This window comes from Balearica regulorum, chromosome 9 (genome assembly GCF_011004875.1).
Source record: "Balearica regulorum gibbericeps isolate bBalReg1 chromosome 9, bBalReg1.pri, whole genome shotgun sequence".
NCBI classification, from domain to species: domain Eukaryota; kingdom Metazoa; phylum Chordata; class Aves; order Gruiformes; family Gruidae; genus Balearica; species Balearica regulorum.
In genome coordinates this window covers 15022461-15092395 of record NC_046192.1, presented here as the reverse complement: position 1 = coordinate 15092395, position 69935 = coordinate 15022461, and the positions used below count along the sequence as shown (strand labels likewise).

At 56.1% G+C, this 69935-nt stretch overlaps 1 protein-coding gene and 1 long non-coding RNA gene across 2 annotated transcripts; both read left to right on the top strand.

Moving 5' to 3' along the window:
* Positions 1–52714: 52714 nt before the first annotated feature.
* On the top strand, positions 52715–54843 carry HES1 (hes family bHLH transcription factor 1). Its single transcript, XM_075761221.1, is given in 5 exon segments — positions 52715–53015; positions 53100–53195; positions 53285–53372; positions 54106–54284; positions 54286–54843. Coding segments are annotated over 5 exon segments (777 nt in total). The 5' UTR covers positions 52715–52907; the 3' UTR covers positions 54592–54843.
* Positions 54844–56900: 2057 nt separating this feature from the next.
* On the top strand, positions 56901–68602 carry LOC142602930 (uncharacterized). Its single transcript, XR_012836787.1, has 3 exons — positions 56901–58707; positions 68158–68304; positions 68472–68602. It is a non-coding gene; the product is annotated as an uncharacterized LOC142602930 (long non-coding RNA).
* Positions 68603–69935: the final 1333 nt, after the last annotated feature.

Below are 69935 nucleotides of genomic sequence, written 5' to 3'. Positions count from 1 at the left end.
CAGTCATGAAAAACTGACCCCAAAAAAGTGCTGCTAAGAGTTTCCTCTGACTGTAAAGACTCAAAATGGGACATGCTATTTGAGAAGATGCATGCTTGAGCAGAGTGGGGACCAGAGGGATTTGAGGAAGAAGAAACCTGTTGGAAGCTCCTTGCTTCTTCCTGAATGTTTTGTTTAGTGCAGAGCACTTGAACCAAGCGAGACGCAGGAGACCAGGGCCGTGTCACGTAAGGCAGCGCGTGCGAGCCTGCCCTTGCAACACTGCCCACAAGGAGCTCTGGAAAACAAACCTTTTTCCAGGCTTGTGGCCCCGGCTGGGCTGGAGCTGTTCCTTCCCTCATGCCTCTGATGGAGCAAAGGCCATCTTAGGACAGGCAGTTTTGGGTCCTCTGCAAGGACTGAGCCACGTGTCAACCTACATCCCCGATGTCCAGCCCATCCATGAATCAGGCAGGCACTTTTTGAGGTTTTGGATGATTCCTCAGTATTCTCCAGACCTCTTGGACTTGTAAAGCCAGAGAGGAAAAGCCATTTCTATGAGATTTCCTGTCTGAATCCCAGCCAGGCCTGTTTTGAGGACTACCTGGAAATAGCTGGAAGACAGTCTTGGTGGAAAAAATTCCCACAGTTTGAGCCCTGGCTAGGGACTGGAAGCTGGGCAAGGATTAAATCCAGTTTTCTCAAATCTTAGGAAATCCTGGGGTATGTAAGAGAGTGAGGATATAAATAGTGGCATCCCCTGCTGCTTTAGGCTGGGCTTTCCAAAGGATGTGAGTGACAGACGAACTCAGCTCCCTTGTGGTTCTGGGAGGCGAGAGCTGAACTCCATGCAGCTCCTCTGGAAATCCCCAGAGTCCCTGGGCAGAAGGGGGGCTTTCAAGCAGTGATTCCTGCCTTTCCCCTTCTGGAAACCAGATTAATTTTCTCATGTAATTGTGTTTCTCCTGTCCTGGATTCAGGCTTTCCAACAGTGAGTTCATCTTCCCCTTCGGATGTGTGGTCAATGCCAGGCGAGCTCCCCTCTCTTGGGAAGCATGGAAAAGTTGGTCTTTTCACCCAATAAAGTCAGAGTAGCCTTCAGACTTGCTCCCAAACCTCCTGCCTATAGTCTGACAACAAAAGTTAAATCTTGTTACAAACTCTGTCATTTCTATGGAGGCTAGTAGTTGTTGCTGGCTTTCCCGCTAGAAAATATCACCAATGGACAAAAATCTTAGAGGTTTCAGGCATTTGGCTCTGGTAGGGTACCAAGCGTGCAAAATCATTAGTTTGCTTAGGTTGGACTTAATGTAACAAAATTGCAGCTTCTATGATTAATATTTGAAGCCACAGATAGGAAGGCAAAAACAACAGTTCAGACCTTAGCAGTAAGTATCTGAACTTGAAAAACGCCCACCATTCAGCCTTCGAGAGCACTTTTGAAGCTGCCTGTAGAGAAAATAATTAAAGAGATGAAAGATACAGTGACTGATAGTAATAAATCACACGTGGCTGTCTTTGCCCTCTCAGCAAACATAAATCACTTTTGCCTTTAAAATATGGCAACAAGCATTCTTCCCAGATTGCTTTGAATTTATTAGACAAGGGCATTAGAAATGTATTAGGGCAAAAATCTGAATTTATTAACTGAGTTACTTAATGGCTTAATTGTTCAGTTAGTGATGGGTATGTGCTCTACCTAGTTTTCAGGCGAGAAGGAAGAGCCTGGAGCGCAGGTTACTGTGCAGGAGGTGATGCCGTCCCCAAAGGCGGGCCACTGGGATCGCCCGTGGTGGTGGCTGGCACGGGGAGCAGGGGTGCAGCCTTCCGCCGGGTCCTGGGCTCTGTGCTGGGGGTGCAGGGGGTCTGAGGTGGTTTCTGATTAGCATCAGGCAGGTATGTTTGTCTCCCTGGTAATTGGCTTAAAGTTAGCCGATGTATCTTTTGAGGAGGAAACCTGTTAGAGGGCCCGCAGCTGGGCTAGAGCAGAGCTTGTTTTAAGCTTTTGCATGTGTGCTAATTTGGGAGGGCAGTTGGGAAGCTGTGGGGGAGGTCAGACAAGTTCATCTCCATTCCAGTCCCTGGTGGGACCAAACAGCAGCATGCATGTCCCCGCACCATGTGGAGCTGTCTTCTATGGACTGACAGGTTTGAATTCAGCTGAATTTCTGTGTGTGCATGCAGGAGGCTCTTCTAGCCTTGAGCTTCGAGACATCAAGGCTGAAACTACGCTGCAAGGAGCTCTCCTCATTGCGCTGCCAGACTCATGTCCCTGCTTGCAGGACAGGATGCACTCTGCAGCGTTGCCCTCCCCAGCAGGGACCATCTGCCAGGAGAGGCATTTCTGGAAGCAGCCAAACCCAACAGACTCATTTGCACGTGTGCTTCTCTTCCTCTGGGACAGGATGAGGGAGCAAACACACAGCAGGTCTGAGTCACAGGCACCGATGACACGTCTGAGGTTTTGGTTTCACAGACCACCAAAGGGCGGTCACCACGGCGGCTGCGAGAGCTGGGCTGTGCTCGTGTGGTGCTGCTGGCATAGGGCGTGCGGCTCCCGGCTGGGGCTGTTCAAGGCAGCACAGAGCTCAGCCCCTGGAATAGGAGAAAGACTCCAAATACCAGATTAAGCACAGCTTTCAGCTCACTCAGAAGCTGCTACCACCCCAAGCATCTGCAGCCTCCGACTGACAAAAACTCATCACCTACCTCTTCTGCTCTTTCATTTAGCTTAATCAAACATAGCTTTGTACTTGTCCAGCAGGCAAAGCCTGCACTGAGCCTGTCAGCTGGGCCAGCATCTTCCCGTAGGTCAGGAGAGGCACAAGTGAAGGCTTCCAGGGAGGACCGGTTCCTCCTGGGATGTTCGGTTCCATGAAACAACAGCATTTGTTTAGGTTTTCTCCGTTTCTAGGTAGAATTTGAAGTCTCCTCTCTCTCTCCGTGCTTGTCCTGCCTGCCCAGGAGAAGCCGAGTACCCCAGGAGCTAATACAAGACAGACAAGTAGATAACTCTTGTTGAAATCAATGGGTGTTTTGCTTAGTGGCAGACTCATGATTAGACCCTCAAATTTTTCACCATGGCACGTTTTCTTTTTCTGCCTGACGATGGGTAGCTCCAGAGTAAGGAAGAAGGTAAGAGGAGAAAACATGAATTTAATGACTGCAGTGACAAACTTTATTGCAGCAACTTTATGGGGGGAAAATGTCTCACAATCTTCACTGCATAACAATGTCCCGACAGACATGATGTCATTGCGTCTTAAAAGGTGTTTGAGTTGGAAAATTTTTTCAGCAGTGTTTTAAGGGGCTGTTTAAATGATTAATAAGGTTTATGCATGTGATTTATTATCTCAAAATAAAAATGTACAGTAGGTATAAAATATATTTGAAAGGGATGACTGTGTTTATTAATGTTACAGGTGTTATATTGCTAGACATTATCAAAATAAATATGCTTAACTGCAAGAGAAAAATGTAGCATCTGGTCAAATTTTATATATCTATATATATATGTGCCCTGAAAATTTGTGTTAGAAGGAAGAAGTAGCTGGGCAGAATATGATTTTGGACCTCGTATCGTGAAATAACACAAACATGAGATTTCACCTGTTTTCCCCACTCACTAAAGTTACACCTAGAGGATATTTGATGCGTATTTTGATTAAGTGCACCCATTATAAGCTATTTAATGGTGGTTATTGTTGCACATCTGAGAACATTTACCTAATGGACAGTTTCTGAATTTCTTCCAGACAGGCTTGTTGAAGTTAAACTCTTACTCCCTGCTCCGCAGGCACAGGGAGGGACGGCTGCCAGGGGTGAGAACAGCACGTGAGTGATACCAACATCAACCACGGTCGGCTGTTTTCAGCCTTCCAGTTATTTCTCTTTGAAATTTCTGTTTCCCATGTGTAGTGTCTACCTGCAGGCAAAGCTATGGTTTTGGCAAAAATCTTTCTAACCAGAGTCCTAATTTTTGTATTAAAAATTCAAAGAAAGACTGAGACTGCCTTTATTTCTCGTGGAAGTTTGGCTTATAAGGAAGTTTTCAGTGGCAAAATGGATTTGCATGAACATAGCTTATTTTGTAGATCTCTGAATCAGAGGAAATTAGTTTAGATGATTAGAAATGAGGAGATGGGACATTCTCACCCACCAGCTGTGTGATGCTGCCTTACTCTCTTTTCTCATTAACTCTCTGAAGGTTGCAAATGCCCATGCAGATATTCCCATGCTCTGTTCAAACACCGGCTGGTCCCTGCCACTGCTACCAGCCCGAGCGGCTCTGTAGTGCCACGGTCCTTGACTGCCGATGGCTAGGGAGTGCCCAGGCTGGGCTGTGGCATCCCAAACCACAGGCTGACTTCAGACATCTTAGACTTGACTCCCTCGAGACACCATTTCCTCCTGAGTGAAACAGGGATGAGGGTTTCCCTGACCTGATGGCACCGAGATTAAGGGTCTAGGCGAGAAGTCCCATTTCCTCCCCAGGACTTACTTTCTTCGTGCTCTCTCAGAGGACACCGGGATGCCTCCTGCCTTCCTTCCATCTCCCACCTCGGTGCCCTGGGAAGGGCTGCTCCCAGCCCTGCTCTCAGTCCTTGGGCACAAATACCAAGCAGACGGCTGCGATCCCCTCCTGCTGTCCCGTAGCTGCTCTACCCCACACCGAGGGCCCTGCTAATATTGCCAACAATGCAGTTTTGGCATCTCCTGGCATTTCTGACTTTTATTAAAATAAGCCCAAATGGAAATTGCATTCTGCCTCCTCTGGGGTTTCCATGGAGCAGATCTAATTATCTTTCTTTAATAGCACTAATTGGCGGACTTACAGCTCCGGCCATTCAGCCTGCTCCTCGGTGCTCCCTTTATCCCTTGCACTGCCCCAGCCTCTCAGGCTGGATGGGATTTAAGCATGGTCTGATGGTTTGTGAAACCACTTTGACTTCTTGCCCTCAATTCGCTCGTGCTACCTGAGCTCCCCGACCTGTTGACAGAGGAGCTTTCCTTTGTCTTTGCAAATTGACACAGCTGCACACTTTGCAAATAGACTCAGATGTTGAGCTTTGGGCTGAATGGATCCTCCAGATTAGCGTGGGGGAGAATTAGCTTTAAAAACGCTAAGCTGGAGCCAGCAGCAGGAGAATGGAGTGAAGCTCTTTATCAGGATTCACTCCCATAGAAAGGGGCTCCCTGCTCTCGCAGCGATATTTACTTCCCTTTGGGGAGGACATTCCTGGAGCCGATAGCTCATCGTGACCCTGTACCGGCCGCCCGGAGTTAATTAGCCTACTGTATAATGGGGAGATTCGCCCGGAGATTACATGCAGTGATCTCTCACCACACACACTGTTTGCTGAGTGGTTTGGGGCTCTTGGTGAGCACAAAAGCACAAATGCAAGCAGCAGAAAATCTGGTATGGGAGGGGGGATTGCTGCCACGGTGCTCAGCAGAGATGCAGGCAGAGGCCGAGGCTGAGCCCTGCGGGTACCCCGCTCTCCTGGGGTCCTGCTCCCCCTTCCTCACGGCACACATGGGCACAGGGCATGTACGCCCTTGCACAGCTCTTTTTGCACGTGGCTTGGAAAGTCTGCAACAGAGATGAATTTCCCAAAACTAGAGCAACAGGATAAAAAAGAACAGTGATGGTCACCTCTGCCTTGCATTAAAGATGAGGTGTGAGCCGGGGGGAAAGCTGCCATTCTGGGCCAGGAAGGGGAAGGCATCTGCCTGCCCTGCCTTGTCCGGAGGCAAAGGGACAAGATCAGCATTGGAGGCAATTAACACTGAACAACTTGTTAATGATTTTATAGCAGGTTAAAGAAAATGCCTCAAATAAAACTACGGGAGACCTTCTATAACTCTACATGGCTGTAAATATGTATTAACTTAATTACTATCAGCAATTACAGCTCAGTTTGGGAACAGTTAAAGTGGGTGCACACAAAAAGGGATTATTATCCTTAGAAAATGAGTGCAAAGATAAAAGGGATTTATTTCACATTAGCTAACGAGCAGAGGCAGAGGTGCAGAAACGGCATGCCCCTCTGCTTTACGGTGCCCATAAAGGGGACCGGGAGCAGGCAGGCTCGGTGTCCCAGGGCCAGCGAGGGTCAGGTGTGTGCCCAGCAGGCTGATGGGGTGGGGGTACCGAGGGAGGGGCCATGTGCCCACCAGAGTTACATCCTCCTGCTCTGTTTCTTCTTGCTCTCATGCCTTTTAGACATATGACCAAATTCTCATTTTTCAGGGTTGCACAAAATCAGTTGAGCTCTTCAAGTCTCACTCCAGAACCACATTTCTGCCTTCAGATAATAATTTTTGTGATTCTTTTGGTACTCGCCAATGTTTTAGCACACTGCTTGCACTGTGAGCACCAGAAGATGGTAAGTACTTTCTGTGATTGCTCTCTCCTATCTGTCCCAGGACCTCCTTGGTGTTTAGCCACAGCAGCATCACTCTGTTGGAGTCAAATCCTTACAAACACCAGAAAGTCCTTAGTCCTCACCCTGAGCCCTCCATCACCTGCTGGTCCCCTCTCCCTGCCTCAGCTCCCCATCTCTAGCATGTAGCTTTGTCTTAAATATTCATCCCTTGCTCTCACTGGCATGCTTGAAAGCTGAATTCTCAAATATTAATTTGTGTTCAAAGGCCAATTGTTGGTCAGAAGCATTGGAATATTTTGCCCTCTGCATCTGTTTCTGGCACGCTGATTTCCTGAATACACCAAGTAGAGGTTGCTAGTGGTGGTCACTGATGTACGGAGCAGAGCGTTTCCCAAGCACATCCCCTGGTGTCTGCCCAGCTGCCTGTGGCACATGGGGGCTCCTGCTCCACAGCCTGGGTTTCAGACCCCCCCGGGCAGCATTGCTGGGGTCTCCAGGGTGCCCTGGGCTGAGCCTGAGACTGCTCCTGCTCTTTGAACATGCAAAGTGCCCTTACTCACAATCCCCAGCCTTTGAGGCTGGGGAACAGAGCTGGAAACCTGGTGAGATAAAGCTGCTTTGTGATCGCCAGTGCTTTTGTCATGCGCCGAGGCTGCCAGTACAATTGCAATATCCCTTATCAAGTGCTTAGCCCAACCTGCCTGTTTGGGGCCAGAAGGCAGAAACTCGGCCTGGGAAAGCATGAGGAGATGGGGGACACGGCTGGCAGACCGTTCGGTAGCCCTGAAAATGGAAAACCTAAAACCAGGCAGGCTTCAAGAATGGTGAAAGGACAAGGGGCATCTGGACCTCATGGGTTATCCTGACTTTCTAAACTTGGGCACAGGCAACTTTTTCAGGCTGGCTTCCTAAGCGTAGGTGCTGCTGTTCCTGGCTGCTGCCCCAGGACCTGCCTTTTCCGAGGGTCCTCAGCAGCCACCCACTGTGCTGTGAGCATCGGGACGCAGCTGAGCACCCAGAGATTTGCACCCTGATCAAGTGAACTTACCAGTGCCTGTAAGTCATGGACAGGAACGTGGCAAGCTCAGGATGTTGTTTTACTCTCTTACCAAACACATTTATCACTATAAAATATGACTTTTGCATATACCATCTGCTTTTGCTTCCTGATCTGCATCTTCTACCCTGAGCTCCGTTCACTTGTGTTCAGCACTGCTTTACTGTTAATTATCCCTGCAAATGGCAACCTCTCCCAAAGGCTCCTGCCACCATCTCTGGTAAGAAACCCATCTGAGGAGGAGCCCGGGTCTGCGCTCTGGAATGACATTTGGAGCAGTAGCAACGTTTGAACACAATGGTATTTCCTTCTGAGGAAAAAAAAAAAAAAAAAAGACCCTTCAACTTGTTTTCTCTCCCCCTCGCCCCCCTCCTGGAGGAGATATTCGCCAAGACTCACAGATGGGATCGTTTACAGTTTCCTTTTGAGCTGCCTTGGCCCTTTCAGGTTTTGTTTATTCGAGCTGGGCTCTCAAACAGGGGAGGGTGGGACGGGGAAGGCCTCCCTTCCATATTCCAGTTTGGATTGGGGTTGCTCAAGTTCCCCATCTGACAGAAGATGATTGATGAGAACGATGCTGGCTGTAAACTTGGGAGGGTTTGGAGACCAGGGTGGCTCTGCTCTTTGCGGGGCCTTAAATCCCAGTTGTCAGAGCAATGGAGGGAATGGCATCCCAGGGTGATTACAAACCAACAACAGGAAAAGCCATTGGAAATTGCGGTGGGACGGCTGGAAGGGTGGATGGGGTTTTTTTTTTTTGGTTTGCTTTGCTTGTGAAAACATGCACACGTGGTCCTGAGCTGAGGTCAAAATGTGCTTACAAAAAGCAGGGTCTAGAGAGGATGGCGAGATCCACAGCAGAAAATCACCTGGAAAGCTGCTGGAAGAGCCAGGGAGTGCCCCAGAGAGGAGGAAGTCATTGCTACATGCAAAATCTTTGGCCAATTATCCTGGCAGAAGTGGGATAAATACACACTTGTTAAGAGCATGAAACCAGCTTGCGAGAGTGCTGGTCCACCCTGATGGCCCTCGCTGGCCAGAGCTTCCCCCAGCCTCCTCTCCCACGAGCAGTCTCTTTGTATGAGTGCCAGCCTCAGTTTCCCCAAACCAAGGCTTGGAGGGAAAGGCCTCCAGGAGAGGAGGAAATCCCTGTTCAACTCTTGGGCCCAGGCAGCAAGGATGGGAGGCACAGGGGACTGCCATCGCATGTGGGCCCTGCTCCAGGTACACGACTCAACCAGCAAAGGTCTGCAGGGGACATTTATGGGGAAGCTAAACTTTAATCTGGTCTGGCACACGTGCTGGCAGAGACTTTCAGCAAAAAAAGATTCAGCAGCATCTTTTGTCATGCCTGATTCCAGCAGGTTGGCGCTCCCGAGCAGCCAAGGAGTTGAGAGGTGTACGAGGGTTGTACGAGATGGGGATGCCTATGCTCACACTGGTAGCTACTACATCAGGTACTGGGTCACCAGTTTCTCCATTCCAAATGGAGGATGGCTGGCACGGGCTGGCACTGCTTTTCATTGCTCCTGCTGCTGCCGAACAGACTTGTCCTGGTTTTAGACCTGCTGAACTACAGGTTGTGTGTCCTGGGTTAGGTCTCCAACAGCTTTATTCACAGTTGTAAGCAACCTGAAGCCTCCAGACTGGAAATTTAACAAAACCAGGAGAGCTGAGCTAGAAGCAAGCAGCCAGGAGTGAAACAAGGCCCTAAACTAGATGCACTTAGAGTAGCTGCTCCAGTTAGACTGGATGACTCCGTGAGGCTGGGATGGGAAAAAGGGGATTTCCCCTCCCTCCATCACTGCTCCTGGTTTAAATCCAACCACAACTGAGCAGTAAATAAGAGTTACCACCCGGCAGCTGCCAGGTGACTTGTGCGCAGTGAGTCAGTGAGCTCTGGCCACACAGCCCTGCAGACAGCAGCAGCAGAGGAAGCCTGGGCTGAAAAGCATATTTTCTTAGGGAGTGTGCTTTCATTTAGGTGAGCCCTGCAGTGATCCTTGCACACCAGTGCTGCAGAGGCATCCCGGGAGGCAGTGATGCTGCACACCAGCGCTGCAGAGGCATCCTAGGGTACAGCACTCCTGCACACCAGCGCTGCAGAGGCATCCCAGGATGCAGCTTTGCCTCCCAGTGCAACAGCAAGTGTCTGCGTGTTGCAGCTCAGCAGTCAGGATACGTGGGGGCCAGCGGCAGAGCAGCACCCATGGGACTGTGTAACTGGAAGAGCTGTGATTAAAGCGGAGCCGGTGCCTTATAACGCTTCTGAGCAATCTGTAGTCAGCCAAAGGGAGTCGCGGTGCTGCGGTTGGTCAGGCTGAGTCTGTAGCAGCTTGGGCATATTCATAACTGCCTTGGTGACAGTGGAGTTACTCATGTGAGGCAGGGTAAATGTTTCAATACAGGGAGGATGCTAAATATCTGACAGTTCCCCCGTGTCTCGCAGACCTGACAAACAGAGGGGGATTTGAAGAGACTCTTGAAGGGCAGAGCAGATTTTTCATAAGGAACTTCCTCTCCTGGGCAGATGGGACAAAAGGGGATAAAGCCAAGCAAAAACACATGGCTGCTTATTTACAACTTATATTCAGGAGAGCTGAGCCATACACACCTCCCGCTGTGCAGGGGCTGCACAAACACACGACAAGACTCAGGTCCTGCCCCAGAGTTCCCAGTCTAAAATGAGGAATTAAAAAAAAAAAAAACCCAAACTTGGAGGAGTAGCAGCTCTGAAATCTCTCTGCAGATCTCCATCTGGTAAAAGAAGTGCAGACAGGGGCATGTTCTCTCCACATCAGCTGCACAGCAAGAGCGGCTTAGATGAACTCTCCTGGCTGGTAATAAAATGATTTTACATATGTAGGAAGCAGGATGTGCAAAGCCCAGGAGTCTGATCTTGTTTCTGAGATCAAACAGAGTCTTATTGTACAGGGGTGTGGAGCTGATGTAACTGTCTAGTGTGCCGGACACAATCGCCGTGGTTACGCAGCTGGACCGGAATAAAGCAAGTCTGTATCTGAACTCATTAATTTTTACAACCAACTGAACCGCTCTGCCTTTTTCTTTCACCTTTTTGGTGGCAGAGGACCGTCGTGCTGCAGCAGAGGGGCTCTCCCCCCCAGCCATCGCCCCCTCGCCGGCAGTGCGGCAGGCCGAGGCTGGCACGGCGGGGGGCAGCCGGACCCGTGTGACCCCCCCCCCAGCCCAGCCGCCCACTGTGTCCCCTGGGGATGCTCAGCCAGCTGCACGGGTCCGTTTCTGAGACAAGCCAGGAGCTGGGGGGATTAGGGATGAAAATGTGGGCTTAATGTGAGTGGAGCTGTTGCTCTGTCAGCTACAGGTTATGTCAATGTTTCCATTAGAAACCCCCGTTTGCAAGGTTTATAGCTTGGCTGTGAAAGTGCCCTCCAGGCTGGGCTCTTGCAAGCCAGGGAAACCCGTGGTTTTCTGCTGGAATATTCAATGCAGCTGCTTCCACGCTTGCACGTTGCTTTCCACCCGCATGCAAATCGAGAGGGCTTATTGTGGGCAGCAGGACTCGGAACGCCGTGCTGGGAGCCCCGTGTGAATGGTCCCTGCCTGCCTGCCTGCAGGGAGAGTGCCGCATCCGCAGGGCAGGGCAGGGCAGGCAGGGCAGGCAGGCAGGCAGGGTAGGGCAGGGCTGCCTGGCCAGCACTTGCACCGTGGGATCCCGGGCTCCCAGGCGATGCTGCAACGCAAACAACGAGGTGAATTTACCAAGAAGCAAAGAGGCGCAGAGGCGCAGCACCAGAGCCAAGGACCAAAGCTGCTGGTGAGCTGTGGCACAGTGAGGGTGCAGGACCGGGACTCTCAGTTGCTTCTGGCCACCAGCCCAGGACCAGGAAACCACCTCATGCTCCTCCACAATACGCATCCCTGTGCTCCCGTAGTGGCCCTCCCCAGGAGCCTGGCCGAGAGCTGAACATCCTGGTGCAGGTGCCTGAGCTGCAGCCGTGGCCTGGGGACAGCACGAGCCCAGCACTTGGCAGAAGGTTTTTATGCAGCCGCTGGAGCCCTGTAAGAGGCTCCTCTGGCCGGCAGCATGCTGAGCCTGGGTCTGACCCTGCCTCGGCCGCTTGCTCCCGGGAGGGGCTGCCTGGTCATGGACCAAATGTGCATCCAGGCCTCCTCCCTTTCATCCCACCCCTTCGCACTCCTGGGAAGCTGCTCTTGACACATACACATTTGCCTATTTTAAAGAGTTGCCAAGAGCACTTGCAGGCTGGGATTTTGCTGTGAGCAGGATCTCCCGGGGCAGGCAAGATTACTTTCTTCGCTTGCTCTTTCCACCTGGAAGGCTGGAAAAGAGGGAAGAGAGAGATATGCCAGCAAGCCCCTGGGCACAGTGCTGGGCTCCCTGACAGCACAGTGCCCAGCTTCCCTTGCAGGGGGGTACACACACACTCCCCCCCGCCCAGCTGCAGACATCCTTGGCCCCATGCAGAGGTGCTGCAGGTGGGCACCTTCCCCCACCCCAGCCTGTGCATTCCCCCACCTCCCCCTGCCATGGGTAATGGTCAGGACAGTGCTCAAGCATTGCCAAAATATGCTGTAAAAGCCACCCCTCTCTCCTAATGAGGTAATTGGTGCCATCATCCCATTAGAAGGCAGCCCCTGCAAAGAGCTCAATTAAGCAAATTACATCAAATGATTTACATCTCTCCCTCCAGCCAGGACCCTGACCCAAACCCAGCAGAGCCCCACAGAGTCCCTCCTTAGTGGCACATCAGCAGCCACTGCACCCTTGGCTGCCCTGGCCACACGCACCCTGTGCTCTCCCACCACCCATCACCACCACGCTCCTTCCAGGTGAAGGTGCCTGAACCCATGGGGTGGCCCATCACTGGGGGGCCAGGGCTGGTGATGGCCACACCAGCCTGGGACAGGGCAGCCATCAGCGCTGGCACAAGTGGTGGCCCACCTGCCCAAAGTCACCCTGGCTCTTGCAAATAAGGGAATTTATTTCCCAAGGAATTCTGAGGGAGTGTCATGGCCCCAACCTGCAAGTTGGGAGGATGCTGGATGAATGCAGCTCACCCAGCAGGTGCCCAGGGAGATTATGAGGGGATGTGGATGGGGCAAAGCTGGTAAAACCAGCAGCATCCATCAGCCCCCCCATAAGGACCTTCCCTTTCCTCCATCACAGGGCTCAGTGCCAGTCTCCTGCCGTTCAACTACACATCACCCCCACGGTGATCACCCCCCAGCCCAGTGGAGCTACTGAATCCACGTGAGAACTGCCCAAGAGCCGTGTCCATGGTGTGGGGCTGCTTTACCTCCCCCAGTGCTGGGGGTGCTGTGCAGACCCCCGCCGGCAGAGGGAGGGTGAGAGCCCAGGGCAGAGCCTGGGGCAGGCAGCAGGAGGGCAGGGAGCAGGCTCCAGGGGTAAGAGCCGCAGCACCAGCCTGGGAGCATAAAAAGAAATATAAAATATTAAGGAATAATTTTCAGCTTTTTACCCCATGAAATCAAAGCATCGCTATTTAGATTTACAGCTAACACTGAAGCATATCATGCATTTTAGCATGCAATCTCAGGCTATTGCACTTCCCCAGACAGGCAGGAGTGGTGCAGCTGGGGGAGAGGGCAGGGAGCAGCTTCTGGTCCCCACACAGAAACAGCCTGTGCTCTGGGTTCCCATCCCAAACCATCCCACTGGACCGGGCTCTTTGCTGGGGCTCTGCTCTGCTGCCCCGCCATGCCCATGCCTCTCCAAACCGCAGGCTCCACTTGCCCAACAACCAATGAAGAGAGCGGAAAAAACGGGGGGGAAAGAAGAAACCCCAACTCCTTGCTGTTTTTCTGCTGCCTTTCCAGTATACTTGAGTTACCATGGTTAGTTTTCCACTGTTCTCCTTGACCCCTGCAGCTTTCCCTTATGAGTTAGTGTCCTGGAATGTCTCTTTACGAGGTGCCTAGAGAAGTAAAGCTGACCTGATGCCAGTGCCCCCACACTGAGGACTTTTATTAGTTTTTTAATTTTCTGTCTGGGTGCTCTCACTTGCCTCAAACTTTCCACAGCTGCTAGGATTTATTAACGAAGGAGGTTCGTTTGTGTCCTGCCTCCCCTTCCCCTGCTCGGTGAATTGGTGGTGTTGCTTTGCTGGTTGCTATTTTTAATGGCTTTTGGGGGGGAGTTCGGGAGATCTGGTGGAAGATTTGGCACAGATTCTGTGCAAGCAAAATCTTCCACCAGATCTCCTGAATACCCCAAAAAAGCCAAAAAGAAACGTGGGGGCCACAAAGGGGAGCAACCATGATGGGGCCATCCTGATGGAAATGCAGGATGTGGCAAGTGGAGCCCAACCGAGGGACCAGCACTGGGACTGGGAAAGCCAAAACCAGCCACGTCATTGCTGTTGGGACCCAAATCCCAAGAATTAAGAGGATAAAATTATTTTGTTTCCCCCTAAATGCATAAATACTTAAATACTGGGATGGGAGGGACTGTCCCTGTCTCCCACACTGGACGGGCCCCGTGACACCGAGCTGCAAGCTGGTGAGGAGGAGGAGGCTGAGGGGTGATGAAGGACATGCAGAGAGATATGCTGCATGGGGAGGAGGATGAGGCTGAAGGAGCAGCGAGACCCTGCAGTATAAACATAGCCTAAAGGATGCGGGAGGGTAGAAGGGACAGACTTTTAAGGCAAAAGGAAAAAGGGCCAAATATTTATTTGTCCATAAAGTAAGTCTCCATAGCAATGAAGTGCTTCACAATATATTTTCAAAACAAGCCCAGCCATGCAGCGCGCAGGCAGAGCTGCCGGAGGGGGACGTGACGCCTGCCTGGGCACCGTGTTCCCAGGGGTGGCCGGTCTCGCACGAGGGGCTGCCAGCCTCGCAGAGGGCCACTGGCAGGGGACGGGAGGGGATGCCTCTTGGTGGGGCACCGGGCAGCCCCTACCCACGGCCTGGGGGATGGCAGTGGGGTTATTTCTGTGCCGGGGGGGAGGTGGAAGGAGTAGGTGGATTTCTACAGCTGTGTCTTGTGTCAGGACATCCCAGGGCTGGACAGATGTGAGATGCACAGGCCCACCCGGGGTTAGGCAGGCAAGGAAAAAGGATGTGGTGCCTCAAAATGCTGGGAAGAGAAAGAGGACAGGGGGGTGGGACAAAACACCAGCTGCTGCCGGAGGAGCTGGCAATGCCGCCCAGGCTGACAGACCCCGACATGCCTGGTACGTGGCTCTGGGGTTACAGGGCACCTTGAATTCATTACCGAGCACGCAGCATCTCCTGGGCGGGTGCCAGCAAAGCAACACATCTGTGCTTTACAGCTGGGGCAAGTCCTGCACGGACCACACAGGCGGCACATCACCCGCCCCAGGGAGGTGTAGGGGATTCCCCATGCCATCCCGCCCCAGAGGATGGGAGATGGCCGGAAGGGACCTGATCCTGAGCGCTGGGCTCTGTGGGTAGCCCTCCCCCGGCCACCTCACGCCTGCCGCTCCGCTGTGAGAACTTGGCTGCTGCCTGACCCCAAAATATCTCGGCGGCAGCAGCGTCAAGCCCTCTCCCGGAGCTCATGCTCAGACAAATGCTGCTGCAAATAATTTGGCTCCAACCTGCGGAGACATAAATTCCATTATTTTGGTGTCAGCTGCACAATTTGTTCCTGTAACAAGGTGTTTTAACCTCGCTTCATATTCATTGTTCTGACTGCTTTGATTTTACTGTAAATGACTGAATTTGCTTTTGATGTGGTGCCAGTGCCCCATAAATCTTGACACTCGCTGTAAGAAAGGAAAGAGCCCTCCTCACTGTTTGGTTTGCAGAGGGTGGCAGCGGGGGGAACTAATGGGGCACCGGGAGGGTCCGTGCAGGGATCCTGCACCTCCCGAAGCAAGGTTCGGCTCAGAGCATCCACCTGATTTTTCCAGGCAGGGAAACACTCTGTAAAGGGGAGAAGGTGGCGAGGAGGAGGAGTTGCATTTCTCTTGCAAGCCACGAGCTGCGAGCCAGCTTCATTCAGAGATTCACGGCCCCTTTGAGGACTCAGCCGGTGCTTTGAGCTCGCAAGAAAACCCCAGACCAAGCGCGATTTGTGTGGTTTGAGGTTTCATCCCAAGCTGCTTTTAAGTGTTTCGGTTCCCGGCAACTCTTCCAGAGCGTGCTGGAGGTGAAAAGCGGCAATAAAACCACCCCCCACAAAAGCCACACTTAACTGAACATTTCCAAGCCCAGGAGCACTTGGGGGACAGAACCTTCCATTACTGCCATCACCCACATTCCTCCTAACCCCAGCGGCAGTCGGATCAGGCTCCCGTTTTCCAGCCGGTAATGCTGCTTGGGTTTTGTTCCTCATCTGCCTGAGTGTTTCTGCCCGGACTGCCCATTAATGCAGCCTGGTGAATTCTGGAGGTATGACTTGCAGGAGGCTGTTTCCCGGAGCCTGCCTGCCCTGGAAGTGCGAGCCCCCTCCTGTACTCGTGAGCTGGCCCCAATGCTCATGCCAGGGTGAGGGTCAGACTCATGACTGGGAGGAAGCTGTGGCCCCTGCCGCCACCGAACAATCAGCGGAAAGGGGCCGTGGCCTTGGCCGGCATCCCAGGGATGGGGATGGCTGCCTGCCGGCAAGGGCGAAGACTGTGCCGCCTCCACAGGGGACAGACCCTGTCCTGCCCCAGCTGCATCCCAGCCAGATGCCTTACGCTGGCACTGCCCCACACACAGGAACTCCTTTTAAAGGGAAACACTGTAGCTCCTTCCCCAGGTCCCACGAGTGCAGGGAACTGGGGTGGTGCATGGTGCACAGTGTGCAATGCCTGATGCCCGGTGTGCACGGTGTGGTGCGTGGTGCAGCATGCAGTGCCTGGTGCCTGATGTGCATGGTGCGGTGTCCAGCGTGGGCTGCACAGTGCCCGGTGTGCATGGCACGGTGTCGTGTGTGCTGCACAGTGCTCAGTGTGCTTGGCACGGTGCCCGGTGCACGGTGCGCAGTGCCAGGTGTGCATGGTGTGGTGCGTGGTGCCCAGTGTGCTGTGCCTAGTGCCTGCTGTGCGTGGTGTGATGCCCGATGCATGGTGCACAGTGCAGGGTGGTGCATGGCGTGGTGCCCGGCGTGGTGCCCGGTGCGTGGTGCGCAGCATGCGAGGCACCGCGCAGGCTGTGTGGTGAGCAGCGTGCACCGCGCTGACCTCTCGCTGCCTCTGGCCCTGAGCAGGGGCCAGGAAGGGAAGTGCTGCCGGTCCTGCTGCTTTTGTCGGAGATCTGGAGCGCCAAAGCCTGCCCAGATCCTAATCAGTGTGGGAAAGTTACAGCAAGGCCTGCTCTCACCCTGGCCTGCTGGAGACGCCTTTTATTTTCATAAACTTTATCGCAGCCCACAGCCCCTGATAAACTGCCGTAAATAAACGGAGGGGAGCGTGGCGGCTGGCCAGGGCTGCTCGCAGACGCACGCGCTCGCTGCTGCCCCGCTCCCCGGGGGGACGCCCCGTCACATGCCAACTTTCAAAGCCTTCCTTTTATTCCCCCGCTGCCGCCCAGCGCGGGGAAACCACATGGCCTTGCTGTTGGGGGACCAGCCGGGCAGCCAGCGCCCGCCGGCAAATTCCTGCCCTGCCCCAGCCTCCCCCGGTGACCCCAGTCCGTCACCGAGCCGCGGTCCTGCTCCCAGCACTCGGCGCAAGCCCTCGCGAGGCCACGGCAGCTCAGGACGCAGCCGGCCCCCACCCCCAGGACTGGGGAAGGACAGTTTTGGGATAGTCGCATCCTCTCCGGTCCGTGAAAAGGGGGTCACATCCCACTGGAGGACTGAACAAGCAGCAGGTCTCGGTGCCTACCCCAGGGCTTCTCTGTTATTGAATTTGAGGACTGCTGGAATTTGCCACAAATTAAAATTTTGTGCTGCTTTTTTTTTTTCCCCTTTCTTTTTTTTCCTTTGCTAAAAAGTTTGGATTTTGTTTAAAAAGGTTTACATTCTTCTGGGAGCATGGAAAAACAGGATCCCGGGGGTTGTTTTCACACTGGCTCCGCAGACTGACAAAGACAAAAGTTAACCCTTTTGCATTTCTGGCTGGAGTTGCTGCGGGTGAAAGGCATCCCTGCCCAGGCTGGCAGCTGCCCCGCAGCTCCCGCCGGTTCCCAGCACAGGGTGCCCGGCTTTCCTGCGGCCTCATCTCCCTTCAGCATCCTCCTGCTGCAGGCAGGGGCTGGGGGAAACACATTTGCTTGCGTTTCATTTTGCACCATGACTTATGGTAGCTAATTTTAAGCCGTACCTTATTCCACCCAGCATCTGCAGAAAGAAGCTTGCTGCAGCTGGGTACCAGGTTTTTGCTTCTACCCGTGCCTTCTCTCGCTGCCGCGGGACTAGCTGCCTGGACCAGTGCAGGAGGGTTTCGGTTACTGCTGGTTTATACCCTGCCATTTGTGAGGGAGGCTGCTCAGCTGGTGCTGACAGCTTCTGCTGATAAACCGATTGAATTTAATACAGAAATGTCTCAGACCACAGCGCTGTGAGTTAAAGGTATATAAATTGCGTGCCACGTCACGTGCGCCAGAGCTTTGGCCAAGTGCAGCTAGTCCAGTCCACTCCAGCCACGATGCAGTGGGTGCTCGTGGGTGACCATCACCTGCATTTGCCCAGGCACCGCAGGCTCCGTAGAGCTGCATGGGAACCTCTTCTGTCTGCGTTTGCCCAGTCAGCAGCATCTCTTGGGGCTCCTTCTGTAGCTCCAGGGCTGCAGCAGAGGTGGCAGCGGGCAGCAACCCGGGGGACATCTTCCCCTGCCCGCATCCCTTCTCGCAGGAGCACGCCGCGGCACGCTCCCTCCCCTCCTTCAGCCTCCTCCCGGCTTTTCATCCCATTTCTCCAGTTTGCCACAATTCTTTTTCTGTCTGCGGCCCCAGCCTTGCATGGCATGCAAATGTAATAAATACGCTCTCTGTTTCTCCCCGCTGGCCGTTAATGGGAGCGCTCAATAGCAGCTTTCCAGCCCCACAGTGAGCCATTGAGAGCTGCTCTCGCAATACCGTCTCCCCGCTCCCTCCGCACGCATCCTGCGGCACCCTGCCTGGCCCCGCTCCTCCACCCTACGGGCAGGGCAGGCAGAGCACCCCACGCCTGCCTGCAGCTCCCGTCCCACAGCCACCGCTACTCCTTGGGCTTGTTATACCCCGCTGCTGAAGGAAATTAACTTGGCCTGACGTGTCTCATTCTTGACAAAGCCATGTCAGATATTACTTATCTCTGCGCTAACTTCCAGATGGCCACAAAACTGCCTGGGATTATTCACGCCAGTGTCTTCCTGGGATGGGAAGTGTGATGGCTGGGCTGTAGCCCCCCCCTCCACAAGATGGGTACTGTGGTTGCTGGTCTTGGGGTACCAAGAGAGCATCTTCCCGGTGCTCTCACAGGTAACCACTGATGGCTCTGAGATACAAGCAGGTAGTTTGATCCTAGCTTAAGCCCAAGAGGCATCAGTCCCAGCCAGTCTGAGAACACTAAACACACTGTGTAACATTGTATAGTAAAAAATATTGAGGGGTTGTTTCTCCTACTTCCATGCTACTTTTGCCTCTGATAAAGAGGTGTGTTGTGGAGGGACTGAACTCTCCGCTATTGCAAATGAGAACTACTTTATTTTCCAGGCTCAACAGAAGTTTGCAAAGACAAACACACTGACTTTCTGCAACTGTTTCCACTCTTGGAAGAACATCCCCTTCTGTCAACAGGAACGCTTTCCTGTTGGATGTTCCAGTTACGCTCCATATAATCTTTCAGGCGAGGATCTCTAGATGCTTTGCTCCTCCTTGTGTATTATCTTGGCTCTGGGTCTTGGCTCTGTTGAAAGCGAAGGAGTCTCAGAGCTCAGGGGGGCCTGGAGGATTGGGCCCATGGGACAGCAGTGGAAAACATCCAGAACGAAGGTTATATTTATGAGACTCCTTAGGAGGGACACTCCAAGGCCACTCGTTTCTCACCCATGAGTCCTCCTGGATAGCTGGACAGCACAGAGTGCTGGTCCCCCTTGCAGCGACGGTGCACGTCAAGGTTGTGTCCACAGCATGAGCCACCTGCCCTCCCCACCCTGGCTCCCGAGGGACCTGGGCTCCTTCTGGAGGATTCCAGTTGTGGGACAAGCCGAGGCCCATCTCTGGTGTCCTGCCTCTTGAAGAGCCTCCAGGGACGCTCCAACAGGACATTGGCATTGGCCGCATGACCAAGAGGCGTCCTTGAACTTTCCTCCGTGGGGTTTTATTCTTTAAGGTGCTGGCAATGAGAAAATCCTCCCCATGCCCTTCCCCCACCTTAAAGCATCCTTTATAAAAATAAAGTGCCCAAAATAGCCCTAGACAGTGCTTGACATTTGCCAGACAGCTGCTCTCGAGAGTGCTACAAAGGTTATGGATTGCTCTCTGCTTCCCTCCTCCTCCCGCCCCACCGCCGCCCGCGTGAACCTTGGAGCAGGGCCAGGTTTCATGGGAGTCTCGTGGTTTGAAAAAGCCAGCTTTGAGAGGAAGCCGGGATGCAGGGAGGTGTTTGTGGGTCGCTGCCTCCCATCCCGGCTGGGCATCTCGGAGCAGAGCCAGGGTGACCTCTGCGAAGGGAGCTGCAAACCCTTGAGTTAGCTCTGCCCACGCCTGGAGCTGGCAGGATGCTGCTGCAGATGCCCAGTGGGCACGGAGCAGGGGTGTCCCCACTGGCGAGGCGCTGGGCACCTTTGCTTGGTCTTCCAGGTGTCTGAAAGCACAGGCAGAGGGGCTGCACCTCACCCCGTGCAACCAGGAATGGGGTCACGCCTGGCTGCAGGGTCACAGCAGAAGGTCGAAAGGCAATTTAACGACCTGCAAGAGTCAGGGGGAACCTTCCTTCCTGCTGGTCCTGTGCAGCCTGGGGGGGTTACCATCTTTCCTGGGAGCACCCAAAAGAATCGTAGCTGGAGACAGAGCACTATCTGTGGCCAAGAGGGGATCTGAAATTGCAGGGAAAGTCCCCTTCCCATGGAGCTTGGCCGGCACATCTCATACTAGGACAAGGTCTCATCATGGAGCGGGAGGAACTCCCCTCCTGTGGGGCCGGCATTTTATACAGTGAGCAGAAAGTCACAGTCTGGGCCTGAATAGTGAAAGATAAAGGCAGGAACTTTTAAATGAAATACATAAAGAAATACTTGAAATCAACGATCTTAATCAAAATGAGAAGTCAGCAGCGGCAAGGTATGACCCAGATTTTTTATCTAGTAACCAAATAAATATATACATGTATTTTAAGCAAAAGAGTCAACAGCCTTGAAATAGGAAAAAGGCACGCACGCAAGAAAGAAATTTATCACTTAGGACAGAACAGCATCTTTGAAATGTTAAATGCCGTAAAAATTGTTTAAAACTATACAAGTTAGGAATAGAGGCCTCGAAGAGCATCTAAGTCCCAGCAACTTCACCAGGCTCGTGAGGCAAGGAGGCAACCAGCAGCAGGGAAAAAGGGCAGGATCACAGCCAGCTCCACCCAGGAGCTTACCAAGTTTGGGAGATAGCAAAGACTGGGAGGTCTTCGGGTGTGGGTTTGTTTTCCCATATCGTAGCCACGGGGCTCGCTCCTGCGCAGGGCAGGGTTGTCCCCGCTCCCGTGCAGCCCTCGGGGCTCTGCTGTGGCTGAGAGATGAGGATGTGGGGACACTAGAGAAGCGGTCTGAGGGGGCTGGTGGGTCTAGCAGAGATGTGCGGTCCAGAAGAGCCTCACAGACAACCTGGCTTGCTTGGGTTTTTTTTTTTTTTTTTCGCTTTTTTCATCCCACTTTTATGTTTATGCAAATTAAGGTTTCCAAGGAAGTGCCGGTACCGGCCGAGGCCGTGCTGCCAGTTTTCTGCAGGATCTGTCTCGTTTCCTGGGACCTGAGACTATTTTAAGGACTCTTCAGATCTCCAAGAAAAGTCACTTTTAAGATGTTTTTCTGTGACTGTTTCTCCAGCCTGCACACTGATTTGTCCCTGCAGTTTCACCACCCAACAACTTTGATGTCTACGGGTCTGTCACGCTCACCTCTGAAGCATTTCCCATCACATGTCTGGCTGTTTATACCTTCGAGGCACGCAGCCACCCTTTTCTGTTTAAGGACTGTCTTGACCACATCAGTAGAGTGAAAATTTCTAAAAATAGATGAACTGGCAAACTTCACAATCTGGAAAATGACGTGCTTTTGAAATCTCTGGAAAAGAATGGATTCCTTAAAGTATAGTTTACAAATACTGATTTCATTATTTATGGTAGCTGTAAAGCACAGTACATTCGGAAAGCATCGTCCCATTGAAGAAGTGTGTTACTCATTACCACGGCTTTAGCGTTCCAGCATGTTCCTCAACTGAAATTTATCCAAGAGAACAAGCTGGGGGCATACACGGGGGCAGCCTGGGGGGAAGCTGCTTCTCATTTTGTGTTGGAAAGGGGCGATGAATAGGAGAAGGGGAGACTCAGGGGGAATGCAGGAGCCTCTGGTAGAGTCTCTTGCAGCACCAGAACAAAAGGGCAATGCAAAGAAGCAAAAAACTAGCAAATTCACAGCTGGAAAGAGAAGGAAATAGATTTCCATGGAGTGAACACCCAGTCCAAGACACCTGGTGGGCCGAGGATGGAGCTGGGTATCAGAGCGGTGGGACACTTCTCTGGCTAAGGCTCTGGGGACTGAAGGGTAGGCACAAACCCCATGAGTTTTTAAAGAAATACCCATGTGTGAAGCATCCAGAGGATCTCAGATGAATGGTTTTCCTCCATGCTAGCACACTCAGCACCCTCTCCTCCCATCCCTCCTCAGTACACCCAAGATTTCACATATTCTTTGTTGTTCTTCCTTCAATATTTTGCTCAAGTGCAGCAATCTCTGACATTTCTTTTTCTTACATGCTGCTCTAGATAGAGACTACCTCTCCTCCAAGTCTTTTGAAAAGCACTCAGTTTGCCCAGGAATCCTTCTCAGGATCCCAGGATTTAAATTTCTCTGGGATCACTGTTTTTCCCCTGCCACTGTGTTGTCCCTCACCCACTCCACTTTTTTCATTCCTAAAGTCACCGGTAGCCAAGGGAACATGCTCCTTTTTATGCCAGCTGTCCTGGTCTTATTGTTTCTTTTAAAAGATTTATTGCATCATTGCTCACTGCTCCTCTCACTATTTCCACTAGTGTATTTGTAGACACGGGTAAGTATTGCAAGACCGCCTGCACCTGTTCCTCCGAGTCCTCCTTCTCCTCTGCATCTTGCCCTTCTGTGAAACCCTCCTGCAGGAATTCATTGCCCAGGCTTGTGTTTCACCCTCGAGCAGTACCTTTGGAGCTCTGAGACCATGCTCTGAAGTCTTGGCACTTGCAGAAGCGAGAGGTTTCTCAGGAATGTTCTCTAAGGATTTGGGGTCTGCTTCAACTGTTACAGCCATGTATAGATGTATGAGTACATATATATATACTGGGGAAATTTCTTACATCCCGCCACAATGGCAAGCGATTGGAGGGTAACTTCTCAGCACTGAGAAGTGCTGGTCCTCTGCAGGAACCCTGCTCCTACTGCAGCTCCTGAGCACCCACGTGGCCCCTTGCTTTGGGAACGCTGCCTGGGTTTGGTACTGGGGGGATGCCGCACCTCCTAAGTCCCTGTGCAGATGGCTGTGCCAGTGCCATTTGCATAGTGGTGGCTGGAATGGGGGTCTTCAGGATTTTTCCTGTTCCTCATTCAATACATGTTCCTGGGAGGTGCGTGAGCACACCCGTCCACCGTGCTCTGCTGTACAGCTGAGAGGAGGCTGTTCCTCCCACGTGTTGAGAAGATCCCTGCCATTAGAACATACTCCCCCCTAAAACCTTATGGGCTGTGTCCTCAGCTGCTGCCTCCCTCGGCCAGCGCAGCTGGGCACGTGTCTGCCCTTGGCTCTCACCTAGCTAATCCCACAACAGGGCACAGACCGTCCTTCAACACAGCAGCACGCTCAGAGAGCCGACCCGTGAGATCCAGCAACGCGTTGGCCAGCTCCGAAACCCGCTGCCAGCGCCAGCCCCCAACCGACTCCCATCGGCAGCACATCGGCACTTCGCAGCGAAGGGAGTTTGCACGCGTTTGGGACCCATCCCCAGGTTGCTCTTGGCTCATCTCCTCACTGCTGGGAGCTGCCCGGGGAGGTGAGCAGCACTCCCAAAGCAAGGAGTTAATGCCGCGCTGTAATTATTTGCTCTCTGATGTATTTATAACTTTTACATCTATCTGACATTTTATGGCCAGGCGACATTACAAAGGACAACTGCTTTCCATTACTCACTGCCATGAACTCTCATTCATGACTTTTTTGCCTCCCTGTGACATCATGCTTACACGGCACAGGGAGGGCACCGTTGCTGGCCCCCACCGGCACAACCCAGGCTGCCCCAGGAGCTGAGCAGTTTGCCACTACACAGAGATGGACCTCACCTCCTGGGTGAAGGACTGTTGCTTTTCCAGGATGGATTGTAGGTACTGCTTTTCCAGCAGCAACCTCCTCTTGAAGATGACAATAAATTCCATCCCAGGGTGGCCCACTGCTGGAGTGGTCCTATGTGAGGCTGCCCAGAAAAAGGAAAAGAAAAATGACAGGGGGTGGGGAGGGGGAAGCGCCTTTGTGAGAAAGAGATGACCAGGATTAAAATTTCCATGGGAGGGGGAATATGCACAGCTCCCTGAAGCAGGAGCCGCACAGGACACCCTCCCGTCTGCCCTCCCTCGCACGTGGCCCCACAGCCGCCCCGGCTTTGGTGTCAGCCGCCGAATTGGCATCCCCGTCCCATGCCTCAGCTGACACGGGGACAGCAAGGACTTTGCACCATCTGGGTATGGGGAAAACATGACCAAGGGACAAATGTCACCCGTATGCTGATGGCACCAGACCCGGAGCACGCAGACGGCTCCTCCAGCAGCCCTGGCGTGGCTGCAGAGGGGAGGTAAGAGAACACTGGCCCACTGCCAACAGCTCCTGGCACCAACCCTTCCTCCTTTCTCCTCCTGACCGAAATTTTCCAGCCTGTGGGTCCCGCTGTGGCCAGGGCTGGGGGCAGACATCTCGCTTCAGTTGGACACTGCAGAGCACTGGAGCGAGAGCGATCCTGCTCTGCTTCCAGGCAGGATGAGCCCAAAGCCAGACCCGTCTGCCTCCTGTGCGCAACCTCGCCCCTGCATGCTCCAAGCCTACAGAAGGTTTTACAGGGCGACTGCACGCTGCGTGAAGGTGTCCCTGGGGATCAGTGACCCCTCGGGCTCAGAGAAGCCGGGCTCCGGCCACTCTCGGTCCTGCTCGGGTGCTTGCGGGCAGATGGGACGCAGTGTCCCCTTCACCTCCTGCCTGAGCATCCCCCTCCTCCCTCTCTCCTGGCCTCCCCTGTCTCCGCTGCCTCCCAAACGCCATCCTCATTCCTGGATGCCTTGGAGATGCTGGTTCACCCTGCCTAGATCCGATCTGTGCCGTGTTTGAGCTGATATCTATCACTTCCCTCCAGTCTGCCATCACGGTGACAAGTGGGGACTGTCTGGTGGCCAGAGCAGTTTGCAGCCCTGCAGGGTTGCAGCCCACTGGTGTCCCTGTGGGGCACAGCTGGTGGGGCCAGGATGGTTTGGTCTCCCACACCTCTCTCCCACTCCTGTTCCCTTATCCAAAGGTTGCTGGGGGTTTCCAGCATCCCCTGTCTCCTGCGCTCCTCTGGGAGCAGGGGCCTTTGGCTGGCTGGAGGTTTCTCCCTGCAGCTTTTGGAAGCCGGACCTGCGGCCAACAGAGAAAAGTGGGCGGGGGGGGGGGGGGGGGGGGGGGGGGGGGGGGGGGGATAACTTTTCTCTTTGGAGCAAAGGCTGCTGATGGGTGATTAATGGCTATGGCCAGACCACTGAGCTTGTGCCATCTGATAAGAGGCCTCCTGACAAAACAGACCTGTTGCTGGGGAATTCATCATGCCTCACTCAGCGGCCATCAGATAAGAGCGGGGCTGGATATGTCCCATTCATCCTCTTCATTCCCGCTTCTCCACCCTCTCCTTTCACCCTGTTTGCCAGAGCGTTTCATTCTCAGAAGTGAACTCCTAAGGCACAGGGACACTATGCCATGTGTGGGGAGAAAGAGCCAAGGCTGACCCTTTTTTAGGGTGTAGGGGCAGGGGGTTCCAGTATTTTGCTTCTTACTATCCCCTCGTAGTATCTTGCCCTCTTTTCCTCTCTCCTTCCATGCAGGTTTAAACCCGGGTTCAAACCAAGGGGGTCACATTTAAACCCTGGGGTCACATTTTCCTCCCCTGCCCATGGGGAGCAGGGAGCGCACCCCAGCCGGGGTGAGCACTGGCTGGGATGTGCCGCCACCGACCGTGCACCAGCCCCACGCCGGGATGCTTCCCATCGCTCTTCTTCAAAAAGGCTTTTGCAAGCAATGCCCTGGAGCAGATTGAATTAGAGCCTAATAAAGCAGTGGTAATTTGCAAACTGGAAATGCTCCAGAGTGCCCAGGACTAATTCATTAAAGTCTTCCTCCTCCCCTCCCTTCCCCTGGAGGTATCTGGTTGAAGGTAGCTGAGCTTTAGCCCTGCTGTCCTGGCTTTCCTTCCACGCCCCACTCCTGCGCTTGCTGTCGCTCTCATATTTTTGGTTTTCTCCCGCCCTGGAAGAAGCTATTTGCAAATGATTTGTTGAAATGCTCTTAGATTAAAGATAGGACCAAAGATTGAACAACATAAAAATTTAGCATCAAAGAACTATTTTTGGTAGAAAAATCTTTTTAAAAAGCAGTTGTTGCAGAAAGCATTTGGGTTTAGGGTAAAGCTTACATGCACAAAACAGTTTTTGTTTTTATTACACTAGTACTTGAATAAAACTAGGGTTCCTTTAAAGATAACATTTTGTGGGTTTTTTTTTTTTTTCGAAAACAAATGAGAAACTAGAGTACAAAATATTTTTAAAAATCAAAGCTTCTGGCTGAAATAGTTATTTTTGACCAGTTCAGCCAAAGTCCTTCCTTTTCCAAAGAGGCGAGAGCTCCCAGGACTTGGCAGGGTTGGGTCCTTGTCACAGTATCCTGCTCTTCCCTTGTCATAGTGGGAGAGTGATGGTGACCCCCAGACCTCTCCCAGGGTCAGCGGCAACAGGCAGCTCATGGTGACACAGCGCTGACACTGGGGAAACGTGCAGGGCTGGGGGGGTGACAGTCCCTTCCTCCCTGCGGGGGGACAAGACCAGCCCCTTGGGGACACCAACCCAGCGGGGGGGCTTCAGGACAAGGTGGCACCTCTGCCCCTGGGTGCAAGACCCCCACTCCCAGCAGAGCACCCTCGGGTGCCTCACCAGGCACAGGATTTTTGCAATTTTGGGGTAGCCAAGGGGCTGTGGGACCTGCTGTCCTGCTTGCCACCCCCTGCACTCCCCATGCCGTGCATGGCGGCGCAGGAACCGCTTGCAGGGGCTTTGAGCCCACTGCCGGGGCTTCAAACCGCAACAGCCCCTTGGCCAGGTTTCCCAAGCTGCCTTATGGCAGCAGGTGCCTTGAATTTGAGCCACGGGCCGAGCCGGGCGTCGAGAGCCCGGGGTGGCTCTGCCATCCCAGCAATGTGCCCGCTAAGCAGGGATCAGCAGCGGGGAGAAACGTTACCCCGACGGGCCCCGCAAGCGCTCAGCAGCTGAGGGCAGAGCGGAGGGGAAGCTGCCGGACCCCTCGACCCCTAGCACCCCCAAACTCCTGAGTTATGGAATTATGAACTATCCATCAGCCGCCTTCTCCTCGCCCCTAATTTCTGAGCCTTCAGCTGACATTGCATGCTGCTCTCTGCAGACACAAGGACACAGCCGTTGCCTTTCTCATGAGATGGCTCTGCCCTTGCCCACGGTCGTTGGTGACCCTCCGCAAACGCAGGGGAGGTTTGAGCAAGCTAATTCACTCTTCCCATCTTCACATCCCAGGAGAGTCAAATGTTGCCCAGCAAATACACCCGGTATGTAAACACAGTCGTTAGCACTTATATACATGTATGTATACATGCTCCAATGAGTCATTGAGGAGGGCCAGAGCAGATGGAGAAGGGGAGCCCTACCTGCCTTTAAAACAGAGCTGGTCCAGAACTAAAGAGATGATGTGCTGCCATAGCAGAGGGCTGGTTAAACCTCACACTTCTCTTCCTCCTCCCAGTGCAATCAAACATCTGCAAAGTGTCAATAAGGCCAATGCTCATTTGAAACCAAGCCTCCAAGTCTTGGAAAGATTTGAATGATCCTTCATGATTATTTGACTGATGTGTTTGGAAAGTGTAACAAAACCCGAATGAGAGAAGGGCTGCAGGAGCTGTTTGCTTTTCTTGCTCAGTTCTGGCAAGGAGAAACTGCTGACCCCGAGCTTCCAAGTTCAGTCCCTCCTCACGCGAGCTGCCCCGCTTCAAGGGCTTTCGGGCAAGGAGTTTAGGTGTATGCCTGGCACCAACAGCAAACGTTTCCTCCAGGTGAGAGGCTGTGTGGGGATACCTGCAGGCAAGCAGCAGAGTGACAGGCGCAGCTTGCAAGCAGGGTCTGTCTCCGCTTCGAGAGCGGACACAGCTCGGCTCTGCAGCAGGTGACAGGTCTGATGTCCTCACAGTGAGAAAGGCTGCGAGCCATCGCAGCTGTGGCCAAGCAGTGAAAAAGGTGCTGGTGAGATGCTGAAGCCCCAGATTTTCTCACTGTGCTGCAACTCGTCCACAGCCAAGAGCCAGAGAGGCCGCACTGCTGCCTTTGGTTTGCAGAGATAAGCCCGAGCCACCCTGTCCAGCCAGTGCCTGGGTCGGAGTTTTCCCAGAGACTGGGAGCGTTCGCATCCAACGTTTGGCTTGGCCCATGGTCTCTAACACCCCGTGGCCTTGTTTTGTACCCGCTAATATTATTGTCTGTCTGACTGCAGCAGACTCCCAATTTGCACGGATGCAATCCAGGAAAGACTCCAAACTAATTTCATTAGAGCTTTGGTTTGTTTGGGTTTGGTCAACAGGTTCAAAGGTGGCTCTCACCAACCTTGCTCCACAAAAGCAGGGAGAGCACTGGGTCACTGCTGCTAACACGGGCCAGGAGCTGTGGCAGAGATGGACCTGGGGCTGCCAGGACGTGCTGCGGGTCAGGGAGCGTCATTGTCCTTCTGCGTGGTCTGGGTTGTGGACACAAGTAGGAGAGTGGGGCAACATTGCAGCAAAGCGGAGGGCAGAGCAGCTAAGAAGCTTTATTTTAATTGATCCAAGTTCAGTGAGCCTGCCAAGTTAATGAGTCCCCAGCAAGCAGCTTTAACAAGAGCCCGTGGCAGGCTTAGAAGGAGGAGATGAAAATGAGGGCAGAAATAGAAGCTTGTCTGCAGAGCCTGATCGGCCGGGGCCAGCACGGCGAGGAGGAGCCAGGGAGGGCTGGAGGCAGGCGCGGGGGCACCATCCGGCCACCGAATGTGCTGCTTCAGCGCTTTGCCTTGCTGCCCTCCTGCCAAGCCCCAGCCCAGTTCTCCTGCTCCACGGGCCAGCAATTAATCCCCTGGCAGGGGGCTGGGACAAAAAAGGAGACGGGCTGTTCCCCACCCTCTATTCCACTTGGTCTTGCTTTTATCTGACTTTAGAGCTGCCGACGTGGGCTCCCGCAGCGAGGCAGCCAACCCCTCCACACTGAGCTGGGGGCTGAGCAGGGGCTCCAGCGCCAAGCTCCTTTGGGAGATGCTGTGCTGACAGCCACTGAGATGCCCAAAAGGGCCATGGTGAGCTGGGAGGATGCTGGAGAGGAGGAAGGGGCTGGCTGCTCCCCCAGAAGCTGGGTGTGGGCTGCAGGAGCATCCCCCCACAGCACCCAGCATCTCCTGCCTCCTGCCATCCCCTCGCAACCGGCGGCAGGCATGCCTCTGGGCAGGAGCCCTGTGCCACTCAGCCCCAGCCCGGCGGACTGACCACGGCCGGGGCCCTGGCCGGCTCCAGGCACCGCGGGGCCTGAAAGGGGCCATTGTCTGCCCAGGGCTTTGAAGACAAGAGTCTTGTACAAGTGCCAGGTGGTGCAAGCCACGGCGCGGGGGCAGCTCCCAGCTCCCCGGGCTGCTGCTCCTGCTGTCAACACCCCCCACACCCTTCATTTAAAAAAAAAAAAAACCAACCCACAAAAAAAGTATGTGTGTGTGGGAAATTGTTTTCTAAAGGAAAAAAAGGGCAGCAGCCCTTCCTTCCCCATCCGTGGTGGCCACAGCAGGCGTTGGGGGCTCAGATGTTCTTTGTCACCCGCGGGGCTGGGGGTTGGCAGCGGATCCGCACGGAAACGAGCGGGAGCAAACCGCTGTTCCAAGGGCTGCGAGCCTCGGCTCCTGTTTCTCCCGCGGCGCGGCCGGGCTGGGGCAGGGCAGCTGCTGTGAGTTCACTGGAGCAGCACTTTCCCACAGTCTGGAGAAGTGACACATGGCTCTCACACATTCCTGCGCCGGCAGGCTCGGCCGCGCTTGGCCAGGAGTCAAGGCAGACGGAGGGCTGCCGCTGCTGGGAGCTGCTGATTAGCAGGTTCCGACTTTGGCACCAGCCCGGCCCTCGGAGCGCGAAGGAGACAGAGAGGCCAGAGCAGACCTGGGCTCCGGGGTGGTTTGTGCGAGCTGTTTAACCCTTTGGAGGCAGGCGCTGAGCAGAGCTTTCCTCGGGGATTTTGCTCCGCTTTGCCTACCCTGCCTTTCCTGAGCCTGCAGCGGGGTGCCCAGCTGCCTGCACTCCCTGCCTGCAGTGCAGGCATCTCCCCTGCACCGCCCCGTCTCCCCCTTGCATCTCTCGGTGTTTTTCCCCGAGCGCAGGTGGGATGTGCGTGGAGGTAACGTCCCAGTGTGCCGGTGGGCACTGGGGCAGCCTGGCAGAGCATCGGGAGAGATGTCAAATGAGCTCCTGGTGCAGGAAGAAAAGGGGGTCCCCACATCCTCCCACCGGGACAGCAGTGCAGCAGCAGCATCTGCCCAGGGTCAGGGTCCTCTTTACATGCAAGGCTTGCCCTTGCATGAGCCTTCACACATGTGCATGGGGTATTTTTTTCTTGCTTGGGGAGGATGTGTCTGAATTTGTGCTGTCTTCAGAGCCTCATCGCATGCATGGGGGAAGGTTTGGGGTCACGAGCTCCTAAGCCCGTGGAAAGACTTGCAGGTTCGCAGGAGGCCCAGGCAAATATCTCCCAGGGCTTAGGCAGTGCCATCCCCAGCCCTGCTTGCAGCCAGGAGAATTGGGGACCCGGGAGGATGGCTGGACCATGCCCCAGGGAGAGCAGCAGCCCCCCCCAGCCTCCGCACAGCCCTTGTCCTTGCTCAGGAAAGGCGCCCGTGTCAGGAGGAGAGACGTGTACCCGGGCGTACCTTACCGCTGCAGGCGAAGGATCCGGCCGCACGCCGGGGCTGGTGATTCACGGTGTGGCGTGACCGGCATGGGTCCTGTCTGCTGGAGCGGTCCAGGCGGTTCCCAGCCTGCCTCCGCTGGGGCCTCCATCCCGCAGAGCTGGCAGAGGGCCCCGGGGCAGCGGCTGCGGGGCTGGCTGGGGGGGGGCTGCTCCTCACCTCCGTGCTGAGGCGAACCCTCCCTTGCGATAACATCAGTTTCCCAACCCTGCGGAGGCTGTGGCACTCATTCCCATGGAGCACCAGCGGCCCCAGCCCCTTTCCTTCAGGATCCCAAAGCAAGGACATGCACATCCCGGTCCCTGCGGCATCACATCAGGGCCTGGCTGGCTGGAAGGAAGGCACAGGAGGCTGGGATGGTCCTGCCTTTGCCTGCCATCCCCTTTCCGCATCCTAGGAGAAGCTCCCAGGCTCAGGTTTAAGAAGGACAGCAGTGTTTCATATGCCGGGGAGCCCAGCTCTCAGCAGGGACAAGGATGTGAGCGAGGCAGGAGGTGCTGCTGCTGACACCACGCTGCCCCACTGCCACGTCCCAGAGCCCTGCAAGCTCCCACAGACATGGTACCATGAGCTCCTGAGGGCTCCTCGGGCTGATCCAGCTCTTGCCCAGGTCCCCACGTGTTTACGCAGCTGAGCCCTGACCCTGCTGCCTGGGCAAGGCAGCTGCTGGCCGTGGCCATACCAAGGGGATGGCGGCTCCAGCTCTGCCCCGCTCTGCCTGTGGGAAAGTAATTTCTTGCCCGTTTCCACTACTGTTTTGTGTATTCAGGCCATGAGTTCTTCTCTCCAGAGCCTGGAGCAGCTCCAGCCTTAGGTGGGGTCTCTTGGTAGTGTCATGCAAAAGCTGTGGCAATCACAGCGCTACTCCACCACCAGCAGCAATTGCATTTACAAGTTTCCCAGTCCTCCCAAAAGCCAAAAGGAGCTGGTTTCATGCCTTCCTCCCTGCCTGCTTGCCTTCGCTTGCTAGTTCTGTTTGATTCCAGGCTAACCATGACCTCCTCAAAGGCTGAAAAGAGCTTTTTGCCAAACAGCTGGAGGCAAACCCAGGATGGCCGGGGGGTTCCAGACGATGCAAACACTCTCTTTTATCTTACCTATGTATTTTTGCTCCTTGCAATTAGCTGCTTGCTCTGTCTGCTCCCTATTTCCCTGCGGTTCCTCCCAGCAGCCCTGCCTCAGAAAGATTTTGATGGAGAAGCACATCCCCGTGCCCTTTAGCTCTTCCGACAGCTCTCTGACTGTTGTAGGTGTTGGCTCTGCATTCACACCCGCCACAGGCACCAGCAAAGCTCAGCAGCGCAGGAACCGGCACCGCAGCTCGTGACAGCCCGAGCTTTCCGCCATCTCTTCTACAGCGTTCCCTGCAGGAGCTTCTTCCCCTGCCCTCGTTACAGGTGACAGTCAGGAACCAAACACCTGGGGTGGCTGGATGCTGCTTAGATATCCCCCAGAGATGAACCGGCTCCCTGGCAGGCTGTCCGAAATGGTTTGCTCCCAGAGCTCTGTCTCCTCTTTCTACTCATCTTTACGAAACCTCTGTGAAAAGCTGAGGGGAAAAAAGTTGAGTGAGGTTGTGTCATTTTTGGCTGTAGGGACATCTAGTCTCCAGCACAAAGCTTTGGGGAAGGCAGGCAGGCTCCTCCGAGACTTGAGGGATACAGCCTGACTTTCCACTTTCCTGCATCAGGAGGAGGCAAGGGCATCCACCTCTTTTTTCAAAAAGATACATTAATAAAAACCAAAATAATGAAGGCTTCCAGCGGCACCACTAATTGGGTCTCAGAGAGGGTTTGTTTGCTTGCCGTGTGCGATCCCCAGGCCAGGGAAACCATGGCAAAGGGGACCACAATTTTCAGTCCTTCTCAAAATAGCGAAGGAAGCAGAACAGCCTAAAACCTTTTAAAGTATTTGCTTTTACAAGAAACCAGATAGCTGGATTGCTGCTATACGAGTGCTGCCGATACGTCCTCTCCCTGCACTTGGCTGTTACCTGGCCATTTCAAATATTATTTTTTGAAAACCACTTCCATAAATCAACAAACGCAGCCCAGCACCAGCAGAACAGCCCACGCAGCTGGAGAGCTGGTGGCCGCTGCCAGTCACTGAAGTAGAACAAACTAGCAAGTACGCAAAGAAATGTGATTAATGAAAGACAGACCACAAAGCCTATAAAAACTCATTTCTGACTTTTATTAGACCAAAGCAACTGTATAAAAAAAGCACGCAAGCCCAAGATGCCTGGACAGAGGAGGGTGAGGATTGCCACCGCCCTGTAAAGACGAGGCATGCGGATCCTCTGCCTGCCCCTCGTCCTGCCTGCCACCCCATGGGCATGGGGGAGAGGAGGCTCCACTGCAGCACACCCGGCGGGCAGGGACACACATCCCCGCCGGAGCCGGCTGGGATGGAGGGGAGAGGCACAGCCAGAGCAATGTGAGTTAATCACAGCGGTATGGCAGCGCTCGTGAAAGGACGGGTGTTGCTGGGCGTCCGGCACTGGTGCGTTGGCACCACATGGCTGAGGGAAGGATGCGGCGGCGTTTCATCACTTGTCTCTCATTCACCGGGGTCTCCAACCTGCGGAAATGTTATTTTTGCCTCCCCAGGCACTTCTTTTCAAGTTAAAAATAAAATCTCTCAGCAGTGGTAGGGAAATGTTTGTTGTCACCCCCCACTCAGCTTGGTGGAGACAGAAACAACGGTGGGAGATCAAGGCGGGAATCAGCATGGCACCCCTGCTTCCCGGAGAAAATAAAAGCTGCTCCACTTCCCTGCCACCGGCATGGCCTGGGCATAGATAGTAAAAAAAAAAAAAAAAAAAAAAGAAGAAGAAAAAGAAAGCCCCTTTTTCCGCTCTTCAAGGCAAGATCTCCTCGGCGAGCGCTGGCAAAGAAAGGCATCTTGTTCAGGGGCTCTGAAAGGCAAGATGAAAGGGGAAACCTACATTTTTCAGCCCAGCCTGTTTCTGACATGGGAAAATAGCGCAGACAAGAATAGATAGCTTGTTGGCTCATTTTTTCCTTGACAGATTATCTGTGTGAATGCACCGTATTAAGCCGGGAGTAAGACGCCAGGATCCCCTCACCCTCCCTCTCCCCCCTTCCCCAGCTACCTTGAGAGCAGCAAGGAGCGAGGAGCTGTGATTTGTGAGCATGTGGAGCACCAGGGGTGCGCGGGGCAGCCATCCGTCACCAGCTGCCTCTTTTTGCCACCCCTGGTGCGTGCACCAGCCTTCTGCACCACCCCACACTCGGCCTCCCGCCTGCCCTAAAAATGCAATGATAACTGTGCTGAAAGCTAAAATGAGGTTAGGAGGAGCTGTGCTGAGATTAAATTAGTGACGCTCCTCGTAAAACATGTCCCAGCAGCACAGGTGGGTGGTGGTGTCGGAGCAGGACGTGCTGTCGTGATGGGACAGGAGAGGGTGACTGCGGCTGTCAGCAGCCCATGGGGGCCAGAGCTGGTGCCAGCGCTGCTCTTGGGTGGCACTTGGCTCCCGGAGGGAGCCTGTTTCAGATCCAAGTGCTGCTGCTGTCGCGGTTCCCTCCCACGGTGGCTTTCGCTGGGCTTTCAGTAGCTCAGCAGCCGTCGTTTCTATCCCGGCGCTGCTCGGAGCGCGGGTCATTGGCTGCGGTCGGCTGTGTGACCCACCAGCACTGTCACCCGTGACGGCTGCTCTCCGCTGCTTGCTGCGGATCGCCAGGCACCGGGTTATTAAAACAAATGTGCAGGTGCCACGCTTAGGGCTTGAGGGAGGCTCACGCCAGCCTCCTGCCTGCCTGCGCCCCGGCTGAATCGCGTTTTCACGCCACAAAAAAAGGAAAAATGGCTCAAGCGAGGGCTGCGTGGTTCCCTGGGCGGGGGCTGGCACTGCTCCCACGGGCAGCAGGGACCTGGCACCATCAGTCACACCACTCCCATCAGTGGGGTCACGCTCTTTGCTTCTATTTAGTAATGGATCCCCGTCAGAGAGCAGAATTTGTGGCTGTGTTGCCCAGCTCCAGGCACATGCACCAAAAAAGCCTCACTTAGGCCAAAAGCAGCACGTTAGCTTAAAAAAATACAATTGAAAGTCCAATGCATTTTGGATTGCCTTTGTCCCTTTCTGAGCATTTGGGTCCTGTTGCCAGGTTTTATCCCACAGTTGGAAGAAAGAACTAGCAAAGTGCTTAAATGATGACCTTCCCCTCCTCGGAGGGCTCCAGCAGGGTCTGCAAGCCCCCACCGCCCCCCAGCTGCAGCAAGAACCTGGGCACCAGCAGCGCCAAAATGCAGCCACTGAGGCATGACAGGACGATTAGGAAACGTGCCTGGCCGGACTACGGGTCACTGGGAAGATCCCTCCTCCTCCAGCACCCAGGATGCTCGGGAGCAAAACCCACCCTGCGTCCCCCTGCATCCCCCCGCATCCCGCCACCCCTGCAGTCCCCAGCAGTGTGATGCTCTGCCCCGCCAGCCGTGCAGACGTGTGCATGAGTGTGCAGGTGCGTCTGCCCGGGCGTGCTGCAAGGTGCTGCACCCTGCCCGGGAAGCGTGTGCGTGTGCGTGTGTGCGTGCGTGTGTGTGTGTGTACCAGGGAGGCCTGTTTGCATATGAAAGTGGCCGTGTGCTCCGGAGGGCTGTATCATTTATTGTATGATCTTATCTGGCGCGTGCCTCAGCCGCCCTTTCCCACACTCTGCATGCTCTGCTGCCAAGGCCCTGGGCTTAGCCTGTCAGCATTACCCAGGCTCAGCAGGCAGGCAGTAATTCCCTGAATAAAGAAAACATTTTAAGGTTTGACAAGTCCAGCATTTGCATGTCTGTTTTCAGAGAAATAACCATCTCAGGGGATTAAGCCCTTTTTTTTTTCCCATCCAGCCCAAAGTATGAAAACATTCTTGACATAGTTGCCTGAAAAAAGGATTTCTATAGAGTAAAATACCTTGCGTCCTGTGTGAGTCCAGTGATTTGCTTTGGGGGGGAAGAAAAAAAAAAAAAACAGAAAGGAAAAAAAGAAAGAAAAGAGCCGCTCCAGTCCAATAGGTTGTTGGTTTTAAAGCGGGTGAAACGCGCCAGCAAGCGCCGCAGATCCCAGGCGACGCACACACCAGGAAGGATTTGCATCCCTCCGTCACTGCCCACCTCTTTGTGCCACGCCAGCAAAGCCCATCAGCTGGGCTCCCCATGGAGCCCGGGCCGCACTGGCTCGCAGCATCGCTGGTGAGCTGAATGAATCCTTCCCAGCTCAGCAGCCCCGGAGAGGCAGGCAGATGCCTGGGAGGAGGGCTGGGCACTCTGGGGGGGCTCCAGGAGGCTCCGGGGGGGGGGGCTGTTCCGGGGCTCCAGCTTGCTGGAGACGTGTCCCAAGACAGAGGCTTTGGCCGCCCATGCCAGGCACGTCCCAGGGGAGCGCTCGCTCGCTGCACGGCCAAGCCGGGGGACGTGCTGCTGCAGGAGAGCACCGGCCCTGGGAGCTCTGGGAGCGGGTCGTGGCAGAGGAGCGCGGCCAGGTTTAGGATGTTAAATGCTTGCTTTACAAGGGCTAGTGACCCTCTGACTCCAAGGAGGAGGTCACGCTTTGCCAGATTCAGGGTCCCCGGGATCTAGCCCTCTGGTGCAGTACTGGGGGGACTGGGAGAGACCAGCCTTTACCCCGGTACCACCTGGCAGCTCCTGCGCTGGCGGCTGCCTTTGGAGCCTTCAAGCGAGAAGGTGCACGTGGAAATTACACACACACGCCGGCCCCGGGCCCGGGCTGGCGACGAGCATCCTTCGCTCCTCCGGGCTCTCCACGGCAGTGCTGCTCACACACCCGGGATGCTCCCAGCAGCTCCGGCCGCCGGCTCCCATCCTGCCACAGCTGGCGGCAGAGCCCGGCACGGCTGTTTGTAATTTGTCAGGGTGCTTTGCTTCCTTCCCCCCGCCTCCCCCCGTGAGTACACTGGTTTTCTTCACAGCTAAATGAGGCTTTAAACCGGGGGATAATACAGCTTTAACACGGAGAGGCTTAAAAAGCAAAAGTGAATCATTCCTCAGTTCTCCTTCCCGTAATCTCTCCCGGTAACATTAATTATGAGTTTGCGCAGAGTGCCCCAAGGCAAGCGCTGCTTTCCCAGGACAATTAAAGTTACTTAATTATTAAAAACCGTGTGTGCTGTTCCTGTGCGTTCCCCAAAGCACCGTGAGGCAGGCGGGCCGCCTCGGCTCACACACTTTCTCAGAGCAGCAATTGAAGCGTCTGTGGGAAAGTCTGCTCCTTTGTAATTCCTCCGGCATAATCTCCGCAAATCCCACCCCCGGCCCGCACCCCGAAGGGCGAGCAATGCCGGCGGCCGGGCCCCTGCCCCCCGGGCCTCGCGTGCGGGACGGCGGGGGGGGGTGGCAGCCGGGGCGGGTGGCGGGGTGCCAGGCGCGGGCGCTGGCCAGGCCGCCTGCTGCGGGCAGGAGCAGCCCAGGGGGGCTGCCTGCGGCTGGGTGTTTGGGGGGTCCGATGCTGGTGTGGAGCTGCGGAGGATGCTGAGCTCTCCTGCCAGTGCTCCAGGTTCAGAGCAAGGCTGGCCAGCCTTAGAAGCAGCAAATGGCTTTGCACCAGAAAAAAAAACAGCTCGCCAAAAGCCACACTTCCAGCAGTTCAATTTGCCTGGACGGCCGAGCCCTGCTGCCCCACAGCCCCGCTCCGCTCGCAGCTGCAGCCCAGGCACCCGGGACAGCCCCGGTGCGACACAGGGGCAGGTTCACCATATTTTTCTTCCTGACTCAAGATATTTTTCAAGGTGACAGAGAAAATCTTGGTCAATTCTTGCTCATAAAAGCCAGAGAGGGGTGAAGGCGCTGTGCAGCGGAGGCAGCGGTGGCAGGCAGGGGAGGATTTCTGCCCGGCACCTCGGAGCCAGAGCACGGCACATGGGAAGCAAAGCACGGGGGCACAGCTCCCTGCCCGACTCTTCGCATCTCAGAAGATGCCTCTGTGTCCTCAGCTTGGCCCTATGGTCTTGTACGCTGATTCCTTCACCCCTTCCCCAGGCTGAGGCTCCCCAGCTCACGGTGCACCACAAGTGTGAGTGAGCTCCATCCCAGCTGCTTGCAGTCGGCACGTTGCGCTGAGCGAGAGCATCAGTGGGTGCAGCTTTCCCCACCTCGTGCACTTTGGCTGCCACAACAGCCTGTGGCAGAGGGTTTTGCAGCTGAGCAGTGCCTGATGAAGGCAAGGGCTTCCTCCTCTTTGTTTTGGACTTGTTCTGACTGTGATTTCGCTGTTCCCAGTTAGATGCCAGCTCTCCCTCCATCTGCCACTCTGGCTCCTGGGGCCTCCATCATCTCCCCTTCAGCTTTTCCAAGCTTATGTGACCTGGACATCTGATCTTTCTTCGCCATGCCTCCGAACTCTACTCCAAAGCATTCCTAAGGCCTTTCTTCATTCTCCTTTATTCCCGCCGCATCCTTTTTGAGGAAAAAAGAGCTGCACATAATATTCAAGAGGAGGTTCTATTTCGTTGTTCTCTCTTCCTTTCCTAATGACACTTTACACTTGCTGTCCTGACTCTCACCCAGCACTGCTGAACAGGTGGCCAGCGTTTTGCATGGCTAGTTGGGGCTGCTTTTCTTGGGCTGTTGCCTTGCCTTTATCAATACTGAATTTCATCTGCCAGTTTTACCAGCCTGAAGTTTAATACTGTGAGGTCCTGCTCAACAGTCAGCTTTACATTTGGTGATCCCAAGTCTTTTAACCAGTTATTTTCTCCCTGCAAGGCGAACGTCCCTCCAGTCCGTTGGGCATTCCAGGACTTTAGGAGAGGTGCTGAGGCAAAACCATTTTGGAAGCGCTGCTGCCCCATGAACGGCACATCACTCTGCTCCCCACGCACAGTGTCCTGGTTGATTTGCAAGGCATGGCTTCCTCCTGCAAGGTGGTGTTGAGTCTTCCCCAAGCGCTGTATTGACCCAGTCTGTTACAGATGACTTCTCCCAAATTGCCCGTGACATGCCCTGAGCCCCTCTGGCTACGGCTCGTGTCGCCTTCCCCACCCTCTGCCCCAGGCTGCAGGAGCAGCTGGTACCGGCCCCGGCAGGGCTGGCATCGCCTTGTCCCGGACATGTGCCACTCCGCAGCTCCTTGCTTTGCTGGAAGATGTCTCCGGCAGGCCCCTGCCGTGGCATGGGAACCCTGGCACATCCCCTCAGGGAGGCTGCCACGGGGACACTGCCTGAGCATCCTCCCTGATCTTTAAACCACCCTTTGGCTTTTCTGCTGAGGCTTTGCCTTCCCTGGGTGCTCTGTTCATGCCTCCGTCATCCACAGCCTGCACCAACTTGCTGGCTGGTTTCCTGCTCATGGCACGTATGCAAACATGATTATTCTCAGCTTTTAATACCTTTAGCAAGTTCTTCCCCAAACTTTTAAGTCACCTTTATTGTGACTTTACTTTTAACTTGCCAGGGTTTTGTGTTTTTCTGTTTCTCACATTCCAGCACCATGGCCACTGTTGAAGGCTCTCTCTGCCACTAACTGCCTCGTCAGCTTCTGCCTACAACTGCCGGGCTGCTTTTAGGCCCTTCTTGAGTCACGGAGAGGGCTGGGGGCTGCACAAGCCATGACTGCTGCTCAGAGCCGTGCTAGCAGAACAGGGCAGCTGGCTGGCCCCGGGGGAGCCCTCCTCCCCCCAAACACCCGCCACCCCTGACTTTTGCCCCACGTACAGCAGAGGCTCTTCTACCCCCCACTGCACACCCAGGCACTTCTTTCCTTCCCGTGACAAAGCCAAACCTGAAACAAAGATTTTCTCCAGTGCTGCCGGCAGCCGGTTTGACTCCTTGAAGTAATCGCTGTAATTGACCCTTGCAGGCGCTGAGCGCCGAGGGAGCGGGGCCGTTCATCAGGCTGACGGGGTGTGAAAACCATCAACTCTTTGGCTGGGCTGGCTCCAGGCCCGGTCAGGCTTTCACCCAAAACCTGCCCTGTTTGGGTCAGCAGCTCCCTCAACCCCGGGACACGGGGACAGACCCAGCTCAGCACTGCGGCTCTGCGCTACCGGCAGCACCACGGCACGGGTGGCATCCCTGCGCACCGTCCCTGGGGTGCAACCCACATCCCGATCCGGGGTTGCTGCTGTTCACCGTCCAGGGTACACAGCCCGTACGTGGCTTGTCCTTAGGCAAGGGACATCTTCAAGGCATAGAGCTGATGTCAGAGGTGACAAGCGCGACACATATCGCGGTGACAAACCCCGTGGGGCTGGCTGCTCCTCGCCTCCGGAGCCTCCTCCGCAGGCTCAAGGTGAGGGGGGAGCTTGTGCTCCTACACGAGTGGTGGTGAACGAGGCCGGGGAGACACGGTGCAGGGCTTGCCTGTCCCTCGCCAGCTCGAACCTCTCACGCGTGGCTCAGGCTCCAGCAAGCGATGAGGTGGTTGTCTGGCTGCTGCCACTCGCGCCAGGAGCTGATCCAGACCCTCCCTGGCCAGGGGATCATTTCAGCCCCATTTGTCTTCCTGGCAGTTTTGTTGTTCCCTTCAGCAGTTTTCTTCCCCTGACTCGGCCACACGCATGTAGTGAGCACATTGTCCGGCCACCCACCCCCGCAGGCAGCTGTGGGGACCAGGCAGCAGCTCCTGGCCCTGCGCTGGCCTCCACACCTCGCTTTCCTGGCTGGAGAAACACATTTTGCAAGTAAATGCTCCCTTTTTGTGTCCAAGTCACCCGTGAAAGAAGATCAGAGCCATCAGTGTCCTCCCCGAGCCCTGTACATGCCTTCCAAACACAACTGGCCACTGTCCCTTGCTCCTGTCCCTCCCCATGCTGCAGCTCCTGGGTGAATTCTCACTCCTCCTTTTCAAAGAGCATCTTCCCATGGCACAGCCAGCGCTGCCATGCATCGGGGGGTAGGGATCAACTAGCGCTGCCAGGTCTAAAAGTGGTGTCTTAAAAAAAGCAGCTCTCAGGTTAGCACGAGAGAACTCTCTAGCCCTGTCTGCCCTTCAATCCTATTTTCCATTTATACCTCCTTCTTAACTATCTTTCTTCTGAAAGGCATTGAACATGTTGCACAAGAGGGAGAGTAATTTAAGGGACCAGCATACTGTGGGCTGGGATTTCATGGGATTATGGCTTCCTCCCTCCCTATATCTTCCAGAGACACAAGATTTGGGATCCCTGGCTGCTGCGTGGCCGTGGGAAGCCTGGAGCAGGAAGGCTCCAGGTGGGACCTGCCGTGGCTGTCCTGCGAGTGCATCTCCTCCCAGGACAGCACCAGCAAACCTGGTTGGCAGGGCCAGCCCGGGACTGCAAGCAGACTCTGCTCATGGCTGTGAACCTTGTGCAGATGTCTGAGGCTTCACCAGGACCCGTCACAGAGCCACAGGAGGGACAAGCGTGCCATACATCCCGCTGCTGGGGGGGGGGGAGGGATGGGGGGAGGGATGGGGACAGCACTGCAAGGGCTTCATGAACCTCTGCAAACCTCTGTGTATTGGCAGTGGCTGGCCATGGTGCCGTCTTTGGTACCCAGCATCCAAATGTAGATGTGTGTGACCTTCCCCTGGCTGCCAACCACCGGAGAAAGGCTGTTGTGCACCAAGGGTGCCGGGACGGTCCTTTGCTGTGACCCCAGGACAGATCTGCTCTCCCCATCCTCCAGAGGCTGTTTGCTTTACGATCTGTGAACATCAGGAAGAAATGAAATAGCAGTGGAGAATTCCCTTCAGCAAAGCTTTGATGGTGAAAAATGTGCTGTTGGGTTGTCTGTTCCACAGAATTCAGGGGGAAAAAAAAAAAAAGACAAGGAAATGAAGGAGGAAGGAAAGAGAGAAACCATCTGCTTTTTTCAGAAGTTCCTCATCCACACACTCCATTGCTGCTGCTCAGAAAGGCCTTTTCTCCTCTCCCCTTCACTCCTGTGCAATCAGATAGTCCCCAAACTGCCCCTGGGTTAATTGAAACCAGAAGCCGCTGTCACTTCCAAGTGTTATGAGCACAGGGACCACGAGGAGCTCAGGTGTTTTGGAACGGATGATGTCAGTAGGGTCTGCGATGAAAGGCTCGCTGACAGCCTGCGAGGCGATGCGGCGGGAATGGCTGCAGGTGGGGGCTCAGCCCCTCCGTGGGTACCGCCGGCTCTGCTCCATCAGCCCCGCACGGCCACGTGCTGTGACCAAGGACCCCACGCTGCCGGCCACCACACAGCAGCCACAGCAAGGCTGGACACCAGCTCAGGGACTTTGCCCCATCCACACCCCACGCTCACTCCCACGCTGTTATTTTTAGGGGAAAAATAGATTTTTGTAAGGAAAAAAAAAACCAGAATGGAAAGAGGCTCCAGAGCCCTTCCCAGCAGGGGACAGCTGGCGACGGTGCATGCCCAGCCTCCCTTCAGAGTGCCAGTGGCTAATCTTGTCTCGAAAAATACAGCAAAGCGCCAGGGTAATCAGCGGACAGCAATGCTTTAATGGCACTGGCAGAGCCCCCGCGAGATCCGGGGGTTATCCTGGCTGCATCGTATTCCCATGGGAAAGGCAGATACTTCCCTCCTTCAAGTACACATCCGACGGCTCTCAGGTGCCGTGGGGCACACGTAGCGCTGCCGGTGCCTCCGCTGCAGCTCCGTCTGGGTTATTAATGGGCTCTCTGCCGCCTGCAGCCATCCCTCCTGGGCACCCCATCTGCCTGCGCCGGGAGGGGATGGGAGGGGACGGCATGGGATGGGATGGGACGGGACACTTTGCTCACTGGCGGGCAGTGTAAATCTCAGCTTCCCAGGTGGGGCAGGTCTCTAAGCCACAGCAGCTTCAGCGCTGGGTTTATAGCTTACATTTACAACAGGCAAATTGACAGATTACGCTGTGTACACAGATTGTGTAAACTGCTGTCGGGTGCTGCCCCGTGCCCCTCACCGGGTGCCGGCGGGTGCCCGAGCCTCTCCGCAGGGACAGGAGGGAGATGGGGGGGGACCTGCCGGTGGCACGGGCTGCGCCGAGCCCCACACGCTCCCACGTACCCGTCCCCTCGGCCTCAAGGGCAGGCCCGGAGGAGAGCGGGGGGAGGCACATTGATTTAAGATGTGAGAAGGTCAAAAGTTTTCTCGAGCGGAGTTGCTATCATGACGCCGAACACTTCATCCCCCTTTTTATCTGCTCCAGTATTTATTGTCCATGAGCAAATACTTGTGTTTTTATAAATTCCTTTAGAGTGAATCACCCTTCTCCTGTTTAAACCAGCAAAGACCACATCAAACAGTATCACTCCATCTAGAATTAATCATTAATTTGAAGTATTTGACAATATTTTGCCAGCATTATTTTTCCCTCTCCCTAATTAATAAAGGTTAAGCCTCGGCACCAGCACTTTTGCAGGACACTCGGTGCACGGTGGTGTCACTGGGAGCTCACCGGCCCCAAACCCGCCCTGGGCAGTGCAGGCACGGAGCACTGGGACCCGGCTTTTGGGCAGGTGGAAGCGTCCTCGCTGCTGCCTGCACATGGTGTGGAGCGGGCAGCTGAGCCGCCACCGCCCAGTGCAGCCCCGGGACCCTGCGTCCCGCAGCCAGGGAGCTAATGCATGCAGGGAAGCGCAGAAAGGCTGGTCTGGTCTGGAGGAGATGGAGCCTTCCTCTGCCTGCTCTCGCTGCAGCCTCCGCAAGCACAGTTTCAAATCAGGCCAAAATCTGATCTCAGATGGATGCATGTGGCTTCTATTCACTTGAGACAGAATCCAGCCTTTAAACGCCACATTTTGTACTTTGGTTTTGTTTTATGTCTCAGACATGTGTTTTGCTAGGACACTGCATTTCATTTAAAAATTATTTTTGACAAGGCCTTATGGTTCATGAATTCCTGCACGCCAGGTCCTGCAACACGCATCCCAGATCTGCTGGCCTCTTTAGAGGCACCAAATCGGGGTGGTTTTGCTTCCCACTCACAAACAAGCCATGAAATGACCTTGATTTTTCCAATATCTTTATGGCAGGGCATTTTGCTGAAACTTTTCTGCCATTCTATTGCAGCCTTTGGATGGTTTGCAATCTAGCTTGCTTGGATGCTTTGCTATTTAGAGAGCGTGGCTGGTTGCTTAAGTCATGTGGCATTGCTTCTTGCTTTCGAACAGATGGGTAAAACGTATAAACACACAAGGGCACGCGATGAAGGCAGAATATAGCCTGCTGTGCGCAGATAACACACGGGAGAAGGAAAGATCAGGCATGGTAAGCTGGCCATGCCGACACCGCCCAGGCAGGCTGAATGAGCTCTGGGTCTCTGGCATTTCATGAGCACATTTGGCTATTAATCTGGTATTTGAGTGGGTTAAACAGAGGCAGGTTTGGGACCTGTTGGCATGGTTTCCACATTGCAGCACTCCACGAGGTCCCATCCAGCTCACCTTGCTGAAACAAGCTGTTCTCCAGGTGCCTTCAGCAGACGTGCTCCGAATCCACAGGCGCCTTTGGCTCTGAGGAGAAAGCAGGGACGAGCTCCTGGCTCCTTCCTCGTCCTCTCCTGCCTGTGGCATCCAGGCTGCTCATGTCACGGGAGGCCGGGAAGCCCCCACTGTGTGCTGCACTCCTGGCTGGGGCTTATGCTGCTTGGGATGGCGATGGTGCTGGGCAAGGCGTGAGTGTTATTTTCTTGCCTCTCTCCAGCAGCGGTATTGCAAAGGCTGGCTCACCCGTGGCAAAGGCAGGGGCAAGGGCTGCTGCTTGCATTGAAGGAAATCACCTGCCAAACTCTCCCCAAGTTTAGACCAGAAGAACCCCACTTCCTTGCAGGGCGGTAGCAGAGAGAGCAGGACAAAGCGCTCCATAAGAAGGGACTGGGCCACTGTAACATCCCTGCCGTGAGCATCCCTGCCCACTCTGGCTGCTGGCATCTCTCCACGGGGTTTATCACTGTATCAGACATGTGAATACACCTTTTTTATGGCATCAGCCTTTCAGTGGACTTTCTGAAAGACAACGATGTGCCTTTGAAGGTTTGGCTGATCCCGTTTCCTGTATGCTCCTGAGCCTTGTATACATGTAAATTTGACTTGTTAACTTTATAAGGATACTTCAGACTTGTATTGTACTGAAATTGGCTGGGATCTCAGTATCTCCCTTATTCCCACGTACTTTTTTCTTAGAAATGCTTTGTAGTCATGTTATTGCTGTTGGGAGGTTTGGCTTTAACAGCCTCCAATAAAGATATGAGCCTGCGAAAGGGCACCAGTAGCCCAAGATCATTCACTAGGAGCAACCAAAGTGCAGGTGCCTGCGCGGCAGTGGGCAGGCAGCAGGCAGGGCTCCTCACACCCCGCAGAACGGGACCTGCCTGCGACAGGCACAAAGTCCCACAGCCTCCAAAGTCCTGCAGCCTCTGCAGAGCGAGCGGAGGCTGTCGAGCATGCAGAATAGCAGTGGGCTGCAAAAACCCCCTTTGCTGAGTTTTTTTGCTGCTGCTTCTGTTTGCAGCCTTGCACAGAGCCAAAGCCTTGCTGGTACTTCTGTGGCACTAGTCTCCCTTTTGTCAGCAGAAGCACTCCCCGCTCACCTCCTCAGGTCCTGCCTGTGTTTTTCACAGCCCCGCAGTCATCCTGCCATCAGCTAACGCTGATTTGAAGCCTCCCAGCCCACCGCAGACATCCCTGATTTTTGTCTCTATATTCTCTCTTTGCATTTTGTAGTATTAAAAAATTGCACCCTCATGAATCGAGGTTTGCTACCCTGCTCTCTGTGTCGCTCCTGGCGGATTCCTGCCTTCCCCCGTGCTCCCAGGCAGCCTGAACGCATTTCTAAGGCAGCTGATGGAAACACTGCCCTTCGTTGCAGGGAGGGAAGGACAAGGCCCTTGAAATCTCATTTCAGGACATTTAATCATCTGGATTGCATGTGAAAATAAATGTCATTTCATACGACATTCCAGATTACTTATCAAATAACAATCTGCCTCTTAATGCCTACACTACTGGAATGTCTGCAAATTAAATGTTGTACTTGCAAATGTATTTATTCATTATGCTTAGCAATTAACTCATGGTTTAAGCAATTGAGCTGTAAATTATCCCTTTGTTTATAAAATAACAACATCCTCTGAGGGATAGTATTTTCTATTACAGCAATTAGTAACACATCGATTCTTGACTAGCATGTAAAAGATCTCCACCTTTTCTCCTCTCGTATTAGCTAGTATGAGAAAAACTCTCCTCCAGCACCAGGGCACGCACACAGCTCTGGACTGGCACACACGCGGTTGTGGGTAACCGAAGCAAATGGAGAATGCACCGTTTTCCCAAAATCCCACCCCTTGCTAATGCATGTCAGTGGCCAAGGGGCTAATGGAGCTGCTTGGCTGCAAATCAGCAAGAGATGGAAGGAAAATAAAGGAGAAAAACAGTCCGCCCTAGCACTCACCCTGCTCTGCTGTCAGCATTTGTAAACTGAGGATTTAAAATGTAGCTCTGAGTGCCCGCTGTAGGCAGTGCAGCCTGCTTACCCCCAAGATGTCACCTGAGCATGCAAAACACACAAATCACAGTATAAAATGGGAAGAGACAGGCGAGTCTGTTAGGAGAACTCTTCAGAGAAGTGGCTTTCACGCTTCTTTTTTTTAGGTGTGAAGTCCTGAGATGGAGTTGATTTCTAGCTAGTGACCTTAGGTCTACCGAGATGCAACTTGCTTCCCTTCAACCCTTCCCGCAGCCACCTCCCACGTCAGGTCTGACCGCAAAATCCACCGTCCCTGTGTCCCCCCAGCACGCCGACCCAGATCGCCTCACCTGCTGCCACGGCTTAACTCAGGCGTAATTCAGGTGGCTCACCGGGACTGCTGCAGGCAGGAGGCAGGGCAGGATCTGGCTTCGGGAGAGGCGGCAGGGATGATGCTGAGGGTGCGCTGCCACGCAGCTTAGCACCGTGCCCTGCTGCCTGACCCACGTGCGTGAAGACGTGTGTCTCCGTGAAGTCACTAATCCTCGTAACATATGATCAGCCTGATATTCCTGATATAGCTAAAGGAATAATTTTAGCTCTGCTATCACCTTGAATAATGAATATTGATTTTAGGAGTACAGCATTCAAACTACATATACATTAAAATATTAGTGAGATAGGCTAATTCTCTCCATAACACTGCCAAGCTAAAACAAAACTGAAGACACCGGGGAGGTCAGGCACCAAGTGCAAATGATTCATCGTCCCCTGGAATTATCAGAGTCCATCTACTTACCACTTCAAGAAAGACGCCGGCTGTGCAAAGGCTCTATTCTAGTGCAAAGCACTGCACCCTGAAGTACCCTGTGTTTTCTTGAATAAATGGATATGGGAGTAATGGCAATGGGAGGGCTGGCAAGCTGCGACCGATCCCATGTGCCAAGGGGAAATGCCTGGTGTCCCAGCATCTCTGGGACCAGGTCAGATCACGGGGGCTTCCCAGCACGAGGCAGGCCTGCCTGTCACAGCACCTTCCAAAGGTCCCAAATATTTTCTTGCTGCATCTCTGTGTTTGCCAGGGTTTTGAGGATAACATGCAGTTTACACATCGCTCTCCCCACTGCCGATTCATGGCATCAAGAATAAGAGATGACGATCAGCTGGTGAATTTAACAGAAAACTCCAGAGCAGTGATCAGTCCAGGCTCCTTTCTTGGACTGATTAATGCCAAGGAGAAGGAATTGTGTTGGAAAATGTGATTGATCACTCTGCAAAGGAGCACAGATGCTGCAGTCAAGGGCTGGCCCTGTGGGATTTATGAGCCTGCAGTCGGTGAAGGTTGAGTCCCCAGGGAGACACGTGCCGTGGCTCCTGCCTGCCCTCGGCTGTGGGTGCCAGCAGGGCCAGGGGAAGAGGGCAGAGGGGGCACAGAAGGGCTCACGTGCCGGGATTTGGAGGACACACTGATGCACCCAGGCGCCGTTTCCCTGCACCGAGGTCGGCTGGCGAGGCTCCCACCTCGCCACGCTCCCGTCTGCATCTTCCCGCCCCCCAGCCGTGCCGATCCAGCTGCGCACAGCTGGGCTGCAAACCGCACTGCTGGTCTGATCTGACTTAAAAGCCTGTTCCGCAAAAGCCTGCGGGGCTTCCTACAGCCACGGCATGCCAGAGATCACATACGGCTCAGCACACGAGTGCTGCAGCAACGCGGCTGGGGGCTGGACTCAGTGGATGTGGAGCCGATGCACATCCACCTTTGCCTGGAGGCTCTCAAGAGGGTGCCTTCTGCTCAGTATTTGTGACAGGGACATTTTCAGTGCCAACGAGCCCTGTGTGCCTCCTCCAGCCTCACCATTGCCAAAGTCACAGTATTTTCATATATGTACCCAGGCTGCACAGCTTGCAGGGTCTCCCTGTGCCCTGCAAGCACGCAGGCGGCACAGCTCCGGCACAGAGACAGCAGCCTCAGGCAGTAACACAAGTGGGATTTTAATAAATAAATAACTGGGCTCTCATTGCCAACACCTCCCACGACACACGGAGAGGATGACAGCCACGAGACACTCCTTCTCCCCTCCAGAGCACAGCAGTGACTGCGCATTTATTTCTGCTTCTCAGACGGATGCAGGATCAGCTGTACAGCCCTCGGCCTGGAGCTGCTGTATCTTGCAAAAGATGCTGCCCATTGTGCTGGAGTGGGACTGCACTGTCACGGCCAGCAGACTGCAAATTTGTGGTCACGTCACACGGAAAGCGCATCTCAGAGAGAAGGGTATAAGGCAGCTCCCAGCCTCTGGCTGGCAATGGCAGGGTCCAAGCCCTGCGAACAGTTTGGGCATGTTCCCAGTGCTTGCTCCCAGCTGCGGTGTCTGCGAGCGCCCAGCCCTCGCTGCCAGCGGAGGACCAGGCTGGAGCCGGGGCTCTGCAAAGGCGCAAAGGGGAAAGCTGGGGCCGCACCATCTCATGCCCATTAGTACATGCGGCTGCTCCAGCCCAACCAGCAATCTCTGAAGTAACACCGTGGGTATCAGGGCAGGAAGGGAATTCCCATCCACATGGGTGGCATTTCACAGCTGCCAAAATACCCTCCCTGCCAGCTCCCCGGCAGCATTTCCTTGGTTCAGCAGGATAGGAGCCTGCCAAGAGGAATCAGCTTAGCAAGAGATCCAGGTACCCTGGCTCTTGTCCCAGAGCCCTCCTCGGTGCAGAACTGTGCTCCAGCCTGGGATAGGATGGGATGGGGAGATGAAAATGGTTCTTCAGTGCCTGTTCTTAGCAACGCTGGAGTTACTCGGAGTGGTACTTTGCTACCCCAGCAAAGTCTCGGCTGCTCCATCCCACAGCTTCCTGCGCTGTTCCCGGGGATGCCTGCCCAGCCGCGTGGGCAATAGAGGGAAGGGTACCAGTTCCTGGAGCCCACAGATGGCCCCCCAACACAGGGGGTGTCACTGCAGAACGGATGGGGCTCCCCCACACCTAGCCTGACTCCCACAGCGAGGAGTAGAATGAATAAACACTTCAGTCTCTTCTCTGTGGCGGCAGCCAGGGAACAGCTGAAAGAGCCCGGCTCCTGCAAGGCATGTGCTCGCCGGGGGAGCAGCAGCCGCCGGGGGAGCCCCCCAAGGCTCCTCTGCCAGCACTGGCATCCTGGGTCTCAGCAGGCACTTGGGAAACGGGTCCTCAGAGGAAAGGAAAGGGCAGGATCTGCTGCAAAACAGGGCTGCCGTCCTACCCAGCGAGCTGCTCCTGCCGTCGGGAGGGCTGGGCAGTGGCACTGCTGCATGAAAGCTGTTCTGCCCTGTTTACCACGAGGACCTGGTGTGTAGGGGAGTAATATCTATGCAAGCTTTGCTTCATCTAGGGACCTTTGTCAGGAGTCAGTTTGAAAGTGACCTTGTCCCAAAGATCTGGCAAACATTTATGGAGGGGAAATAAACCCTGACACCTGCGCCCAAAGCTTCTGAGATCACACCTCCCAGGGGAGCCGGATGGGTATGGATTGCACAACAGCTTCTGGGCTGGGGACCACGAGTGGAGACATGTGTGCGGGGCTGCCCGGAGGAGACATCTGTGCCAGGGACATGTCCCTGAGACGTAGCACTTGTTTTCCAGCCTTCAGGGTGTTGACGACTTTGAGCTGCAGCCAGGCTAGGATTTCAGTCCGTGACTCAAAGAGGAAAGACTCAGTGTGCCATTCCTGGGGTCCAGCTTGTAGCCCAGCTCTTACAAGAAACTTGGCTCCTATTTTCTGTATTTCCTAGGATCCCACAATCTTTGGATATTAAGGCTTTTAGATCTCGTTTTCCTCATCTTGGCTGCTTCCTGAAGGACCAGGGAGTAGGCACAGCCAGCCCTGCCACCTCCTCACCTCCCGCATGCCACACCAGTAGCAGCATTCTGGTTTATTCCACCTTCCCACCCCTGGGCCCGTGCCCAGGGCTAGTCTAAATTTTCTTGCCAACACATTTTTCCTCCAAGATGTTCTGCCAGTCAGCAATGCCCTAATGCGCTGTCTAAAGGTTCTTCCCAGATCTGTTTTGGACAATTCCCAATTTGTAACCCAAGATTACTACCCGAGCAAAGAAAAAAAACATTGCCGGAGGACTACGGGACAAGGGACACCCCAGTCTCTGGGGCAGCCCCTTATCTTGGGGTTTTATTTCCCCCTTGACACCTCTTTCATAAGCAAAGACAGGGCTGGAGAAGCCCAGAGGATCTCTTTCAGGTGTCCCCCCCCATGGTTACAAACCCCTTCACCGCCTCCTTCCAGCCTAAATTTGGCCTCAGCCACTTCATTTCCAGAGACATCCTTCCATGTAAATCCTCCCCTTCCTCTCCTGATCCCCAGGGAATTCACACGTATACGTGCTTCCACTTGGGGATCACAACCCTCGCACGTGTAAGACATTTCACAGCGGCAGGCCTGTGGCGGAGGAGATGTGGAGCAGGGACACCAGTGTCACTGCCTCCTCGCTGCCCCGTGCGGGGCTCCAGGAAGCCCCCGCAGAAGCCACCGCTTTCGCAGACCCAGTGCCCCACAGCCTGGCTCCTCGCACGCCCCAAAAGCAAAACCCTCCCCGTGGGCTCTGCAGCGGGCAGGGGCTGGGCTCGGCAGGGCAGGAGCGCGGGCAAGGGGGGCTGCTGCTGCCGCCGGGCACTTCCCGGGTCCCAGACGTGGGCGAGCGTTGGCAGCCCCTAAAGACAGCCTGCCCCACTCTCCTCCCCCACGGACACGGACCTGCTGCCGGCATTAGAGGCAGCTACCAGCTCTGCGGCTACCATAAACGTGGATGTAATGACAGCCTGTTCGCACTCCGGTCTGGGAGGGACCCGGTGCCCAGCTCCACGTTTCCCGAGATCCTCGCAGCAGGGAGAACACCAGCTCGGTAACCGTGATGACCTGCCCTCTGCCGTCCCCCTCCCCCCAAATAGATCCAAATATCAGCACTAGAAAAAATACTGGTCCGCCAGAGAACTTTTTAGGCTCTCCAGAAATGTACTGCAGTTTTCACGCTCATCGGTTGTCTCTGATTTCCCCATAAAGGCGACTCAGAAAAGGCTTTTCGGTAATGACTTCCCCAGTGCTGCCTCGAGCTTTTCCTCGCTCGAGTTTGTCCGAATGCCTGGCTAATCGAGGCTTACGTCAAATATTGCTCATCTGAAGTTAAATCTTACACACTGAAGGCTGCTCTTTGTTTTTAAATCAAAAGGCTTGCGGCCCCATCAAGGAGCTGAAAGAAAGCCTGGATTTGTACTTTTCTGCAGTTTTAAACATGACACTCTCCCTTGTATTTATTTTCCTTTTTTTAAACTCTGAGGGCTCAGCAGGCAAGCCTCTGCAGAGACGAGGGCTTTGCACCAGTGAGATCGGCAAACATGTCTCTTCTTTCTTGAACTTTATTTTTCTCACGGTCTCTGAAAAGGCGAGATCAGGTGATACGTGTGGGATTGGCCCTGTACAGGTGCAGATCAGGTACTGGAGGAGGTGGAAAAACATTGCTGTGTATACTCAGGGAAAAAAAAAAAAAAAGAGAAAGAAAAGAAAGAGAGACAGAGAGAAAGAGCGAGCGGGTGAGCACATTTTTGAATAGGCCAGGTCTAGTTCTTGGCAGGATGACTCAGGCTTAGCTGGCAGACTATGGGAACAGGAGTGTGAGAAAGTCAGTCAAGCAGAGGGGGGAAAAAAAAGATTCAAGTCCCCAGGCAAAATACTTTTTTTTTTTTTTTAAAGTAGCCCACAGACTGTCCGAACCAGCCGGAGGTCGCAGCCGAAGCGCGGCCGGGCCAGGGCCGAGGGACAGGACAGGCACCACCCTGTGGTTTCGCCTTCCCCCGACGATGTGAGCAAAGCACCGACGCGTGCGAGCGCCGGGGAGCGTAACCCGCAGCAACGGCTCCGCTCAGCCCCGCGTGTGCCACCGCGCTCCCCTGCCCTCCGCCGCACGCTGCTCTGCGGAGCGGTGCCCGGCCTGCGGGCGGGGCCGGGGCCGCCGGTGCAGCGCAGGTGCCCACCCGCGTGTGGGCAGGGCCCGGGCCGCCGTGGGAAGACCCAGGCGACGCTGAGGGCGCGGCGGGAGGACGCAGGCCACCGCGCCGGGGACCGGGGGGGGGCGGGGGGGGGGCGCGGCACGCCCCGCACGCTGTCGCTGGGCTCCGGCCACCGCAGCTGGGCCCGCGCCGCCGCGTCCCGGCCGTCACCCCGGAGAGCTGCGGCCCCCCACGGCGCAGCCCGCCCCGGGGCCGGCAGCCGGCGACCCCCGAGGGGAGCGGGCGGGGCCGCGCCTGCCACGGGCGCCAATTAACCCGGTAATTAGCGCGGCGCTCCCCGAGGGCCGCTCCCCCCCACACCCCCCCCCCCCGCCGAGGTCCGTCCCGTCCCACCCACTGCCCCCCCGCCGCGGGCGGCGCCCAAGGGGTTAACCGCGGCCGCCCGCCCGCCCGCCCCGCGCCATTGGCCGCCGGCCGCCGCGCGGCGCCCAGCCAATGGGCGGGCGCCGTCCACGAGCGGGGCCGCGTGCGGGCGGCGCCCATTGGCTGGGCGCGAGTGTGGGAACGGCGGCGGGGGACGTTTCACACGAGCCGCGCGCGTGCGGCGCGCGCTATAAGTAGGGGCGGCCAAGGGCGCGCGGCACCCGTGTCCCGCCGGCCCCGCCGCCGACCGCCGGCCTGGAGCGCGCGCCTACCCCGCCGCCCCCGGGCCCCCCTCCCCGCCGCTGCCGCCGCCCCTCTTCCGCGGCGGCGGGCGCTGCCGGCGCAGGATGCCGGCCGACCTGATGGAGAAGAGCAGCGCCTCGCCGGTGGCCGCCACCCCCGCCAGCGTCAACGCGACGCCCGATAAGCCGAAGACGGCGGCGGAGCACCGGAAGGTAAGGGCGGCCGGGCCGAGTGGCGCCGGGCCGGGCAGTGCCGTACGGAGCAGCGCCGGGCGCTGACCGCCGCCTCTCTTGCAGTCCTCCAAGCCCATCATGGAGAAGCGGCGGCGGGCGCGCATCAACGAGAGCCTGGGGCAGCTGAAGACGCTCATCCTGGACGCGCTGAAGAAGGATGTAAGCGGCGGGGGAGGGAGGGGCCGGCGCGGGGGGCGCGGGGGGCTCCGGCGCTGCCGGGCCGGTCTGAGCCCCGCTTGTGTCTGCAGAGCTCGCGGCACTCCAAGCTGGAGAAGGCTGACATCCTGGAGATGACCGTCAAGCACCTGCGGAGCCTCCAGCGAGCCCAGATGACCGGTGAGTCCCGGGGGGAACCGGGGGGGGGGGGGGGGGGGGGGGCGCGCTGGGACGGCCCTGCCTGCATCCTTGGCAGTGAGGGTAACGGGGGCACCTGGCTCCGCACCTGTATCTGTGGTGATGGGGGTCACTGTGCTCTGTACCTGTATCCCTGGCACAGGGGGTCAGCGGGCCCCCACCTGCATCCTGAGTGCTGGGGGGCCGTGGGGGACACAGCACTCCCCACCTGCATCCCTGGTACTGGGGAACGGTGAGGGGTACTGTGCTCTGTACCTGTATCTCCGGTACAGGGTGGCCGTGGGTAGCACTGTCCTGTCTGTCTGCATCCCCGGTACTGGAGGGCGCTGGGAGGGCTGCAGTCTTGTTTTGGGTCCCCTCTACCAGCAGAGCTATGCTCTACAACCCGATCTGTTTTGGGGGTGCCAGAGGCACAGGAGCAACTGGGGAGGCTGTGCTCCCAAACTGGATCTCCAGTACTTAAGGACACAGGAGGACTTTTGGGGGTTGTCTGTTCCCCACCTGGGTCGCTGATGCTGGGGAACTTGGGAGCAGAGGGGCCATGCTCTCCGTCCAGACCCTCGGCACCTGGGATCACAAGACACGCTCCCAGAGGGGCTGCACTCCCCGCCTGGATTCCTGGTTCAGAGGGGCTGCAGGATGCGATGCTGGTGGGCTGCACCCCCTGTTCCCTGCAGAGCCTGCTGACTGCTGTGCACCTCTTTTCCCCCCGCAGCTGCGCTGAGCACGGACCCCACGGTGCTGGGCAAGTACCGTGCTGGCTTCAGCGAGTGCATGAACGAGGTGACGCGATTCCTCTCCACCTGCGAGGGCGTCAACACCGAGGTGCGCACCCGGCTACTGGGCCACCTGGCCAGCTGCATGACTCAGATCAACGCCATGAACTACCCCGCGCCCCCCCCCGCCGCCTCCACTGCCACCAGCTGCGGCCTTTGGGCCACCCCTGGTGCCGCCAGGCAGTGGCACGGGGCCGCTCCCGGGCATGCCCTGCAAGCCGGGTGCTGACGCAGCCAAGGTGTACGGCGGCTTCCAGCTGCTGCCAGCCTCCGATGGGCAATTCGCCTTCCTCATCCCCAGCACCGCCTTTGCTCCCGGCGGTGCTGTGCTGCCCCTGTACGGCGGCCCACCCGCTGCTGCCACTGCCGCCTCGCCGCCCGGCCCGCCACCGGGCACAGCTGACTCGGTCTGGAGACCCTGGTGAGGGTGACAGGCGCCGGACTGGACTGAGCACCGCACCCCGTGCTGCTGGCACGGCTGTACATAGGTTATATGTTCATATTGGATTGTGCCTTTGTACCATAGCACTCCCTTGACAGTGTTTCGTGTTTTACACGAGATCTTTTTTCTCCCTTCCCTCCCCTTCCTTATGTGACACCAAAGATCGGGGTTTGGTTTTTTTGAATGCTCTTAAAATAAAAGTGTCTCTTCCATTTTGGAAGGCCTTTGGAGATAAGTTGGAGTGCTGGCTTGTGTGCATAGGAGGGAGCCCAGCTCCTGGCTAGCTCTCAGTTGCCTGTGGATTGTGCTGCTCCAGGGCTGCCTTGTCCTGCTCTCCAGGCTGGAGCTGTCACTCGGACCCTCTGTCCCCTCTCCCTGCCCCGGGGCAGATGTAATTACCGCTTCTTTGGGAGCGGCTCAACTGATCAGACTTCTTAAAAAGAGCTTATGTTTGCAGAGCTGGTGAATACGCTGAGGAAGGCACCTCCGCTCTGTTCCTGGCTCCTCTGGCTGACGGAGTGGAGTAGCCCAGGTAAAGCGAGACGGATTCGGCACGCAGCCCAACAGCCTGGCTCCCGGTCCAGGCTGCCCGGGTGAGCCTCCTGCCCCGGGACCCAGAGGGGCCCGCTCCCGGCCATGGTGTAAGTCGCGAATGACTGCAGCCAGTTGATTTAGAGAGCGGTGCCTGCCAGCTTCTCGTGTTACAAAAACAGCAGCTCTCCGCAGGACAAGCCTGACACGAGTGCTCCTGTCTCCTGGCTGACAGGCTGCAGCAGGCGCTGGGCACCACCTCCACCTGGACTTAAAAGCGCAGAGCTGTTTCTGGCCCTGAGCACCAGCCAGGCTCTGCCTGATGATTAATGCTCTGCATGTGTTTTTGATAGAGTTGGGCATTTCCTCTGCCGCTATATGGAAAACATGTGTCTGGGGGAGTGATGTGGGGCTATGTGGACTGTCTCTGTAACAGTGAGCGGCAACTGACCCCTTTGACTTGGTCATGCCCCATTTCCAGGCAAGATGCAAGCCTTAGATAGAGGTGAGCGGCAGTCTCGGGTTACAGCTTGCATCGCCCTTCTTAACAAGTCCTAACTCAAAGCGGACAGCTTTAAACTGTGCCAGGATCCACTGGGGATTCCTTCCAAATCCTGCTGCAAAAGCTTGTCGGATTTTGTCCGGATCAGCCAGGTGCTTGACTGTATCCAGGTGTTGGGGAAATGAAAGCTGGGGAGAGTGCGAGACCAGACAGATTAAACCTGCTGGGGTTTGAATCCCTCCCCAGCTTTTCCCTGCTTCTCCCTGTATACAAACACAGCTTCCTGATCTGAAAATACTTCTTGGAATGGATTTTGGAGGGGGAGAGTGGGGGTATGTATCCAGGATCTCTCTCTGCAGGGCATACTGATGAGGATGGGGCCGGTATTGGCTCCCTTTAAAAGGGGTTATGGGGATGATACCCCTGGGTGATGCAGCAGAGCTTCCCCTCCTCTGTCTCCCAGTGCCTTTGCTGGCCTGTGTTGCCACCCTCACAGTGGCATCTTGCAGCCACATTGTGTGCCAGGCTTGGGAATATTTGATTTGCTGTCCCTAGGCAGGGGTGTAGCCCTACAGACTGAGCCTACCTTCCCTTTGACTAGCCCTAGTGTCACTTTTCTGTGCGGGAGGTATCGAGGGCAGGACTGAGCCCACCTTGTGTTCAGAGAAGTGCTTGCAGGACCTGTCTGTCTGGGAATCCCATCAGACCAGCTCCTGCTGCTGGACTGCCTGCCTGGAGCTGATGCAGACCAGTAATGCATCACCTGTAAGAGCTGAGGCTGTTCCAGCTTAGCAGAGTCCTCCTTTTCTGCTGAAGCAGTTGGTTTGGAAAGCACATTAGGGAAAAAAAAAAACTTTGCTGTAGGCTAATGGAGGACATATAGCAGATCTGGGAGTGAAAGAAAAGACAAACCTATTTGCTAATGGAGTTTAAATAGCCTAGTATAAAGCAGATATGCCATGCTTGGACCGGTTTCTCCAAAGCTTTCTGTGTTTACTTTATCCCACAGCCTGTTGACATGAGAGATCTGCTTGAGTTTGTGAGCTTTGAGGGGATCAGAGCAATTCCCAGGAGCTGTGCTCTTGATGCCAATTCACTGAGTCCGTGACAAATTGGGATTGCAAATGCGGGCTGTGGGTCTGCGGATCATTATGTGCAGAGCTGCCCTTCAGGTGCAGCAAGTGCTTTCAAACTGGTGCTGTAGGATGAGCGGGCAAGAGTAAGGGAGTGATGGGGGTGCCGAGGGAGGGACAGGGCTGAGCAGCTCGATGGTGGCCTCTCATTTGGCCATGGCCCTGCGCAGGGCTGTGCAGGACAGGTAGGAAAATGAACTGGACTCGGTGCTGCTGGATGGGATGCAGCTCCTGTTGTCTTCCCTGGAGAGCCTGGTGAGCCCTGCCTGCCAGCTGAGAGGACCCCGGGGAGGGCTGGAGCCAGTTCTCAGTCCCTCAGATTATCGCTCTTAGGCTTGTAAGTAGTTTGCCACAATCAGATGTGTGCGTTTGTAGCCCGGAGAGAGCAGAGCAGGAGGGAGCAGCGCTCCATCCCTGCCTGGAGCACACCTGCATGGGAGCCTGCGGGCAAGGAGGCTTTGCACCCTGCCACGCCACCCACCCACGCAGGGCTTGCATCCCCAGCTGCCCCTCGCATCCCTGCAGCTCCCTTCCATCCGCCGCTGCTGCTGTCCCGGGAAACCTGTCATTAAAGTCAATTAACTTTTCCCACACTCCTCACGAGCGGTGCAAAAACCCCTCCTCGCTTCCTCCTTGGCTCTTAAGTGCTACCATATGGCACGGGCCTCCGCGTGCACACACACCCCCCCCACCGCCTGCCCTGCCTTTGATTCCAGCCAGACAGCCGGAGCTTTATGATTTAAGCTGGGAGAGCCCTTGTACCAAGCCCTGGGCCGCTCTGCGGCCAAGGTGGTTTTTTTAGCAGGCAAGGCTGTTTTCTGGCAGGAAATGAATAGCTCCCAGATGAGCTCAGGAACCTGAGAGGTCGTGAGAAAGGAGCGAACCCCCGGCGCGGTGGCGGGCTGCCAGGCGGCGCGGGGAGCGCGGGAGGGAGCACGCCGCCGCCGGCACACGAGCCCGCTCTGGCCCCCGCTGGCAGGCGGCGAGGCCGAACGCCGGCAGCCTGCCGCTGCATGCCGCCCGCACGCCTCGGACGAGACCCGGCCCTTCAGCAGCGCGGCCCCTCGCCGGCTGTCCCAAGCCATCGTACTCGCTCGTGCCAGGAGCCCGCGGCCACTGGCTGACCTTGGGCTGGGATCCAGGTGTCCGGCCCACGAGGAGCGTGGGGATGGTGAAAAATCAGCCTGACGGCCAGGCTGGGACTTGGGGGGAGCGAGGTGGGCGGTCTGGGGATGCCTGGGCAAGACCCCCCCAGGACCGGCACTGCAAGCCTCCCTGGGCACTGCGCGCCACGGGTGTGGAAGCAGGTTGGGGATGGCTGCTTGCTTTGGGGACTGTGGTGTTCCAGCCCTGTGGCTCCTGGCTAGGGTGCACAGCCACCTCCAGCCCCACGGTGGGGCCAGATCCTGCCCAGATCCGGGGAGCCTGTGACCCGGGTTTGTGCCAGCACCTCAAGGCTCGCACCCACCTTTGCTCTGCCGCTGCCCCCAGGGCAGGGTGGGGAAGGGGACCTGTGATTTACAGGGGTGACATGTGTTTTACTTAAAACAAGTCAAACAAAAGCCTGGTTTGTTTTGCGGAGTGCAGACTTCCTGGGGGGGTCAGCCCAGACAAATGACTCTGCTCCTGTTCATTAAACATTTGTGGCCGGCCACGCCATCAGCTGGTGCTGGGAACTGGGAACGGCATTCCTGGCTGAGCCGGGGCAAGCTTCTCCCCTTCCAGCCCCTGCAGCAGAAGCGATTTCTGATGTCCTCTGCCCTGGCAGAGCTGTCCCCCAAGCACAGCCATGCCAGAGCCGTGCCCCAGGGGTACCAGCTCCCCGTCACGTCACGGTGCCTTGCAAGTGTCCGAGGACAGTGACTGACCCACGCAGGCTCCGGTTCGCTCTTCTCATGCACAGCTGTGGCTCAGCCCTGGGCTGGCACCTGCGGTGAGTACTGGCAGCAGGCTGGGGGCACATGTCCTGCCTGCCAGCACTGCAGCGAGGGTGGCACAGGGGCTGCATGACACCAGAGGGGTGCAGGGCTGGGGGGGGGCTGCCCCCAGGGTGTTTGCTGAGGGGGGCGCAGGGGCGGCAGTGCAGGGCAGAGGTGCTGTTGCTGAAGGACAGCTGTGAGGTAGGGCTACCTGTAATCTGTGATGATTAGGAAGCTGTTTCTAGCCAGGGTTTATTGCCAATAAAGCCAGCTCAGCACAACTGCTGGGGCATTAACTCTTATCTGCCCAGCACAAGAGCCCTGGGTTCTGCCTTCGGGCCCAAGGAAACCAAACACCCATGGCGGGGCATGGGACAGCCTACGCCGTGCCCTCCCGTGCTGGGGACACAGCCAGCACCCCGCACGGGTGGGACCCACCACCCCAGCACATGCTCCCAAAGCCTCTGGCCCCTGCTCCCCTGGCTTGCTGTCTGCTGCACAGGGGGAAGCAGCGGGAGCCTGGCTGCAGGGGCAAAGGCTCCGTACCCGAACTCCTGAGGGGTTCGGCTGTACAAAAGCAATGTCCCGCTTAATTAAAAGCAGACGTGCTGTAACGAGCCTGCCAGCACACCAGCGTGGCTCAGGCCGCTCTGCTGGAGCAGAGGCTGGGACTCAGCCTTGCTGTGGGACTGGGACACACGGTGGCCCAGGGGCTGCGAGCCAGGGCAGGCTCATCACCCTGTCACTCTCTGAGAAGCCATGTCTCCCTTTGTGTCCTCCGACACCCTGCCCCCTGCCCCCCCCCCGCCCCCAGGAAACACAGCCTGACACCAGTCCAGCCTGCTGCTGCTTAGCACCTCGCCAAAAGTCATCCCTAAAATTGCCCCTGGAGCAGGGCCTCCGCTGTGTCCTTAACCCCCCCCAGGAGGGTCCCATGCCATCCCCAGGCTGTCGGCTCCCACCACACAGCCCAGCCATGCCTGCACAGGGACCGCCGGTGAACGTGCCTTCCCTGCAAGGGAGACTTCTACTGAGAGCTGTGGCAGCACCAGGAGGCTGCTCTCTGCTTTGGGTCCTCGGGGACCGGGATGGCGTCAACCACTCTGGATATGGGCACACCAAGGTGCCTCGCAAGAGCTGTTTTGAGGGACACCCTATATTTTGTTGGCTTTTTTGGCTGCCGAGGATGTCAGAGGGCTGTTGGCAATGACTGGAGGCTGCCGCAGCTCTTCCTGCTGCAGAAGATGGGCTGCAGCTCTGTTCTCTGGAAAACATTATGAGTTCTTGAAACCGTAAAACAATCTGGCTGGTGTCTCTCCCTCTGACGTTGGAAATCTGGACAGTGTTTGTACCAAGAGAGGGAGCAGGATGTAGAGACACATGCCGAACCTCACAGTTACGTATCTTGCCTGGCTCTCGCTCCCGCAGCCCTGCTGCAGCCCAGACGCAGATAAACCCCCATCTCTTTTGGCAGCGCCGACACACATAGGGCATCTGCCAAACAGGGGAGCCAGTTCTGGGCCTGAGCTCACCGCAGCCCAGCAGCATCTTCACTGAGCCTAACGACTAGTATAAAGCAGGACCAAAACAGGCTGATCCTGCTGGGCTCAGGGAACATTTGGCTTTGTTTGCAGCTCCAGAACCAGGCTGAGCCCCATCCCCGCCTCCATCAGCAACAGGCTCAGCTCCAGACCTGGAAGACAACCTGCCTTTGTCCCAGCAGTGAAATGAATCCAGTTTATGGTGGGGGAGAGAAAATGGCCTGTTGCACTCAGGGGTTTGACTGCAACATGTAAATGCAGAGCAGTACTGGAGCCCTTCCTGGCTACGGAGGAGAGACCAGGACATCCTTCAGGGCTGCGTCATGGTGGGTGCTGGAGGAGATGATGAGCCTGGAAGGGGATGGGGGAACTTTGGGATGACGATGCATCAGGCAAACCCTTCCACTAGTCAGTGTTCCCAACGGAACCAGTCCCACATATGGTGACTGGACAGGTAAATCGGAGCCCTCATCCTCAGCTCTGCAGCAGCCACACAAGGGTCTCACGGTGAGGACCCCGGTGAGCCTGACAGATGCTCCGTTTCTCCCTGCAGCCAAGCCTCGCTCCTTGCCATGGGGTCGGCACTGGCTTGTCCCACAGCACAGAGCGCCGCGCTTCCGTTCCCACGGGGCGGCTTGCTTTCAGCCATCCTTCGGCTTTCATTGTGCTCTGAAACAGAGGGTCTGGCAGCTGGACAGCCCGGGCTGGTGTTTCTGAGCGGGCTCCAAGCAGCTGTTTGTGCTCGCAGACGGCGCTGGCGCTCGCTGCCTTCCCTGCTGGGCTCAGCTGCGTGCGGGCAGGCTGCAGGCAGAGGCTGCGGGCAGCCCCCTGCCTGTGGCACTGCCTGTTTGGGTCAGCTCTCCCTGGAGGTTTGAGAGTGGGTCTGGTGCCGGGCACCGGGTGAGCAGGGTCACGTCTCCCTGAAGGGACGAGAAGCTGGACCACCACAGCCACCCGCTGCTGGACAAACGGATGAGGGCAGTGGCATGGGAGCAGGCAAACAGGGAAAGGGGAGAGGGGCATGGCCATGAGCTGCATTGTGCTTGCTCAGCCAGCGTCATGGTGAGCATGAGGGCCTCGAGGCGCCTCTCGGGGAGCTCCTCCAGTGCCAGGGCAGCCGACAGCACAGCCACCGCTCCCTCCTCCCAGCCTAGCCCCTGCGGCAGACCTCGCACGGGGTGAGGGCTCCCTTATCACCCAGTGTTTGCTTGTCTGGAGGAGCATGCCGCAGACAGGGCTGGTTAACCATCACCCATGGGAACTAGGACAGGAAAAGGTCTGACGGGACAGGCTGTCCGTGGCCCCCCATCCTCCGTGCGGGAGGCTCAGGCCCCAGCTGGCCCCATGCACTTGCTGGTGGCTGCGGGCTGCTCCAGCCATGGCTCCGGTGTCAGCCACATTTCACAGCTCAGAGTTGTCCCTCCTGTGTTAAAGCCTGCTGAGACCCCTCTCCCAAAGTAAACAGGAACCAGTTTATTGCTCACTGGAGTCATTTCCCCAGAAGGTCAGAAGGGCTCTCCTTGGGGCTTGTGACAGCCTGCTAAGCTCTGCTGAGCCAAGGTGTTATGAGAGCACCATGCGCTGGGAAGAACAGCATTTAGCCCCGAGGATGCCTGCAGCCTGCTCTAAACCTTGGGACAAAGTCCTGTTTGTCTTCCCTTGCTCTTCAGGGTGCTGTGCTCTGGGCTCCCCTGCCCGCTTGTTTATGGCACTGATGCAGAAAATTGCGATGGCTGTAATTGCCAGTGGTTTGCTGATTGTGCGCCTGCCCCGTTTGCCAGGCCAGAGACAAAAGCCTCAAATCCCCTTCCAAGGTTTGAAACTGTGTCATCCCGATGGGCAAGAAGGGGAAGGGATTTTCTTATGTATTTGCTTAAAGAGTGCCTGGACATAAAATAAGACCGGTGCACCTCAGGGCAGGAGCAACACCAGCATCCCTGGGGACTGCCCTGTAATGCTGGTTTGCTGCCCCCGTGTGCCTCCCTGCGCCTGGGAGGCAGCTGGGCACCCCCACACCCCCTCTGGGCTTCGTGTGCGGGAGGCCAACCCCCACGCAGGCTGCCAGCTCTTCTTCTGGCACGGATCCCCCTGCAGCTCAGGCAGATTGGCAGAAAGCTTTCCCCAGGAGCCGAGGCACCATGGACCCGGGCTCCCTGTGCCTGAGCCAGCCCCGCTTCCCGGGAGACCGCTCCTGGCAGGGTCCCTGCCTCCAGCCAGATGCTGCCAGGAGGGTCCGCAGGCTTTTGAGAGGGGGGGGAACCCCACCCCACCCCTCGCGCAGGACCCCAGCAGGAGCTCGGCAGCAGCTGCAGCGGGGCTGAGCAGAACGATGCAAGATGTCTGGAGATGGCCAGCTACTGGCAGGAGCGTGTGGGAGAGGAGCTGCCCGCCACGAGGCTCTCCCTGCGCGCAGGAGGGACCACACAGACGCTTCGCCGTCCAGCCCTTCGCAGCCTCAGGGCGCCTGGAAAGAGAGCGCAGACTTTCCATCCACCCCCGGGCTGCGTCCCCTCTCCGGGGCTGCTCCATCACCCCCCCAAAACAGGGAGGGTGGTGGTGCAGCCCCTGGAAAAGGGGCTGGGGGAGATGTGCTTGTGCTGCCGGGTGCTGGGGTGGGGGGTCGAGCATCAGTCTGGAGCCTGAGGAAGGGGGCACTATGGCCGAGGGAGCTTTGCACAGGACCTCGGGGAGGAGAGAAGGAGGATTTGGCCAGACAGAGCCCCCGGGGGCAGCCTGGGCAGCAGAGCTGAAGCTGATGTCAGTGCAGCACAGTGTGACGGGCATGGGGACACTCCGACACGTGGTGCAGCCGCAGCCTTGCACTGTGCAAGCCAGCTTGGCTACAGCCCTGCCGAGCCCACAGGGAAGGCAGGGAAGGACCCTGTGCACAGCCACATTGGAGCACATTTGTGTAGAAAGGGTAAAACTTCAGATGCTGGGTGTTGTTTCAACCCCGGAGCCTCCTCAATAGCAAGCTGCCCTCTGGAGACCTCCCCTTCGGCCGCAGAATGGAAGTAGCAGCCTCAGCACTTTGGCAGGAGCAGTGAGCTTTCTGCCTCCCGGCCCCGCTGAATAGCAGCAGAATTCATTATCGTCCCGTTTCACTTCTCCCTCCAATTATCCCCCCGGACAATGGGCCGGGGCTGTGGCGGAAGGTCCCTTTCAGGAGGTGCCGGTAGCAGAACGTGCTGCTGGGGCTCGGCCAAGAGCCCCTTTGCTGGAGGGCAGTGACCTGAGTCCAGCAAATGCCACTTTTGGGCCTGGGCAGTGAGTGTGCACGGGGCGGCAGGGCCAGCCCCGCACCCGGGGCCAGGGGATGCTCCCTGCAGGGGGGAGCACTTGTTAACACGAGCTAACCCCAATTTGTGAAACGCCTGCAATATGGGGGTATTTTGGTCAAAAGTAAGATATTGACGATTACTTTATTAAGTAATGGAGTGTCATTTTATCTTTACAAACACAGTGGTGATTTGGCCCATCTGACACTTCCCTCTGCGCAGCGATTTTGGAGCCAGCAAAGACCACAGGCGCTACTTGCATCGTGACTCTGACCCAAGGGACCGGGCTCCTGCAGGTGACACCTTGTGTCCAAGGTGTCTTCCTTGCTGTGCTGTGGCCACCCAGATCACCACTCTCCAACCAACCATGTGCAGGCCATCAGCTGCTAAGGGGAGAAAGCAGCAGCAACCAGTGCCAGAGCCTGTTGGGGCTCTCTGAGAGCTTGGAACTGGGCTTGGGGGTCAGAAGGTGGACATGACACCCAGGTAAGGGCTGGTCTTCACCTCCCTGGCTGCTCGGAGAGGCCTCTCTCTTCCAGAGATGCTGTGCCCCAACCACGCTCACTGCTGCACAGCTCCCCAGAGCCTTGCTCCTGCCCAGCGGAGCAGCACTCACTGGAGGGAGATTTGAGGGTGGTTGATGCTCACAGCAAACTTTGGTGGGGGGAAGGGGCCAGTGCCCAAAGCCCACGTAAGGGTTGTTTTGGAGAAGCCGGCACAGGGAAGTGCGTTCGCACCAGCAGCTCCAGTCCTGGCACACTGGAGGCCGTTGCGGTATGCACGTTGCTAAAGCAGGCTGTGGCCCAAGCTGGAGAGCCTGCAGAGAAACCCCGGGAGAGCGGGACAAGGGCTGAGGATGTTTCCGATGGAGGCAGACAGGACAATCAGCCTACTTAGTTTATCAGGAAGAAGATCAAGAGGCGGCTTGATTACAGTCACAAGGACCTTGGTGCGTAAGTACCTTGGCAGAAATAACAAGCCAGGTACTTAAGAGCTCTTTAATCTAGCAGGGAAAAGCAAAACAAGGGCCAATTGCTCCACATTTCTAGCAGTCCAGGTGATTAACTCCAGAAGGAGAGGCAGGAACCCAGGCTGCTGTCCCCAAGGCTGCAGCAGGGCTGGCTGGGGGCTCCCACCCCAGCATCACCTGGAGCAGTGTATTTTACCTTAACCTAAGATACAAGAAGCTTTTGGAGATAGCAGAGGGGCTGCGGGGCTGGAGCAGCATGGGGTGACCTGTCAAACGCTTTGGCTGCAGAGGGCACACATCTTCTCGGCAGGTGAGGTGGCACCGCTGGTCCTTGGGACACGGCAGGGTACAGGTGGCATTGTCCGGGAGCAGTGGGTAGCGTGGCACAGGGGGGGTGGCCCTGGCCAGGGAATCTGCAAATTGGCATTTATGTTGAGAATGCAGCCGAAGGCTTTTTGTGCCAGAGGGAACTCCAGCTGCTGAGGTTTGAGTTTCCGGGCAGAGGGATGATTAATCCCCACTCTGCAAGTTTACAAACCCAAACGCAAGCTCCCAAGGGCACAGGGGAGCCAGATCGCCCAGCAGCCAGCAGCACTGGGGCTGATCCTGGTAACACGCCCCTGGGATCTCCTGCTGGACACAGCTAACTGGTATCGGGCAGCTGCATCTCCAGCGTGCCAACAGCACAGCAAAGCAGAAGGAGGAGCGGAGCACTTACCCATAGAGCCATTCATGTTTCTATTTAAATCCTATTTTCCTCCTTGTTTTTACAGTTTTCTGGTTAAAAATCAACAGCCTGTCCAGGACCCTGTTGCAAAGCATCAGGAAGAGCCCTGGCTGGGGGCAGGGGGGGAGGGCGGCGCGGGGTCCCCCGTGCAGCCCTGACACCCGGCATGCTGCCAGTGGGGCTAACAAAAGGCCAGCAGCGGGGCCAGCCTGTGCTGGGAGCGCCGTGGTGCCGCCGCTCAATAGCTCTTCCCGCACAGAGGAGGGCATGAAGAAGTGTAATCAAATAAGGGTATCAGCATGGTGCTCCTTGAACGGCGCTCCCAGCGTGAGCCGGCGGCGGGGCCAGGCGGAGGTGACAGGTATCTTTATCCTGCCACGCAGGAGAGCTCCAACGTCCCGCTGGCAGGAATTTGTCCGCAAATTTTCCCCCATTGAAAGGAGCGAGGGGGACAGCGAGGCGCGGGCTGAGATGATCGCTTGATTAAGGCCAGGGCAGGCGAGGTGGAGATATGGGGCAGCTCCCGGGGAGCCGTGCTCCCAGCCCTTAACCTCTCCTCGGGAGACCGCAAATTATATCTGTTAATGTATCAGCCCCCTGGTATCCTACAAATAAGTCGCCTGGCTAAGTGCGTGTCAGACGTTTGCAGGAGGAGTTGTTAGCTTTTCATCACTTAATCATTTTCATCATCATCGTCTAATTTATCTTGCAATGAGCTTTAACCCGGTGAGTCCCGAGGAAGGCAGGTGAAGAGGCTTACCAGCCCAGCTGGACTGTAAACACGAGCAGGAGGCACTGGCTGCAAAAGAGGGTTCGAAGAGCAGAGGGAAACAGTTTTCCCTGCTCCCTCATGGAAACGGGAAACCCTCTGCCACGAGGACAGTATTCCCAGCCCCGCTTCCCATCCCACTCCACAGCCAGCCAGGGTGTGCAGAGCCAGGGTCCCACTATGCCGGGGACCAGCAGCGGCCGGAGGGAGGATGCTCCCCCAGTGTAGCGGGGCTGGGCAGGGGGGGCACGTCACGCACTCCTCTGGGTGCCAGAAGTGATTTACACAGTGCACCCGAGAGCAGAGTCAATTAAGGTCACATTTCTGTGTTGCTAAACAACAGGCGGCTCTGGGTTCAGGCCCGCTGAAAAGAAAACAAAAGCCACCCCTTGAAATGGGGGCTTTGAGAGGGTTCAAAGGAGCACGAAACAAAAGGCCGGCTTTGTGGGCTGCCCTCGCCCGCGCCTTCCCGGGCCCTTCCGCCACCAGAGACACCGTTAATGTGGCAAGGGGGAGTTTTTAATTGTCCCGCACAAACAATGCTGGCATATTTAGGCCGGCCTCATTACAGAGCCATCCGAAATGCTTGAGAAGCATTCCCACCGCTTAGCATAAATAGCAGAAACGCTCTTTCAGGAGCAGAGCAGGTCCCATCTGCTCCCAGCCCGTCCTCACCTTGACTTGCAATGGTGAGCCCACGGGGTCGGCCCCTCCACCCCGCTGCTCCCAAACCCCGGCACGAGAACCTGCCTCGCTGCCCTCGGCTCGCCCCGCCATAGGGTGCTCCCTGCACCCCACGGGAGCAGAGGGCAGGGAGCCCCGGGGACTTGCAGTGAGGGATGCTCCACTGATCCGGCTGATGTGGCAGCCCTGGCTGGGGTTTGCTCTGCCCATCTTGCTCCGGCGGCTCAGCCATGGGTGCTGGGGATCTTGAGGGGCATCACACGCGGCTCCTGGCCGGACAAGGCAGTTCGCACGTGGCCCCGCTGGGTGCTGGCTGATGTCCCTCATGGGGAATGAGACAGAGAAGGTCTTGGGGACCTTCCCCAGCTGGGCTGGATCTGAATCGGGGATAACACTGACATTGCCCAGAGAGACCCAAACCTGACTGGGAAGTGGGGTCTGAGCTCTTCATGGCTGTGGCTGTTTCAGTTTTACAGCCCATTGCACTTATTGGAGCTCTCTACTGGTTTCCCACCTGGTACATGGGTGCCCTCAACCCCGGCAGAGTGTCCCACCTGCCCCTCGCAGTGAGCCATGCCGGCCGGCCATCCCCCAGGCTGGACAGAGGTGCACGTGGCTTGGAAGAGGGCTACCCTGGCAGGGACACAGTCCCCCGGGAATCGGGAATGGCATGGCTGCAAAGGCCGCTGGGTCGGCTGCCGCTGCCAAGCCCAGCCATGTGCCTGGCATTTCCCGGGCTGCGGAGGTGACAGGTTGCAGCCCTGCAGCCAAGGCGAGGGCAGAGCTGCGCTGAGTGGGGCGGCGAGGCTGCCGGCACCGTGGGGCTGGAGAGCCGGCGCTGTGACACAGAGAAAAGCCACCCCGATCCCGCAGGCAGGGGGTCCCCGCGTGGCCGAGCTGCCCTCTCTGCATCAGGGTGGCTCGGAGTAGTAGAGGCACCGCAGCCACCCACCCTGCGTGTCCCACACGTTCGGGGAGTGCAGGGACCCCTTCGCAGCCCAAGCAGCTTCTGTGCCCCTGCCCGGCTCCCCCTGCTTTTCCCTGGGATTTGCAGCTCCTGTCCCCAGAGCGAGCCGCCCCGGCAGCCGCGGGCAGCCCAGTGCAGGGCAGCCAGGGCGGTGAGCCTATTCTCGCCGCGTGGGTCCTGGCAAAGAGCCTCGTCAGCCTGCAGGGATCAAAGCGAGCGGCGTTTCCCGACCGATACCTGATCCCGGAGCTGGAAGGAAGCCGGGAGGCTGCCGAGTGCCTCCTGCACCGCTCCCACCGCCACGCAGTGCCGAGCGTGCCGAAGGCCTCGCGCCGCCGGGCTGCGTTTTATGGCACTGTGGTTTCTGCCAGCTCCCTCTCCCCCTGCCTTTGCCTCCTCCTTCTTGGAGGCAACCAGCTCCCCACACCCCACAGTTTATTAAAAATCCTGGGTACCTTGGAAGAGACAACACAATAGTGTACTTGTTACAGCTGCCTCGTATTAATGGACTGCCCCTTTTGATTTTAGAGTGGAACTTTTGGCAGAAAACCAGCATCCAAAAGGGAAAATGGCTGTAAAAATTGGCAAAAGGGGGGGAAACAACAAAAAGCCCCCAGCTTTGATCAGAAAGGCTTGAAGATGAATCGCAGTGATGCCCGGGCAACTTTGCTAGAGGTGAGGTTCAGCTGCAAAGAGGTGAGCCAGGGCAGGCACGGAGGGGCTGGCCGGGGCGGTGATGGCGCTGGGGTGGGAGGGAGCCACGGCAGCCAGAGGTTCAAAGGCCTCTGCAACGAGGAGCAGAATTGGAGGATTATTCACTTTCTATATTTTCACTCCTGCAGCACACATGGGAATCTAATTGGCCAGGATGAGAAATACAGCCAGACAGCTTACAAGTGGGCTCAAGAAGACAAAAAAATATTTGCAGCTGCAAGCCATTAAAGGCAAACCCAGCCTCGCTCTTACACTTTAATTACCCTGCTGCACACTCTCCTCCGCGTATCAGAGCTCATGTCAGTTCAAAAACCTTTCTGATCTTAAAAGGCCAAGCGCAACGCCTGGCTGCACCGGGGCAGTAGCGCTCTGGCACAGCAAGGGCTGCACACCTTGCAGGGTGTCCAGGCATCGGCACTCTCCTCACCGCTCTGGTGCAGACCCCGACACTGTTCCTGCAAGGCTGACAGCAGTCCTGGGTCACCCCAAAGGGGTTAGCTTGGCTTTTTATGGAGGGAGGAAGACCAGTCTCCTGGGGTTGGGGCTTCCCATGCAGGGTCCAGGCAAGCTCATCCCAGCGTTCCCCTGCAGTGGCGGCGTGTGGCAAAGCCCTTTGCGGGGCGATGCTGCGTCCTCCCACAGCCTCCACAGCCGTCATTGATGCTTCTGCATTTCAGCCAAGCCGCTTATTCCCCGGGATCCAAAAGCACTTAAGGGGGAGAGTTCTTCCTGCTCAGTACCTGGACCCACCCCAATGGCTGGAGGCAGAGTGGCAGAGGGACCCCACGTCCCCATGTCCCCATCTCCCCCACAGCAGCCATGCATCCAGGTCACTCTTCCCAGTGCTACAGTCGCTGCAGGCTGCCTGGGGGACCACGCTGCCCACGGCCACAACACAGCCACCCCAGGGTGCCAGCAGCACAGCACTACCCGTGGGGGGGGGCTCTGGATACAGCGAGGGGTGGCGAGGCGGCAATCACAGCCCAGCCCGGCCACCACCGTGCTGCTCCCGGCTCCTTGACTGCTCATTTCCTTTTCCGCTCCTGCAGTGACACCAAAGATGTTATTGCAGGTGCTGGCCCTGGCTCTGCTTGCTCCCCCGCACGGTTCACCCCGCTTCTCCTGAAATTTGAGGAGGACTGAACTCATTTTATGCCATTTTATTTCAATGCTCCGAGCATTAACCGTGTGCCAGGCATTTTTAATCCAGCTATAAACACTGGAGAGGAGGGGAGCTGTAACTTTGCTTAATGGGCAATTTTTTACTGATTATTTTGAAGCTTTGATGCAATCTCTTTCCAAATGCATGAGTTGGAGGGGGAAGAGGGTGTTTGAGTCCAGACTCATTTTAAACTGAGTTTCAAGTTGCTTGGCAGCACTAAAGGGGCATTGCAGGATGTAGGCAAGGACTCCAAAAGATGGGGAAAGACCCTCAGATGGAAGATCTGAAATGAATATATGGTGCTTGCACTAGTCTGAGAGGTTTAGGCCAGGTGTATGCATGGGACAAGGGGAAGACCCGCCTGGAAGTGCTGATGCTGGGACTGTGCACCAGGGTGTCCCCACAGCGCCGGTCCTGGGGGCCGGAGAGC